Raw genomic sequence first — 72089 nt, 5'->3', positions numbered from 1 at the left:
ATGTACTGTTTCATGGTTCTGAAGATTAGAAATATGAGCTCTATTAAGAGCTCATAATAGAGCTCATGCTAATCCTTCCTGCTCCTTCCAGCTTCTTCTCCCAGGTATTTGTTGGCTTCATCCCAAGTCTTTGCCTTCGTCTGCACAGACTGTCCGCCCCCTGCATCTCTGCAGCCACATGACATTCCCTCTTCTATAAGGACACCAGTCAAATGGGATTCAGGCCCATTCCAATGACCTCAGCTTAACTTGATGATGTTTACAGTGACCCGATCTTCAAATAAGGTCCCACGTCCCAGGCTTTAGGCCTTCCATATATCTTTTTGGGGGGACACAACTCAACGGTAACCTATAATATAGTTTGCCATAATGCCCACTGTTTTCTAATAATGTCAGTAGCACAAATTACCCCATAAATATTCTAAAACCGTATCCCCTTAGACCAAGGAGTGCCCTCTGTATCACTGTATCTCACCAGCCAGCAGAAGCGTAAAAATCCTTGAAGCACTAACACATTAAAGAGAGTAGAATTTATTGTTGTTGGTTCTAAACCTCTCATTTATGTCTAGATTAGTCATCTAAACAGGGTGAGAGTCACCACTATTATAGTATTTACGGCAGATTAATACAATTAATTACTTATTCCCTCCACCTGACTCCATGCTCTATGTGTCTGGAGTAGGGAACATGCCGTGGGCCTCATAGGACCCAAACGTCCAAGGTTCATCTAATAATACAGGCTCCAGGGGCTACTCTTATCTGCACTTATTCATGTCGTGCACCTCACAAAATAGTGAGTGCCCCTTGGTTTGATATGTTTCAGCACATTATCTCTCTTTTTCTAAATAATACCTTAATGATACTTATTTTTGTTTGCTTTTTATATTTAAAGGTCTCAACACCCTCTACACATTCTCTTTTACGAGCATATGACATGACGGTACACTAAGAGAACCAAACCAAAGAAAGACCTAGGACCTACCCACAAAAGCATGAATATATAAAACACATGGTGGGTGGAAGGGAAATAACATGCTCCAAATCAGGTGCCTATTTTATTTTTATTTCAGAGTTCCTTTGAACATTAGTAATCACTGTGAAAAAATTATTCAATATTTTGCAGTTACCCTAGCAGGATAATTCTTTAGTAAAAATGTGGTGTTTTTAACCTTTTATCCAGAACTCAATTTGTGTTTGAAGTCATCGAAAATTGATTCAGGTCAGCCCCAGCATGAACAGAGTATGTAGGCACTTCCCTGCGTGAGATGATTTTTTTGTGTCCCCTAAGCATAATAGATAATTGCCTTTTCCAGGGAGAGGACCAGGGTCTTTTGTAATATGGAAAGTGCAGCATTAGCAAACTCGGGTATTCTAGAATGAGCGAGTAAAGAGGTGCTCCTCCACAGGATGATAAATGGGGCTGGAGATGCTCTGCTGACAGCATTTGGGAAGAGACAACAGGAATAAGAACTTGTAAAATCAGGAATGTGCTCCAAAGCAGAGGCACAGTATTTTCTTGTTCAAGCAACTAGGAAAAAAAGTCTTCGATGAGTAGACTCAAACAAGGGACTACAAGACCTCAACTTCTCTTTCCTTGATAAACAATTAATTGTGAAGCTAGAAAAGGCAAGGCAAGAAAGCTCCCCTCCTATTTCCAAGGGAAGAATTCAATATATTTGGTCCAATCGATGTTTGTCTTGACTTTTCAACACTGAGATCACCACAGGTCTTCGTGTCACGTAAGCCAGCCCTCCCGGAGGCTGTTCACCGGGTTGATGTCAGCAAGATAGTTGTGGACATTTATCAGTTTGTTGTTTCCTGTCCTGGTTTTATACTTGAAACAACAGTTTCCTTTTGAGAGAACAACAGAACCAAAAGACTACCTTGTTTTGAAACAGAACACTCAGAGGGGGTTAAAAAAAAAAGAGAGAAACAGAAAGGTTTCAAACATTCAGATGCCTTTGAGCATTGAATTCAAGGACGAGCATGTTATACCTTTTCAATTAGAAAGAATGTGTAAAAAAAAAGTTAAAAAAAGAAAGAATATGTAAAAATAGCAAAAAACATTAAGCAAAAAAATATAGGGATAATGAAAAATATGAATCAAGTCTCAGATGTTTGCAAAGACCACAGTTCGAGCAGAGGTAACTGCTGACATGGTTTTGTTTTCTTTTGTTTTGAAATCTGGAAATCTGCCTGCAAAGTTAAATGTGGGTTTCTAGCATAATTGTGATTCACTAATTTTGAAGTCTAAAAAAAAAAATGCAGGCAAAAAAAATGGAATGTTATCACTTTGGATGCCACATTCATCTCCTCTTTTATATTTCTCTCAATTTATTCAATTTAAGATTGTTTCAGGGCACAGATTAGAACTTGCTAAAACTGTATCTTCTCATATCAGCAGCCATAAGCCTTTGTGAGATTTCCAGCTTAGCTTTCCTCTTTTATGTTAAAAGCCAATGGTGGCCTTGCATTTCTTCACGGTCTCAGAGAATGTGGCTGTCACACTAGAGAGTTCAAATAAAGCAGACGCTGAAAGAAACCTAGAACAGAACAACCAGACAGAGGGGAAACAAGATGACAGGATATCCCACATCATATGCAGGTACATTTTGCTTCTTTTGAAGAGTATAAAGAGACAGAACCTTTGGAATTAGAGAGGAATAGAACAAAAATCAAATAAGATGCTATTTGTTTCTTCAACACCGGGTGGGGAAGACATACACTGGATTTAATGAAAAAGAAAAAATAGTGCGATTTGCTTTTGTGAGAGCAATATCCCTTTACTTTAGAAGCTAATAATGTAAATAAATCATCAGTGACTATGAAAACTAGAAGAAAGGTTCCACTTTCAATTCATAGGCTGAACACAATTATAAAAGAGACATACCATTTTCGAGTATTAAACACCAGGACAGAAGTCACATGCTTAACTTGGGCAGATTAGGGACACAGGTGTCTTCTAGAATAAACGATTGTCAAAGGAACCGAATCATGAGACAAAGTGAATTTCCTGGGGTATTATTTTTTTCTGTACTATTTTTTACGATTTATTTATTTATTTATTTATTTATTTATTTATTTATTTATTTTACTATTTCTTGGTTAGAGAGAGGGGAACTCACATAGGCAGGCACTTAGCTATCAAACAATAAGACTATTTTAATACCAAGAAGATAGAAACACGCGTGTCCTTTAGCCAAGCTGCAATGGATTATTATGATAACAGAGAGTGTCAGCCAGGGCCTCAGAATTGTTTATTGCTCCTAAATTGTAAAAGTAGAAGTTGGCTGTTTTTGATCATTTCATTGCTCCTTAAGTGAGCATAAAATCCAGCATCCCTCATTCTAATTAAACAGAAAATGGTTTAAGGATAGATGTTGTTTCCAGCCGCCGAATGCCATTTTCTTACCCACTTATCAGATTTACAGCAGTCCTCTGCTCTCATAGGCACAGCTACCCACCAAGACACACAGTCCTAGGCGGAAAGGCCACCAACAAGCCATAGAATCTTTTATTCCAGTCTCCACTTTTGAGAGCCTTCTCTCTGATAAAAAATAGCCTAAGGTTTTTGGGAGATTTCAATTTATTTCATTGGCTGGTAGACAACGAGGCTTATGCATTTGGAGGAAAGCAACTGAGATTTTTATAACACGTGGCAGTGTAAATATTTAGTCCAGTCAACAACGTGTGAGCCAACTGTTTATGGCGATACAGATGGTAAACAAAATGGACTAGCATATGGAATATTAAAAGAACACCTGAATCTGGAGGCGCCTACGTCGAATTGTGACTGCTGTTGTTAATATTTAGGAGTTCGTTGGGCTGCTGCCCAAAATGTATTTTCTTATTATCATTAATTTGTCAAACACGCAGAGTAAGCATCAGGGAATACTTTCAAATGAGTTGTTCAATTATCTGATGATATTCCATTCCTTTTTTGACAATGCCATTGGTCATCTGAATGACTTGAGGCAAACAATATCACTAAGCCTCTGGTTAATCATCTGTATAATGGGGGTGAGGCATTGCTGAACTTCCAGGATTACCTGGGTACTATAGGAAATATTAAAGAGGGGGCATGGAAACTGTCAACAGTTTTTAACGAATAAAATCGAGGTGCGCTACATAAAGGAAAGTGTATCAAATGGAAAAGTGCATTCACATCTAAACACTCCGTGATGCAAATGAATTCACAGCCCTCTGAATTTTTGGTTGCCCTTCTCCTTCACAACTTCAAGTGGGCTATTTCTACATAATGTGCTAAGCAGACATAAGGATGCTCTACCTCTCAGGCCGAACAGAACCAAATCCACCCTGGTGAATATCTGCTATGGGGTCAAGGGAGGCAATTCCACAACCAGCCAAGAAAACCAATATGGGAGTTGTTTTGCCTCTTGCCACAAACTTCTCCTGTAACGAGAGTCTGTCTTTCTTAATGTCTTTCTAGGTATAACTGGGGCCCTCATTTATTTTAATTTTCCTGATTATTGAAGGCATTTTATTATAAAATACTGTAACTGCCTAATAGAGGTATGACCTTATCTGGCAGCTGTCAAATCTAGGCTGCATCCTTCCTCACTAATGACTGCTGCTTCCTACTTAAGGATTGCCAAGCATGCTCATATATTGATTGCCTTTGATCCTAACAACCACTGATCTAGGCAGACAGGTATTATAATTACTCTCTCCACAGCAGAGATGAGAAAACTGGAACTCGGAGACATTAAGTTATTTGCCCAAAGTCAGCCAGGTAGTTCATGGAATGATGTACTCCTAAAATGTTAGCCTGATTATCTGGCCGTTGGGTAGCAAAATTAAATGTGTGCAAAGGACAAACTCGTAACACAAATGCATGTATCCAGCCTGTGTGAGACCTCAGAAGGGAAGGTGTTGGTGGTGTAACCCGTCTAGTTGCACTGCCTCTTGGAAACACTGTGGGGCAATTCAAAATTGTTGAACAAACAAAAACCTCTCAGGGTTAAATGCTAATGAAGGGTCTTGAATTTTGATCTCTGATTTCTCAGCATCTGGGTAATCTTTAGACCATGGAGGGGGGATAATCATCAAACTGGCCCCGGCTACCCCAAGGCTATTCTGAAGATGAGGCCTTCCTACAGCACAGCCAGGAACCCAAATCAAACCTTCTGTCTGCAGAATGAGCTTCTTGCCAGTGCGCCACACACAGCTCAAGGTGGGGGCACTTGGCCAGTTTCAAGACACTGTTCAGTACCACACTTTAGGCATTTTTGAACAAAAATCTGTGTTCTTCCCATTTGGTATTATCCCAGTGTTATGAGTAAGTGAACAGTGGAGAGAATACGCTCATGACCTATTTGCAACTATTCTGCCTCTTTCCAGCTGGCATGACTCAGTCAGCACCACCCAAGTCCCAGCACTGTGATGAAGACACTATTAGGAGCAGTCTAACATTTTCTGAACACTTGGATCAAGTCTTGGAGCCAACACTGGGGAGAAGGGGATGAACATGGCACAGCTCTGCACGCCAAGAACTCAAAGGCTGGCTAAAGAAGTGACTCACGTGTTTCTCTACTAAGTCCTTTAGATAGGCAATTAGTTCATCTTCATTAGGCAAAAATATTGAAAGATAAAAGGATCTATATTATGAGTTGGTTTAGTCTTGTCCTAAATAACAATTGCTATTAGCCTGGAAAAACTATGCTACTGATTCATCAAAAGCAAGATGTCTCTGCTCATCAGTTTGCTTACAGTGATTTCCACCCCCCCACACACACCCCCATCCCTGGTGGCAAACAGAAAGGGACCCAGTACATGGTTTATGGGGAGTTGCTTGCTGTTGAAACTAAATAAATCAAAATTGGAGCCACTAAAATGTGAGAGATTCAGTTAGATTAGCCCCTGAAAAGATGGGTGAGTTAGTAGACAAAAAAATTGCAGATAACAGATGAAGTATGAAGCGACAGCCCTCTCTTACATGGATTTGTGAAAGACCTAGGGACTTGCACTATTTCACAGTGCCCACAACTCTACAGAGTTTTAGACTATACAGAACTTGCACTTAATTTATCTCATTTCCTTTTCATGGTTACCATTGTGGCAGGTAGGAGAGCATTATTACTTCCTATTTTACAGATTAAAAAACTGACAAGCAAAGAGATCGAGTGGCTGTCCTCTGAGAGCACACATAACGAGGCTAACATCTAGAGTCCAGAACTTCTGGAAAATATGGAATATTTTGAAAATATACTTGAAAAGACCATCCACCACAGTCATTCTCTCTATGGCATGTACTTTGAAGGAATAACGTTGAAAACTCAATAACGTGACATGAGGCATCTGTCTGAGCATGCCTTTGTTTTTTTTTTTTTTCTTATCTCTATAGTTACAAATACCTATAGAGATAAGAGTTTTCTATTTAATTTCCATGTCTATCTAATTATCAAATGGTCACTGTAACATAACTTTACAACTTTGTCTGATTCTGGGTTTCTGTGGTCATGGCTATTTCTACTCCCTATAAGTACATCCTTCAAGAAAAGTAATAAGTAATGGAATATTTACAGATAGGTCTATTAAACTTATTAGTATAGTTAATGAAGTATTTACAAATAGGTCCGTGAACTCTATATTTAACAAACAGACCTCATCTGAGATACACGTATGAAACAATTTTAGTGTCCACCTCAAAAAAATTTCAAGTATGAAATGGTTACACCATAGCGTCTTAATTCTACTGTTAGAAACTAGTTATTTTGGAAACTATATGGCATTAGAAGAGTCCACCTACTGAAAAGCAAATATGTTCCAGGCACATGATAGCATTGGGAACCTAAAGAATGAACATACATGCTAGCCATATTGATTCTCACAGTCTACTAGGCAATCAGATGTGCATTGGAGTTAAATGTGGTGTAATGACTGATATAATGAGGTGTGCACAAGGCGCTGGGATAGAATAGAGGAGGCGTGAATCAAGGAAGGCTATATGTGGATTGTATATGAGGTAGATCTTAAAGGAGGAGTCCAGTGGAGAAGTGCTATATAGAATGGAGGAACCATAATCATAGAAGAGAATAATAATAGTAATAATAAGAGTCAAATATGTTCATTCTTTTTTCCATACCAGTCATTCAACAAATATTATTGGAGTCTCTTCCAACCCCCAGGTAGCACGCTAACTCTTTATACACATACAGTACTTTATTTTACTCTTACAATAACCCTTGGAGCTAGGTATTAGCTCTATGGATAGGAGGCAGAAATCTCAAGAAGTCATCTCTCCAATGTCATACACCAGGTGATTGACAGAGCCAAGATTCAGCCCCAATCTACTGGCTCAAGAGTAGGAGGCTGACATGCAGGATGACTAGGAATGGGGAAAGAGGGAAGATGAGTTTGAAAATATGCCCAGAACAACATTGGAAAGGAATGTGCCATACTTCAAAAAACAACACAAAATTAGCTGTTTGAGCATTGTATAGGCAGAAAGAATCAAAGTGGACACAGTATGACAAAAGATTGCAGGTGAGGTGGTAAAAAGGTAAGGGAGAACTGAAATCAGGGAGTAAAATTCTCAACATTATATAGAGCCAGCCTAGTTTATGGACTCTCTGCCAGGCTAGTCGTTATGGGCAGAATGACAAACAGGATAAGCTGAATCATTTCCCATTAAGAGGCAAACTACAAAGCAAATGGCCTGCCATAGAAGCAGAAGTATTGATTGAGCATTTAGTGCAAATGATGGACCACTAATTAATAAGTGCAGCTGTCAGGAAGCAGTGACTGGTTTCCATATAGATTCCCACCCTTCACTTTCATTTGCTTTAATGTTCAAAGCTTTGTTTGATGTGAATTTAATGTTTCCTTTTCTCACTCTGTAAATTCTTTCAGTATTTTGTACTGTATCCTTTTGTGTATGTCTGCCTTTATGGTTTTTTCCACCCGTCTTGCATACTTATATTTATAGTCCTGGAAGTCTGAGATTTCTTACAACTTGTAGTTTTGAAAATCAAATGAAGTATTTCAGAGAGGCGAATGGATCTCAAGGTGAAGGCCACCCAGGGCATTTCAGCTCTGGCAAAAACTTGAAGGACACAGGTCAGCTCGAAGAAATCAATGTCAAGGGAACGTGTATATATTAAAAGAAAAGGAACTGAGCCAGCAGAAAAAAGTAAAGGCAGAAGAAAATATCCCAATAAGATCCCTAAAACATGATTATAATGCTATGGTGAAGACTTTTAAAATTAAGTGACAGAAATGAGTAAAAAAATGAAAGTCATTTTCTAAAACATGAAAATGTCATAACAAAGAGGGGAAAATAAACATAGTCATAATCAAATTCAACCAAAATGTGTTGTGAATGTTAGATTCCTTATTTCATTTTTGATCGAGAAAGTAAAAAAAATAATAAAAAAAGTGATCAGAATTCTACTGGGGAGGGGTTGTTAAAAGATTAAAAAAAACCCGGCATATAGGTTGGTAGATTATCAAGTATTAATATTATATTAAGGATAAACTTGATATAAATCAGGCTGCCTCTCCACCCATTTTTACAAATTTAGGGTAAAAAAATGTTAATATTTTTCAAAGCCCAATTCAACTCTTAGCAAATTATTATCCTCTTCCTCTCTTATTTGGCATCATTCATTGTTATGCTTTCCGCTTTGTGCATATAATATATGTATATAGAGAGATAGATACATACATATAATGTTTTTTATTAAAGATTTTTATTTATTTATTCATTTGAGAGAGAGAGAACCTAAGTGGGGGGAAGCAGCAGAAGGGGAGAAAGAGGGACAAGGAGATTCTGTGCTGAATGCAGAGCTTGATGGAGTGGAGAAGAGCTCAATCCCAGGACCCAAGCCAAAACCACGAGTTGGAAGCTTAACCGACTGAGCCACCCTGATGCTTCTACAAATAATATTTTTTAAATTTGTATAGGTAGAGAATACACACACACACACACACACACACACACAGAAATCTCCCTTACCTTACAATGTGGTGATGTCCACAAGAACCCACCATAAATTGAAAATACCCTAAATTGAGGTATTGAAAATACCCTGAGGTGCATTTAATACACCTACCCTAATGGATGCCTTAGCTTAGCCCAGCCTACCTTGTATGTGCTCAGAACACTCACATTAGCCTACAGCTGGGCAAAATCACCAAACACAAAGCCTATTTTGTAATGAAGTGTTGAGTATTTCACATAATTGAATGCTGTACTGAAAGTGACCATCAGAATGGTTGTAAGCTTAGGGGTGGCTGACTCTCATGATCATAGGGCTGACTGTGAGCTACACTGCTACATCACAAGAGGGGATCATCCTGCATGTTAGCCCAGGAAAAGACCCAAATTCCCATTTGGAAGAATGCTTTCAACTGAACATGTATTGTTTGACACCATTGTCACGTTGGCAATGATGTAGAGTGGTTTGACAGGATTTTTAGACTATCACGTTCCTTTTTGTCTCCTAGAATTGACTGGTGGTTGTTAGTTTCTGTGTTTATCTTCTGATCCCATATCTGTTAGCTCCCAATCTTGATGCAAATCCTCAATTTCTCCCTCCCCTCCTTGCTAACATGCATCTCCTACTCCTCCAAGTCTGCTTTCCAGTGTGAATCAGGCCTTCTGCCTTTATGGATGGCCCCTGGACACACTACCCCTTTCAGGCTCTTGTGGCTTACCTCTTAGTCTTGTCAAGCTAATTCCTCTAAGCTTCCAATTAATTGTGGAAACATGGTATCTCTGCTATAAAACATTGACCTTTTCTATTGCTCTAAAGCTTTGTACTCACAGCCAGCCTGTATTTTCCCAAACTGCCAGATGTAAGCTCCTGGACCCTAAACAGAGCTTGAGAATTCAAAACCTGCTTTTCCATCTGGCTTCCTTCATGTCCTGAGCTCCTCTTAATATATATCACACACCCTTGGTTCTTCATTCTGGCTCTCCTTAGCCTGCCTTATTCTACCCCCATTTAATTTCTCTTAATCAGTATACTGGGACCCAGGGTGAAATAGAGCATTATCATGAATCAGACTTATATTTATGCTGTGCTTCCGAATTATCCTTTCTGTGTGTGTCTCTGTGCTATTGAGCTAAGTGGTTCTCTGGACCATTCTTTCCCACTGAGCAACAGGCTTGTTATGTCCTGGCATGACTGAGAGCCTTCAATGTTCCATTTTCATGATAAGGGTCCTCTAGGCCTTCTGGCCTGTACATTGAAATCTAGATACAGACTTTAATCATCTTTGTCATTGATCATTGATCTCCTCTCCATTTTGGGTTTCTCACTTATTAACACTAGCAGTTGGGCATGGAGCTATAGATCTATATTGGTTGCCATGATTAGGAACCATGGTAGTGTACTCACTCATGGTGGTGAGTACATAGAAATGAGAGTTTATAAACACATCCTGGTTCTGCCACTTGCTAGTTTAGAAGTTTTAGAAAGTCCTCATGAACTCTGAATCATAGTTTCCTTGTCTTTTATGGAAAACGGAATTGCAGTAGTTTCCTCTCAAACACTCTGATTCTATAATATGAAAAAGAAGTATTTGATCCACATAACACAACCTTATATTTGTCTTTACGGATCAAATCACAATTTTGTTACTTACATAAATGATATTTATAGTTGTGATTTACTTGATCTGTTCATACATAGAAAATAATCCCCTCCAAATCTCTTAAAAGATCATGTTCAATTCCCACAGTGATTTGGAACCTTCATACTTCTGAAATTTAATTTATATTTCAAACATTCATGAATCAACCAAGGCATCTGAATTTAAGAATCCTTTTTTCCCCTTAAACAGAGACTATAGAGCACACAACAGCCATTACAATGTACAGTAATATAATTTCTAGAAATAGTGCTCTAATGTCTCAGGCTAAAGAGCTCATTTATATGTACTAATTAGTGTAATTATTTTAAAGTATTTAACCTTCAGCAAAAGAGTTTACCAAAAGGGAACAAAAAAAATGACACCAAAAAATTGCTAAGCAGTGCTATCTTCTTAATTCTGTTGACATGTCTATCTACCAAATAATTTGTTCAATGTGTAATCATTGAAGACCTACTCCAGGTGAGGCAGTTGTTACACTGAAGATAGCCACAGCAAGCAGCAAGAAGAGCCTAATGCTTCAGAGCTTTGTGTGGGGGAAGTACAGGTGTCAAAAATATATAAGGTAGAGTAATATATTCTTAAATAAGAAGACAGGCTATAAATGTTCTTTGTGTTTATTTCTTTGGTATTTTTATAGGATTTTGTTTTTCCCACTTCTTTTACTGAACTGCCAATTCTCCGGTCTCAGGTGTGAACACAGTAGCTTTATTTTTGGCTTATAAGCCCATCACTCATGGAACAGATACAAACAGGTGCCATAAATCATAGTTGCTGATGCGTACATAATCAAAAATGTCGCTTTGTGTTACCTGTTCCATGTATGAAACGGCAAGAAAAGTGCCATGCTTACCCTTCCTACCTCTTCACCAGTTACCAAGAATCAAGTAAGTTGTACTTCATGGATGAACCCAAAGTATAAAACTTTGAAAGATTAAGAGTCCACATTCTTATTTTGATTATGAAATAAATGTATACATATAACATTTTCTTTAGGAAGAATTTCCATTCGTTGAACACAGAACTGACAACAGACTTAAGAAATAAGAAATAGGAATGGGATAAAGTAAAACCTGACCATTTCAAAGCTTATTTTGAACTAAAAGTTCAAGGAGCAGAGGCTTTCCTGACATGGAGATGACATCAGGGAGTTGCAATGGCTAACCAGGATATTGCAAATAAGAACAGCTCCCCTTTTGGAGAATCAGGAATGAGGAGCCGAGGCAGGTATGTGAGGTGGCCATAAATAGAAGTGGAAGTTTGTATTGATATTCTGGGAATTTATAAACCTGCCCCTAAAGAATCCAAGTACACCCAGTGGATCCTGGTCTTGGACTCTAGAAATAAGTCCTTGTGATAGGGGAAATATTAATGGTCATCATGAAATATGTCACTTCTGCCCAAACTGATTGTACAAAACAATTACTGAATTTTCAAATAGAGTAAAAATTGCTGATTTCACAAGTTTGGCTTTTACTTCAAGGATACATTTTGCTAGGTTACCCTAAATTTCCATCATTGAATTTTGCAGTCTCTATTTCAGGACAACCGGATGCAATTCATTTTAATCTCAAACATCTGGAATTTGGACATTTAATGGCCTCTTGATTTATTCAGAATAAATTTTTCATTTATTGGTCTGAAAATGAAGAGTCTAAAAGATGATGATCCAATCTCAGTTTGCATCACTATTCCCCTTACCTATTCTGCTTCAGCCATCTGAACTTTTATGATTCCTTTACTGCAACAAGCTCTTTCCAGGCTCCAGGACCTCCTTCCTTTTGGAATTGATTTTCCATAACACTTCATCTAGATAAATCTCGCTATTTCTTCAGATTTCAAAACTTTCACAGATAGCCCTTTCCTGGCCATCCAGGCTGAAAAAATCCTCCATGGACCCAGTTCTTTCCTTCTTAGCACTTACTTATCACAATGAGTAATTTATGTTTATTTACTTGCATAACACTCTCCCTTTTTTCTAGGCTGGAAACTTGATGGGGTAGGAACTTGTTCTGTTCATTTCTGCAATGTCGCACCGGCATCCCAATTGAAGTACAATGCAAATGTTACTTCATCTCCATCCCCTACCACAGTGGTTCTCAGCCTGGATGATTCTGTTCCTCCTGAACCTTTGGAAATGTCTGGAGATGTTTTTGGTTGGCCCATCTGGTAGGGATATTACTGGGATCCAGAAGCTAGGGATGTTGATTATCATTCTACAATGCACAAGACAGACACCATGAAATGAATTATCCGGTCCCAAAGGTCAAAGGTGTTTCTCTGTCCAACTCAAATTAATATACTGGGACAGAGGTCAACATCTCCCCTCCATGCATTTTAGACAAAAGCTGTTACTGAGGCATTATCAAAAGGGAAATGTTTGAGCATCTTAAAATTATGAAATAATCCAGGGGATAAGGGTCTTTCCCAAATAAATAATGCAGCAGAAAGGTCCATTTTCTCAGTTGTGAGAACTACATCTGATCCTTCTATGGAAAATTTCAGTATTTTATAACCCAGAAGTTTTATGGATCTGACCACCTATGTACAAAGATATACCCTTTAAGGAGAAGTAGCCAGGAAAGAAGCTTTTGTCATTTCTCTTCTCTAAGAGTTCATAAATATGCTTGAGTTTTGCTCTCCTTTTAGGTATATAATCAACAGAAGCTACTGAACTGGTGTTCAAGGGTGTTTCTATCCTAATACCCAAATGTTGAACCAGCCTAAGTTGTCACATTGTCAGTTACTAAAAGTTCACTGACTGCCCTTGATTGTTTTTAAGCCAACATGACATACATAGAACATGGGGAATATTTGATACCAATTAATATTACATTTGTTTAGTGTCCTCTTACTTATTTGGCAGATGTGGGATCCAGATCATGGTTAAGTATATACTATTTGTAAGATTCTGATAGCACCATGGGCTTAGGATCTTACTATTAACTGTATTCTAAGCTTGAACAAGTCACTTGGTTTATCTCTATATCAGCTTTTTCATCTGTCAAATGATATTTTCTAAGATCCCCTTTATCTTCACAATCTTATATAATAAATGACTAAATGCACTTACCAGATTTTGGTTCCAGATTATTTTGCCTAAAACTTACTTTTATTCCTCTATCCCATATATCATTTCTATAATATAACTTTTGGGGTTGGGCAGTGAGGCTAAGCTTTTAATGCATGTGGCACACACTGGAGATTGGTGGCTTAATTAAGCAATTTTTACAGTGAGTAGAAATGACATACTTTAAAACTGACCATGTGTGTCAATGCAAAAATATTCTTTCTCCATGCCTGGAGTGCAAAAAATGTATTTACTACTTGACATTATGTTTTCTTCTCTTTAAAGCTCAACTTTTTGTGTAATTAATTTATTGAAGGCAATTTGGAAATATGATTAACAATCAAAATCAAATGGAATATGGCCTACAGAAGTCTCTCACTTAAAATATTTGAGAATGAAAGGACAAAAAGTACTGATAGAGTTTATCAGAGAAGAAAATAAAAATAAAGAGAGACTTGGAGCAAGGGAGGGAGAGACTGAGACACAAAAGAAATTCAGAAATAAAATAAATCTAAGAAAAAACTTATAAAGACAAATTTGGAACCTAAATAAGATCACAAATATGTGTTTTGTTGGAACTTTGGGATTATAGTTATTATTTCTGAAAATATTACACAGTTTGATTTCTGCCTTCTTTATAGACATAACCAAATAAGGCAGTCATGCCATGAGGCTATTATGCTTGGCCAGCCCTCCTGGAGAAATTTCCCTTTCAGAGAAATGGCTGTTCCCTGTTCCTTCTATTTCACTGTGTTGACATTGCATGGCTTATTTCAGGATATTGATTTGTCTGTAGACTTGAAAATAAGACTGTTATTGAAGCTCTTATTAATTGACTAAATGTTAGTGCATAATAGGTCCAAAATATCTTACAAGCATAGATCTATTAACTTTGCTTCCTTCCCTATAACTATAATGAGTTCAGAATTTATTGGAAGGATAACTTGCTTTGGGAGGAAACAAACACCTTTGTTTGTAAAGATCCCTTGAAGATTTGTTTCACAAAACAGATACTACCCATATATGCATGTAAGATCAATGACAGAGCTTTCCTGAGATATGCTAGCAATGTTGTCAGTACATGTATTATTTGGATGGAAATAAATAAACTCATCCTAATTTTGCAGTTTTCACTATTGTACAAATTTGATGCTTAGCAGATTAAAGGTTGTTAAAAAAACAAATGCCTGAAACTTGAAAAGGAAGCCACACAAAATTAATTTTTTGTAAAACTGTACAAATGTACCAATTCTACCACTATTAATGATAAGAAATGGGAGATTCTGGGTAAACAGGTTTCCAGATAACTAAGGTTTAAAAACTGTATGGTTGTATCATCCAAAAACGTATCTCAGGCACACCTGATAATTTTCACCTAAATTTAAGAAAATTAAAAATTAAATTAAATTTTAAAATCTGGCCTTCAGTCACACTAGCCATATTTCTAGCCCAATAGCCACATGTGGGCCAGGGGCAACTGTTTTTAGACAGGGCAGACACAGAAAACATTCACCATCACAGTAGCTCTATCAGACAGCTTTGATTTAGAGTACATAAAAATATTTCTCAATAGAACTCTTTCTAAACAATTTTCCAATTCCTTGCCCTTTTAATAGAATAAGAATAATTGACTTACTCCGATTTAGGTTTATCTAGTTTTATACAGTGCTTCAGAGGTAGTTAAGTACATAGATGTAGGATTAAGTGTGTTCCAGGTGTAACAGTTTCTCTAAGACTTGCTCTAACGAAAAATTATACAGTGTAATTAGAAGCTTTTGTTATTTATTTCACAATAAAGAAGAAAAATGTTGCCTTTATGTGCTTTCAAAGAAAGTACAACACAGCTACATGCCTTCAGAATTAAATATATAATGAAAAGCAAATCTTCTTCAAAAACGATTATTCCATTCTCTGGCAAAATTCATCCCCCTCCCTCCTCCTGTTATAACTGCCTTTTGTTCTGACAAGCAATTCAACTCAAATTTTGCTTCTTTTCATCAGTTTCCAGGTGGATCATAAACATATTTTGTATTTTGTCCACTCTGGTTCTTTGCATTGCCTACTACTGAATATGAAAGACTGTCTCTATCATGTTTGCAAGACTTCACAGAAAGAATATCGTGAGGATGGCTTACTCCAAAATTTATAAATCAGACAAGTCAGAATAATTGGCAGGTATGGTACTAGAGTATATAATGTTCCATTAATTGTACTTCAGAAGCAATTCTCTATATATGCAATATTTTCAAAGTCAATTTAATGATATAATTTGTATCCAAGTGATTACACAATTAAATTCTTTATGATACCTCCTCTGTAAAAGACTAAACTTTAAATAACACCCCTACCTATAGGCTGAATTCTTAAAAAGTTTTTGAAAGAAGAAAGTTTCTTAAAGTGACACCTAGACATCAGAGCTTACTTCACAGGCTCACAATTTGAGGGGTGATGATCCCAGTACTTGCCACCTGTACAGCACAGGCAGGGGCCCAGGATGACAAAGAGGGAGGGATGTGCTGAACCTCCGCTGCTGCATTGCTAGTCATTGCTTCTAAACCTCCAGGGGCTGTGAGGAGACCCCTCACGTGGAGTGGCAAGGGGCATCTGGAGGACTAGGGGCAGTGACTTTCACCAAAATGGAGAAAAAAAAAATTAATGGGTAGAGCTTCACTGAAGCACACAAGTGATTATCAGCCCTGTATACCTGTCTAGCTAAAGAATAACTTTACTGCCATCAGATAAGCTCTGCTCTTATTTATTTTTTTCCACTAAAGAATCAAGTGGTGATGAAATCACTTAGAAAAAAAATTTCTTTGTTTGACCTATTTTTTTTCTCTCTTTTCTAGAGCCTTGACTCCATATTATCCAGGTAAATAACATTGAGTAGAACATCAACATTTCCGTCTGCTCATCTTTTTCAGGTTTTATACTGCCCTCCGATTTCTTCTATAAGGCCTGTATAATTTTACATATGCTTTTAACTTTTCCTTGCAAGATCTTGGGATCCTTCATTTTGGTTGGCTCTAAGCATATATTCAGCCTGCAGAGTTTGATAAACTTTATCTTAGTTTTGCATTGTGCTGCAGGAAACTCTCCCTGGACTGCAGACTTAGATTTGTTGGTATGCATTTATGGTGGTCTGCCTTCATGCAGGGCAAACTAAAGAGATTTCAAAATAAACAAGGACTGATATTTTACAGTTCTTACCTTATACAGACACAAATAGATATTGCTATCAAAGATGTATTAAAGGGCTACAAAGATATCTCTTTGTAAATATCTCTTTGATCTCTTATCCTTCAAAACCTTCCTTTGAATACCCTGCACAATGTATTTTCACTGTCTAGAGGCTGTTTCTTTATTGGCAGAAGTAATTTTTATAAACATGTAGGTACTATGACTTCAAGTAAAATTGAGATTTCTGAAAGCCAAACAACCAGGCAAGTAAAGTGCTATCTAGTCTTGGCCAATTTACTTTTTTTATTTTAGAAAAAGAAAATTAGTTTGATCTGACATGTAAAAAGCTTGGAAGTCATTTCTCCAGTTATCATAATAAAAAAAAGTTGAATAAACTGAAAATCAGTACTCCTTAGCTTAATCAGAGAACTGAGGTCAGAGGGCCAACAAGAGTGACAGGCAAATACAGGGAATTCAGCATACCAGGAGCAGAAATCACTGCTGGAGCCAGCTACTGGTAGGAAAACAAGAATAATTGACTCATCACTGAGTGTGGACTAGCTTGAGAGATTAAAAATCCCCAGGGGTCCAGCCTTGGGAGGATCTCCCTCTACAAAGCCCACCTGGTTCTCAGAGTAAAGATGGGAGAGAAATCCATGTGCTTTCAGCAGGGGGAAAGAAAATAATACGCATTTTGAAATATAACCAGAATACTCTGTTCTTAAATAAGGCATAGCCTACACTTTTTAATTAGTGTTCAACAGACTGGGGTTTTACCAGAGACTCAACCTTGGGGAAGAGAAATAGCCAACGTCGGTCACCTCTACTGTTCCAGTATCACAGAGTGGGAAAATACACTCATAAGGGTCACAGCCCAGAACCCCACACTCACTAGACTGAGACCTCATCACAGAACCACAGAATGCTAACCTCTACTCACACCAATAAGACTTCTTTATAACAATGTGAATTCAGTGGAAAGAACTACACATCTCGGATTAAACAACATCTTACTGAACAACCAATGGGTTAAAAAGCAGAGATCACAAGAGAAATTAAAAAGAAAAAGAAATCCTGATGTAAATGAAAATGGAAGCACAGTATAGCAGCATTTATGAATTACAGCAAAAGCAGTTCTAAGAGGGAAGTTCATAGCAATAAATGTCTATATTAAGAAAAAAGAAAGAGTTCAAAATGAACAACCTTACTTTATACCCCCAAGGAACTAGAAAAAGAACAGTATAAGCTCAAAGTTAGCAGAAGAATGGAAATGACAGAAACCACAGTGGAAATAAATAAAATGGAGGTAAAAGAGATAGTAAGAAAGATCAGTGATATTAAAAGCTACTTTTTTTTCCTAAAGAGAAAAATAGATAAATCTTTAGTTATACTTACCAAGAATAAAAAGCAAATAAGTAAAACTGTAAACAAAAGAAGGGACATTACAACTGATACCAAACAAATAGAAAGGAAAATTAGAGGCTACTATGTACAAGTATATGCCTACAAATTGGACAGCCTACAAGAAATGGAGAAATTCCTAGAAATATAAAACATGCCAAGACTGAATTGTGAAGAAGAATATCTGAACAGACCAATTACTAATAAGGAAATTAGATTAGTAATTAAAAACCTCACAACAAATAAAAGATCCAGGGCCACTTTGTTTCACTGGTGAATTCTACTGAACATTTAATGAAGAATTAATATCAATCCTTCTGAAAATCTTCCAAAAACCTAAAGAAGAGAAAAACACTACAAACTTCTTTAGTGAGCCCAGTATTACCCTAATGTAAAAATCAGACAAGGACACTACAAGGAAAGAAAATTATAGGCCAGTATTCCTTATGAACATAGATGAAAAAATCCTTAACAAGATGTTAGCTAACTGGGTTCAACAGCATAATGAAAGGATCATATAGCATGGTCAAGCAGGATTTATCTCAGGGATGCAAGGATGCTTAAAAATCTGCAAATCAGCCAATGTGAAATACCATATTAACAAAATGAAGATAAGAATTAAGCCCTACAATGAGCTTAATAGATAAAGCATTGAAAAAATTCAACATATTTTTATTTAAAAAAAAACTCTCAACAAACTAGATACAGAGGGAATGTGGGTCAACATAATAAAGGCCATAGATGACAACCCAGAGCTAACATCATACTCAACAGTGAAAAGCTGAAAGCTTTCCCTCTAAGATCAGAAACAAGACAAGGATGTCCACTCTCATGACTTTAATCCAACATAGTAACAGAAGTCCTCCCAGAAATGAGGAAATAAAAAGAAATAAAAGGTATCCAAATCAGAAAAGAAGAAGTAAAACTGCCTCAGTTTGCAGATGGAATGATACTACATATAAAAAACTTAAAGACTCCACCAACACACTGTTAGAACTAGTAAACGAATTGAGTAAAATTGCAGGACACAAAGTTAATAGATAGTACACTAACAATGAATTATCATAAAGAAAAAAATAAAACAATTCTATTTACATTGCATCAGAAATAATAAAATACTGAGGAATAAATTTAACCAAGGAGGTGAAAGATCTATATACTGAAAACTATACAATATTGATAAAATAAGTAGAAAAAACCTACAAATAAATGGAAAGATATTCCATGCTCATGGGTTACAAGGATTGGTTGAGTTAATCTACACATTCAATGGAATCTCGATCAAAATTCCAATAGCATTTTTCACAGGAAAAAAAAAAATCACAAAATTGGTATGAAGTCACAAACCCCAAATGGCCAAAGCAATCCTGAGAAAGAACAAAGCTGAAGGCATCACACAGTAGATTTCAAACTGTACTGCAAAGCTATAGTAATCACAACAGTATGACACTGGAATAAAAGTAGACACACATACCAATGAAATAGAGTAGACAGCCCAGAAACAAACCCATGCAGCCACTATGGAAAACATGGAGGTTTCTCAATAGGTTAACAATAGAACTACCATATGATCTAGCAATCCCACTTCTGGTTATATATTTAAAGGAAATAAAAACAGGATCTCAAAGAGATACCTGCACTTCTATGTTTATTACAGCATTATTCACAATAGCCCAAATATGGAAACAATCCAGATGCCCATCAATGGATGAATGGATAAAGAAAATATGGTATATACATGCAATGCAATTCTATCCAGCCATGAGAGAGAAAGAGATCTTGTTTTTTGTGACAACATGGATGGATGCTATGGACATTATGCCAAGTGAAATTTGCCAGAAAAAGAAAGAGAAATACTGCACGGTATCACCTATATGTGGAACCTAAAAATAAGTCAAGCATATAAAAACAGAGAGAAGTAATGTGGTTGTCAGTGTCTGGAGTTGGCGGAAATAGTTGAGATTGGTAAAAGGGCATACATTTTCAGCTATAAAATGAGTACAGCATAAGGGTCTAATGTATAACATGAAGACAACAGTTGATAACATTGTATTGTGTAATCGAAATTTGCTAAGTGAGAACTAAAATGTCTCCGTAAATTAAAAAAAAAAAATGTGTAAAAAAATAAGTCATGTGATGGATGTGTTAATTAACGAGTTGAGAAAAATCCTTTCATAATGCATCTGTATACTGAATCATCATAATGAACACTTTAAATCTCTTACAATTTTATTTGTTGATTATACTTCAATAAAGCTGGGGGAAAAAAATCCAGGATACTAGAACAAATTCTAGTCTCTGACACATATAGCTACAGTCGTATACCAAATAGTAAACATCGACTAACTCCTAGCCAGATGAACCTAAAAACGCATGCTAAAGTATTACATATCTCAGTTCCTTTCACCTCATGCACCATATCTAGTTTTCAACCAAAAAATACAAAAATAAAACATTTGCTAAAAGGCAAAAAAGTAGTCTAAGCAGACAGATCAAATAGCAGAACCAGACTCAAATATGACAGAGATTTTGGAATTATCAGACTGGCAACTTAAAATAATCCTGATAATTCTATCATATGTTAAAGGATGTAATGGTAAAAGTGGAGAACATGCAAGAATGGATAGATAATGCAGACAGTGAGATGGGAACTCTAAGAAAGAATCAAAAGCTAGCAATATAAAAAAGTAACAGAAATAAAGACTGCCTTTGATCAACCCATTAGTTGGCAGGACAGAGTTAAAGAAATCACAAGTGAACTTGAAGATATGTTAATACAAACTTCCCAAACTGAAGTGCAAGGTGAAAAATTAATGAAAAATACGTAACAGGAATATCCTAGATCTATGAGACAACTGCAAAAGGAGTAACATGTACATAAATAATGGAAATACCGGAAGGAAAAGGAACAGAAGAGATAGTTGAGGTAATAATGGCTGATAATTTTCTAAAATTAATGGCAGACACCAAAGTGCAGATCCAGTAAACTCAGAGAAACAAGGAATATAAACATAAATATCTCAAAATCTATACCTAGGTATATCATATTCAGATTACAGAAAATCAAAGACAAAATCTTGAAAAAAGCCAAAGGGGGGCATGGTGGCAAACACCCTCCTACAGAGGACCAGAACAAGGATTATGTTAGACTTCTCTTCAGAAACGACATGAGCAAGAAGTGAGTGGAATGAAATATTCTAAGTGCTTAAGGGAAAAAAATGGAAATCTAGAATTCTGTACAAAGTAAAAATATCCTTTAAAAATGCAAGATAAATACATTATCAGTAAGACAAAAATTGAAGGGATCTGTTGTCAGTAAGCCTTCCTTGTAAGAAATGTTAAAATAACTTCTTCCGAGAGAAGATGACACAGCTCAGAAACTTGGATCTCCATGAAGAAAGGAAGAGTGTTTTGAAGATGAATGAATGAAGGTAAAATAAATCTCTTATTTTTTCTCATTCTTTTTTTTGAAAGTTTTATCCTTTCTTTTCCATTTTTTTAAAGATTTTTAATTTATTTATTCATGAGAGACACAGAGAGAGAGAGAAAGAGAGAGAGAGAGAGAGAGAGAGAGAGAGAGAGGCAGGCAGAGACACGGGCAGAGGGAGAAGCAGGCTCCATGCTGGAACCCTGATGTGAGACTCATCCCGGGTCTCCAGGATCACGCCTGGGGCTGAAGGCAGATGCTAAACTGCTGAGCCACCCAGGAATCCCCCTATTTTTTTCATATTCTTAAACAAGCTAATATAAGAGTTTGTTCAAGTTAATCATAGCAACAACATATTGGATAATATACTGAATTATTCTAGCTTCTGGAAAAGTGAAACGAATAACAGTTGTATGAGTGGAGAGAGAAATTGGGAAGCCTCTGTTATAAGGAAACTGTACTATCTGTGAAGCTGTATAATATTATGTGAAAGTGGATTCTGATTAGCTGTAAATGTATATTACAGACTCTAATGTAATCACTGAAAGAAGTGAAAAAAAAAAGAAGTATGGCTGATTTGTTAAGAGAGAAGAGAAAATAGAACCATATAAAATGTTCGATTACAACCAGAGAAGGCAATAAGAAGTGTAAGACAAAAAAAAGAGAAACCAAAAATAATGGAAGCAAATAGACAACAGATACAAATATGGTAGATATAATCCAAACACATCACTAATCACATTAAGTGGAAAAGGTTCAAATACACCAATTAAAAGACAAAGACTACCATGGCAGATCACTAACTATTTGTTGTCTATAAGTAACCCACTTTAAATGTAATGACACAGACAGGTTAAAGATAAATAAAAACATACAGAAATATACCATATTAGGACTAACCCCCCGCCCCCCCAAAAAAAGCTGAAGTAGATGTAGCCATATTAAGTTCAGAGAGAGCTGGGGATCCCTGGGTGGCTCAGAGGTTTAGCGCCTGCCTTTGGCCCAGGGCGTGGTCCTGGAGTCCTGGTATCAAGTCCTGCATCAGGCTCCCTGCATGGAGTCTGCTTCTCCCTCTACCTTGTCTCTGCCTCTCTCTCTCTCTCTCTCTCTCTCTCTCTCTCTCTCTCGTGTGTGTGTGTGTGTCTCAAGAATAAATAAATAAAATCTTAAAAAAAGAAAATTAAAAAAAAAGTTCAGAGAGAGGAATCTTCAGGTCAAGGAAATTTATGAGGGTTAAAAGGGGCATTTACATTGTGATAAAGGAGTCGATTCTCTAAGAAGAACTAGCAATCCTTATAATACATACACATAACAAGGAACCTCAAAAACATTGAGGCAAAAACTTGTTAAACTGCAGTGAGAAATAGACAAATCCACCATTATAGCTAGAGATGTTTACACCCTCCTATCAGAAATCGAACCAGCAGGCAGAAAATCAGTAAGGGTAGAGTTGAACTGAAAAGCACCACCAATCACCTGGTTCTAGTTACTTCATCCAACAACAGCAGGATATACATTCTTCTCAAGCTTACATCAAACATTCACCAAAATAGATCAAATTCAGGACCATAATACACAACTTAACAGATTTGAAATAAAATGATAGAAATCATGCAAAGCATGGTTTCAATCCATAATGGATTTATTTTTTTCCACCTGTTCTGTCTTTTATTTTTTAATAATAAATTTATTTTTTATTGGTGTTCAATTTGCCAACATACAGAATAACACCCAGTGCTCATCCCATCAAGTGTCCCCCTCAGTGCCCGTCACTCAGCACCCCCACCCCCGCCCTCCTCCCCTTTCACCACCCCTAGTTCGTTTCCCAGAGTTAGGAGTCTTCCATGTTCTGTCTCCCTTTCTGATATTTCCCATAATGGATTTAAACTGGAAGTCAGGAAAAGAGAGGTGGCTGGGAAATCCCAAAATATTTGAAGATAAAACATTCTGAATAATACAGAGGTCAAAGAAGTAGACTTAAGAGAGTAAAAATATTCTGTAAGTAAGTGAAAATTAAAATACAACTTAAAATTTAGGAGATAAAACAAAACCAGTGTTTAGAGGGAAATTTATGACATTGAATGCATATATCAGGAAAGAGGAAAGATCTAAAATAATAAACTTCCATCTTAGGAAACTAGAAAAAGAAAAGCAAAAACAAAACAAAACAAAACAAAAACAAAAAACAAAACAAAGCAACCAGAAGAAAATAATTGATAAAAACCAGGGCAGAAAGTAATGAAAGTGTAAACAAGAAATTGATAGAGAAAATCAACAAAACTAAAAGCTGATTCTCTGAAAATATCAATAAAATTGATCAACCTCTAGCCAGGCTAACCCAGGAAAGAAGAGAAACAATACAATGATATTATAAATGAACGAGAACAATTACTACAGATTTCATGGACATTAGAATAATGATACAAGGATATTTTAAGCAACTTTGTGATCACCAATTTAATAACTTACATGAAGTAGATCGATTCCTTGAAAGACATAATCTAACAAAACTCTCAAAAGGATAAATAAATCATCTGAATTGGTCTATATTCATTAAAGAAATTGAATCAACAATTACCTTTCAAAAGATAAAATACCAGTGCCACATGGTTTTCACTGATTAATTCTGCCAAACATTTAAGGATGAAATCATACTGATTCTCTATAATCTCTTCCAGAAAAGAGAAGCAGAGGGAACACTTCCTAATTTATTCTATGAGGCCAGCATTACCACAATGCCAAAACTAGACAAAGACATCTCATGACTAATGTTTTACTAGATAATAGTAAATAATCTTATCTTAAGAGTATTTAGCCCCTCAAAGTCCTGGAAGATGGAGAAAAAAACCAAAGCTCAAAAGTCAGAGGGGACTTGTCACAGGTCAATATGGTAGAATGGGAACTAAGTCTATTATTTCCCACACCTTGTCTTGTTCCAAGGATGCTAGAGCCTAGGTTACCTTAGTAATTTAGACATCAACTATTTCTAATTAAACGAACTTGTATGCAATGAGAAAATTAAAAGAGAAAAACTCAAAAACACATGGAAAATAAGAGAAAACAAAGCTAATGGAGTTGTAGATATTTGATTCAATAAATTATTTAACTCTCCTGGTAGGTGTTTTTTTTTATTGTTGTTGTTTGTTTGTTTTGTTTTGTTGCAAACAATGTCAAAAAAAACACCAACTAACTCAAAGCATTGGTATAAGAAAGTATATCAGATGGCAAGAGGAAACAAATTCCAAGTTTCTAAGGTATTTATTGGGTTCAGAACTAATTTTTTTAAAAGGCTTATCCATTTATTCACGAGAGACCAGAGAGAATGAGAGAGGCAGAGATATAGGTGGAGGGAAAAGCAGGCTCTTCGCAGGAGCCCAATGCGGGACTCGATCCTGAATCCCGGGGTCACAACCTGATCCAAAGGCAGCCACCCAACTGCTGAGCCACCCAGGCATCCCCAGAACTAATTTCTTAACATTAACTAAACATTAAGTGCCAAATATGCCAAGTGCAATGTTACCTTCTTTCATATTATCTATTTCTCTTGATAATCTCACAAAGCAGATACTGTCTCTATTTCATAGATAAAAACACTGAGTTTGAGATATTAAATGATTTTCTCAAGATCACACAAGTAAACAGCATGACCAGAATTAAAGCTCACCTTCCTGATTTCAATCCAGAGCTCAGTGTAAGGAATATTGATGAGCATAATGGGCGGTGTGTTGAGTGGCGGTTTTACAAAATGGTGACCAGTGAACTGGAGGGTAAAGAAAGGATTATGTTATGGTTGGTTCTATGATAAAGTGGACTTTAAGATTATTTTTCTTTGGACTTTAAGATTATTAATAGTCAGAATACCTATCGTTTCTGAGTGGCTGTCACATGACTGCCATGCATGAGGTGCTTTAGAGCTTCTAACTCAGTTGTCCACAGCAACTTTGTGAGGAAAGCATCATGATCCTCATTTTGCAAATAAGGAGACTTAGAGTCACTAGGTGACTGATCCAAGGTCACACAAGTCAATGCTCAAATTGAGGTTTGCCCCTCAATGTTCCACACTCTTCCTGATGCATTTTAATTCTTTCTTGACCACATCCAAAATGGTCCTCTTCACCCTTTTTATTTTCCTTCTTGACAACAGGTCAAAATTGCACACCCAACGAAACATATCTGTAGCTTCTTTTTTTTTTTTTTCATATCTGTAGCTTCTTAATTGGGTGCCCAATTACACGCTCTCGCCAAAGTCACCTTCCATTAGCGAGTGCTGAGTAGATGCTTACACAGTCTCCAAAGTACGCACTAAGAAAGGCCAACATTTAAGAAGTTGGCCTTTATTGGCAGAAGTTGTGAAGGTTTTTATGTAGGGAAAAATGTCAATTGAAATACAACACAAAGCTGCATTTTCCAAATGCATTTTAAATGCTTGTGACGGTGACAGGCCTCTATGTAAATGTTTATCATATGAAAGCCTAAACTCTGACAGAGAAGCATTCCTACAAGACACCAGTGAGTGTAGAAGACTAGATGAGAGTAAGGCAATGACAGTAGCTAGAGATGAAAAACATAAATGTGCCCATTATTTCCAAGAACCTGAAAACGGCATTCCTTATTTTCTGGTTACATTGACATCTCTGGCTGGTTTTCAGCATGTTAAAGTCAGCAATCCTACAAGCACTCCTGTGCATCATTAGATGTCTCAGCAGATTAGTAATGGGCATTAGGACTTCAGACTTCAGGGTCACTGGTTTGAATCCAACCCAAGTCATTACCATTTAAAGGCCATTCCATTGTTCAGCGGAGTCACTGAAAACTAATTTGCCCATTTCATACATCTCTGAATGCTGTTGATTTTGCACATTAGACTCTTTCATTCACACCAACATGATCATTGCAGGGTACAGTTTGGGATGGCTGTGAGTGAGAAATATGGGAGCGGAATCTGAGGGAATAAATAGTACAGGTAGGCATCGTTCAGCTAACATTCTAACATTCAGGTAAAAGGTACTAGATAATGTTCAAAGCACCCTTTTCTCCCTTCTGATTGAAAACTACATGTTTTCCTCAGGGAACGAATATTGAGAGAAAAGTAACTCGTTACCACATTTATATTTATCATTATTTATCAGTATGTCCTTCTTTTTTTAAGATTTGAGAGAGACAGAGAGAGATTGAACATGAGCAGGTGGTGGTGCAGAGAGAGAGAGAGAGAATCCCAAGCCGACTCCATGAGGAGCAGAGTGGGGAGCTCAACATGAGGCTTAATTGCAGGACCCTGAGATCATGACCTGAGCCAAAATCAAGAGTTGCCTGCTTAACCTATTGAGCCTCCCAGGCACCCCTCTCAGTACTTTCTTAAAGAAGCTGATTATCCAATGAAAATATTAGGTTAAGAAACTTGCTTAAAATGGTTATCATTTGCATGCAATTAAAAAGCTATGTGAGTACACAGGGATATACAACACGAATCATGTAGGTACAAATCTGGAGTAAAGTTCTAACACATATTAAAATGAGGAATGAATGTACTATGTGTTTTCCAAAATCATATCATCATCACAGGATGGTGGGTTTGGGAGTAATCATTCACTCAGGACAGTTTCCATGCAACAGTTTCTTAAAAAAAAAATTCTATAAGTTTTTGGGTTTCTGTTTTTAATCAGGAGGATTAATGGAATGAACTATTTGCTCCACAAGCTAAATTTCATTTTATCCTTTACACCCAAAATAAACCATCTCAGAGATTAGAGAAAAAAAGGAAAGTCTTTTGAAGGATCATGTCAGGACATATTTCCCCTTTCTTGAAAATTATTCAGAAGAACAGAGGAAAACATTAACTTGTTTCCATATAAAAATAAAAAAATAGATAAAAATAACTTGTTTCCATAAAATTGTATGCTAAGATTACACAACTTTTGGCAAATGCTACAATCACCTCCTCCTGGGTAAGAACAGATTCAGCTCTTAAGAGCTCTCAGGAACCTGGTAAATGAAGGCATTAAATAGTCTGGAAGTTTTCACTAACATGGAATATTTCTTTCAATCTGCTGTATTTTTAACTTCAATATTCTAGAGCAACCATAACTTTATTTTATTTTTTTGCAACCACAACTTTTAATAATCACATGCTGAAATTTGTTTACATGTGTAAACAGACCAAATTTAGCCAGAAGGCATCTTGTGAACTCCAACTACCCAAAATAAAGCAGCACCAAGACCCTGACCCCTGTGAACCTAGTAGCACAGGCACAGCGACAAATCTCAGGTTGGCTTTGAAAGAAGTGATGCGATTGGTTACTGATCATGATGAGCATGAGTTCTCTTTCATCGATCTGAGGACTGAAGAACTAGAAGTAACATTTGTAATTTATGCAACTGCAATTCAAGTGTCATGGACTGAAATGTGACCTGAGTTGTCGGGAGGTTGGTATTATGTCAATAGATCATGGGAAATGTCATTTCCCCCCAGATGGGAATCCAATAAAGAGAAAGAAGACTGCCTGTCATTAGGTGAAATGGAACCCTCTCCAAACTAAGCAAGATTTTGTATGTAGTTATTGGCAAAAAATAAAAAATAAAAAATAATAAAAAAATAAAAATAAATCTCTTTAGAGATTATTAAAAATATACATCCCAATCAAAAATGTTCTAAGATTTATTTTATTTATTGGGGGGGTGGGTGGTGGATGAAGGAGAGTCCCAGGCAGACTCTCACTGAGCATGGAGCCCCACCAGAGCCTCCCTACCAGGACCCCGAGATCAAGACCCGAGCCAAAACCAAGAGTCCCTAACTGACTTTGCCACCCAGGCACCTCTCGGCCAAATATTGATTAAAACAACACTCCTCTTTCTAGAGAGTTCCTGTCATAATGTGAAAACCTGATACTTTAATAAGAACTTATTTAGATATCCTGCTCACTCTCTTATACAAGAAAGAAAGAAAAAAAAAAAGACAGCATATCTGCATGATAAACTGCAGTATATTCACATAAAAGACTTCAGAAAATAATTCAAAATGTGAAATGCTTTCGATTCCCCGAAGAAACCAAATATATTCAGTGTGCCTCATAACTGCAGCTTTTTATCAGATTGTTTTAATAATGGCACTACTGTTCAATTTGTTATATTTCATCAGACATGCATGGCAGTCGGTACAAAGGACAAGTTAGACTTTAAAATGAACTGTTCAAATGTTCTGATAATAAAAGGAGAGTGACAGATATAATTATAAGGCAGCAACAGATAAATGAAAGATTCTCAAGGACGTTGGTGGCCTACTGCTTAGAGCATAAGGAACAAACGCCCCTGAGAAAATTTCTTTGTAATTTCCCTCTCTCCCTCTTCTTCTTTTTTCATTTTCTTTTCTTTCTTTTGTCTTCTCTTCCTCCCTCCCTCCGTCCTTCCTTCCTTTCTTTCTTCCTTCTTTTATTTAAATTTGCATAGGATTCCCACCCTTGATGATCTCATGGTCAGCAAGTAAGGCATACATATAAATGCATGCTTAGAACACAATAATCATGTGACAATAAACACATAAGGAATTTCATGGCAATGTGCTGTTTTATAACTCGTATATCTCATTTGGCTTTCACAAGACAGGTTGGGGATTTGGATGACCCTTCATAGATGTGGAAACTAAGAATCTACAAATGGTGTGAGTTGCTCAAGGTCACCTGCTCATCAGAGGCCAAGTCCAACAGTAAATACTAATCTTGTGACTGAAAGTGTATTTCCAATATACAACCATTCCTCTTAAATTCTGAATAAAATGGGATTTTTAAGTATTGTTTTAGGAAAAAAAAATGTTTTCGAAAATCTCAACATTTACAATTGTTTTGATTTTGTTTAGTGTTATGAAAACTATATATCAAAGATACAGAAAGTTTTAATAGCTAAATATCTTAGTTGTATAAATACAATTTGCCTACCAATTTTACACGTGTGCTCTAATCAGTTAATAAGAGACAGAGTTAACTGATGAGGAGTTTTTATTTCCTTCCTAGGATAATTAGGGTAATCATTAATAGTCTCTTCCCTCCTCATTTTTATGTCATCTCAGGGCTGTATTTTCCAATTGGTTTGCAATAACATGATGACACAATAACTGCCATAGAATTCAAAGTAGAGCTTGTAGAAGAACAATTCTTATGACTATTGCTGTATCGTTCAGTAAATCTGGTCTGATTCATATCATTAAATAGCACAGAAATTAACGATGATTGCAGTAATAGTTTAAATTAGTGCCTTAGTTATAAATGAATCACTTCATTTCAGAGCTCGGGTAGAGCAAAGTCTTGTTTCACACCATGGGATTTCATCTCCACTTGAGGTCCATAAGACCTCAGGGAATCAACTATGTCTGTTTGATGAACTTCTCACCTTCAGCCATTTTTAGACGCAGATATTGTCTCTATCTACACTATCTCCATCATGAAATAAAATACTTAATTATCATAGGCAAAGTTGGTATTCAGATAAGTATAGCATACAAAACTTGACCACATATACCCATGTAGGCGCACATACATATGCACACAATTGTCCAACCACTCTTCCTGGGGAAGGCATCATTTCTTGATTGGGACACAATTAAATGGACTGACTAACTCTATAAACAATTAAGTGTTGTACTTTTGCAACTTTTGCAACCAAGGAGTTTTTTGCTTATTATCCCCTATTGTGAAACACATTTTCTAAAAGTTCAAATTTTCAATATAAATTTTCATTTTCATTATTTTTAAATACCTAAGAAAGGAATCATCTGGTACCCTGATTCTGAAAAAAAAAATCATAATTATCTGTGCTAAGACAAAATGCCCATTTATATCCACATAATTTAAATTCATACACTTGCATCATATATATGAATACCACCAAATGACTTTTGAGTCTCATTGATTCCCTTGTCGCTATGATGACACATGAAACAGGAACAAAGCCTATCACAAAGACACTGACGGTAACTATAGCTAATGCTTGTTATGTGCTTCCCATGGCAAGATATCATGTATGAATTATCTCATTAAACCTCACGATGGCCCTAGAAAGTTGGTATTATTTTTGTTCTGTTTTTGTAAAATAGGAAATTAAGTCACAGAGAAATGATCATCTTGTTCAAGGTCACATATGCAGTAAGTGTCTGAGCTACCATTTCATTCCAGTAAGTTTATAGAACTTGGGCTTTTAACACCAATCAATACTTACAGATCTCAAGGACTGTGTTTTAGGAGACTGTGGCCTTGGACTTAGACACTGGAACTCTAGAGATATTCCACTGCTGATAAATGAGAATTTTCCCAGTAAAATAATAAAACTACAATTTAATGACACAATTATTAATAGTGATCTCACAGGCAATTCCTGCACTTCTTCAGAAGAGAATGTTAGACTTGCAATTAACATGCTTAATTGGCAGAATGGTTGCAACCACATGGGCAGCAAAGACCACTGGCCCTTTCTCTCCTGATATTATGATAAACATTTGCTGAATCTACTCCAAAACCATAGTATAAAATACACTGATGACATCCTAAGGTGGTATCTAGACATTCTATGTTACATCATAAAACTTATTTCTAATTATTACATAATACTTTTAAGCATCAGTGTGAGAAATCAGTGCTTTGTTCTGATATGCCATCTAAGAGGTAATCTCATGGACAGTCAACAAGAATGAGGGGAAATGAGAATCCTTTGAAACTTATCTTTTCTGCTGTCAGTGAACAGAAAAAGGTGGGCAGTCTGACAAAAATGAATAGAAAGAGGCTTCCAAATTAATTGAGAATAATTTAAAATATTTTTTTAAATATATGGTTAGTTTTCATCCTATGTGAAGATGATAAGCACTGTCCCCTTGTATAAAAACTGTTTCTGGGGATCCCTGGGTGGCGCAGCGGTTTGGCGCCTGCCTTTGGCCCAGGGCGCGATCCTGGAGACCCGGGATCGAATCCCACATTGGGCTCCCGGTGCATGGAGCCTGCTTCTCCCTCTGCCTGTGTCTCTGCCTCTCTCTCTCTCTCTCTCTCTCTCTCTCTGTGACTATCATAAATAAATAAAAAATAAAAAAAAATAATTTAAAAAAAAACTGTTTCTGGCACATTACCACCACATTTATCTGGCATTTCAGAGATGGGAATTGTTTTCAAATGATGAAATTTTCATAACAACCCAGTCTTGTGAGACTGGTATCACTATTTTGTTTCATTGGTAATCGTTAGAAACCACTGATAAGAAATATTAAAATACATCTGGACATGGGGGGGATATATTGAATTAAATGACACAACCATAGCAATGATTCAGTTTGAACCCCTGGACTTGAGAAGGAAATATGCCTTCTGTCTTGCAGAAGATATAGCCCTCCAAGAGAATGCAGGTTCTATGAGAGCAGGAGATTAGCCCATATTTATCCCAAAGCCTAGCACATATTCACTACCCATTAAATATTCACTGACAACAAAGGAACACAGGGAAATCTGATTGAAACTTCAGAAGTACTCATGGAAGCATGATGCACTCTCCACTTGTAACACATACAGGCTAAATAGAACTTCTATTATTGCTTCTATATTCAAAGGTGGATTGGGAATATTTGTTGATTAAAATTGCAAGGTCAGTATTACCAACTGTTATTGAATATAATATATTAGTTACACTGAGTAAAATAAAGATGCATTTTCTAGTACCCATTACTACCATTGAGTATATGCTTTTAGAGATTTAGACTGAATGTTTTCCACTTTAAGTTCATTTTCACATGCATGAATTATGAACAATTCTTTTCATCTGACAGATATTTATTCTAAGTTTAATAGAAAATATACTAGTTAGTGAAATGGATATACACATCTCCTAGATGTCAAAAACATTTTTTCTAATACACCCAGAAGTCTTTCTTAAATAGTGTCTTTTACTTCATGACAGAATAATTATTCCCTCCCACATTGCTATTACCACCTAGATATTTTGTTCATTCAAGTGATCTTTATCCAGCGCCTATTATGTGCACAACACTGCTCTGTGTAATAGTAGAAATGCAGAGATAAATCTGGCACAGATGAACATGAGTTATACCCAAGAAAGACAGTATATTTCAGTTTCTCTACCCTAACACCACACATGTCAATGAGTCTGTACCAGCTTGACTTAAAATCAACCAAGCCCTTGGTAATGCATTATATTCATATATGTTCATGTGATACTATATTCTATTTATAATCTGAGATGCATCTTATTAGTTGTGGCATCTCACATATCCTGGCAATCATAAAATCATCTTTATACAGGCATGTTCCAGGTTGTAGATATCCTTTGTTCTTTTACAAGAAAGAGGGTGGCATGATGCCATGCTATCATTGAAATAGATTAAGATAGGCATAACTTAGTGGTTAAGAATATTGTCATTTTTATATGTCAATTTGTTTGCGTTTGAGACCTTGCTCCTCCACCTGTTTAGCTGTGTGGTTCCTATACCTTTTTTCATCTTCAGAACATTGAGAATGATGCACCTTTATTTTTATTGCAGTTGTATGAGGATTTAAAGTGCTCAATATTAACTATTATTTGGTGTTGCTTTGAGGATCATTATTTTTAGTAACTTCACCATTATCATTTATGCAACAATTAAAAATTTACAAAACTCTTTACTCTGTCCAAAAAGCCAAATCCCTTGCCTACAGCTATAGGGTCATGCATTAGCCAATGCCATGGAGTGGCAGTCACTACATGACAATATGAATAGTTCTTCCCACAGTTGAGTAGCCTGATTCTCTAAAACATGACCCTCCGGGGTCATTGGTATCCTTATTCGTGAAAGGAGGTTATATGATTTGCAAAGATAGAGGCGAAAGGATTTTTACATTGGTCACATAGGCAATAACTTGTAGATATGGGCAATCCTGTTGCCCCTTGTTTTGTGCTGCATTTCTTACTCAAATCTGTTTGAGGAGCATCCCATTGCCATGAATGGTGGCCTCGTCACCATATAAATGTTAAAAATCATCATTTTCTAGGTCACTCGGCCCACATAAGTTACATTTCACTAGTCGCATAGGACACACTCAGCAGTACAAGGGTTTGCAGTGATTTAAAATACTTGAATAAGTTTTAGAATGGAAAGGTACCTAGTTTTGACACATAGTTTGATTTTGACCTCTGTTCTATAAATGGAAATGGTCTATTTCATAGATCTCCTTCTATAAAATGCCATTGTAAAAGCATTCACTACATGCTGCTGAGTAAACAGGAATCACAGCTCAATGAAATTCTGTTTTTGTTACTGTTTTGTTCTTCTTTAGCTCATTGACAGCAGTTGTTCTAAGGGTTATCCTTGCTCTTAGATGGTTCCATGTAAGTTCTTCAATTGACTTGTGAACTGGTCTTATGTTTTGGCGTATAGTATGGCATTCTACGATCCCTGGGAAGAACAGCACAGGGGAACAAGTCCAGTGTAAGGTTTTGCATCACTGAAGTTGGACCAGCTCAGAAGTGATGGATCAAAGGAGATTGCTCAGGGAGGGTGGGGAAGAGAGAACCGAGAGAGACAGGCTTGCCCAAGGAGAGCAAGATGTTTTCAACTGGAAGGTGGAAGAAAGAGGTTAGGGAAACCTCCTGGGTCAAATGCACAGGGTGGCTGCTGCAACTGTTTATGGGATGCAGGGGTCTCAAGAGCAAGGAAGGTGTTCTATAGGAGCAGCAATCCTACAAAGCTACAGGGCCGTGTTCCTATATCTATCATTTGCACAGTGTTGTCTTAGAAACATGCATTTTATATGAATTGTACCATATGACACACATTATGCATTCCAATGTCTTATCAATAGTAGAATCCTTCCACCAGTTTTCCTCAGACTTTTTTAAAGTCTAAGCTACACTTCTGAAATAGGATGATAGGTGGTCCATGCCTCTTTTAACACACATAAAAATTCCCAGCACAGAACTGTTGCAGCCACTCTGGAAAACTGTGTGGAGGTTTCTCAAAGAGTTGAAAATAGACCTGCCCTATGATCCAGCAATTGCACTGTTGGGGATTTACCCCAAAGATTCAGATGCAATGAAACGCCGGGACACCTGCACCCCGATGTTTCTAGCAGCAATGTCCACAATAGCCACACTGTGGAAGGAACCTCGGTGTCCATCGAAAGATGAATGGATAAAGAAGATGTGGTCTCTGTATACAATGGAATATTCCTCAGCCATTAGAAACGACAAGTACCCACCATTTGCTTCGACGTGCATGGAACTGGAGGGTATGATGCTGAGTGAGTAAGTCAATTGGAGAAGGACAAACATTATATGGTCTCACTCATTTGGGGAATATAAAAAAAAGTGAAAGGGAATAAAGAGGAAAGGAGAAAAAATGAGTGGGAAATATCAGAGAGGGAGACAGAACATGAGAGACTCCTCACTCTGGGAAACGAACAAGGGGTGGTGGAAGGGGAGGAGGGCGGGGGGTGGGGGTGACTGGGTGACGGGCACTGAGTGGAGCACTTGGCAGGATAAGCACTGGGTTGTTATGCTATATGTTGGCAAATTGAACTCCAATAAAAAATAATAAATTTATCCTAAAAAAAATTCCCAGCACACAGGAAAAATGAAGTACACTATTTTCATGCTTCTTTCTGTGGCCTGTCTAAAGTAATTCGAGTGATCTGAAAAGCAATTAATGTCATGTGCAGTAGGACATTTGGCACAATTTCTAAATGCGTGTTTTGTTGAACTTCAGTTTGAGTGTCACTTATTTGCAGGGCTCGAGAGCTTCATTCAAGTAGAGTGATGACCACCGTAAATACTAACAGGAGATAATCTACAGAGGATTCTGAAATTATCGGATCATCTGACAGTTTTATTGGGAAGCATTTTAAGGAACAAATATTCCCCTAAAATATTTTTGGTGAAGAAAAAAAGTTATATATTTATTATAACAAATATTCTGTATATTAATCTATACACACACAGTAGAGGGATTAACGTGAGAGTAAATAGCATAGTAGCTCTGCCATTTTAGCAAACTAATCTCACCGTGAGAGAACGTTTTTATAATAATTGGGATAATAATGTCTACCTATAAATTATCATCAGGGTTAGATAATCTAGTAGGTGGAACACATCTAGCCCAAAGGATGTAGCACATCTGGCACAAAGGAGGGTCTTAAAATGTTGATATTTTTTTCCCTCTTATGATCTGCTCATTATACATGCATGATGTGTGTCTACCTGGCAATGCAAACATCTTTGCCCTGCAATGCCTGTTGACCAAAGAAAATCTTTTCCCCACCACAACTATATGTTGGTCATCACTGTAACTTTTAGAGGCCTGTTACACAAGAGAGTTACAGGGAAGAGTTCTTGCCTTTTAGATCAGCACACTCACATATACATACATATGTACATATACTATTTTTCTATAGCGAGGAAACTAGGTCATGACTCTAATTGAAAATTGAGTTTGGAGAATTTGTAAGATTAATGATATATGTGAATTCACTTTCTCATTCTGGAAAGCATCATTTTTTTTTGTCTTGTTCTATAGTGAGTAATGGTTCTGTGACTTAAAACATCAAAGTCATGTCATCATATCTGCCTATGTAGCTTATACCTGCATTTCTGCACTTTCCACCTGAGAGCACTTTTATCGGGAAGTATGGAATATACAAATATTCAGTATTCTAAGACACTCTGCAGAATATCTGGATACAGATGATGAACTAGAAAACTAGATTTTACAGAGGGAGAGGGGAGGTAACAGCCCCAGTTTCTAGATAGAACACATCAGCAAACACCTTTGTAAATTTTAGTGAGGCATTTGAATTTTCTTAGCCTCCATATTCTCACCTATCAGGTAGAAATAAAATTTTCTTGTCAACCTAAGATCTGAGCAGAGGGTCAGGTGAACAATAGATACAAAATCACCTTGTAAATCATAATGCATTATACTCAAATACTGATTATGTGGCTCATATGTGCTAGGTCTCAAGCAGTTAGGAAAATGTCTAAGATGTTATCAGAGGGACTAGTGTACACCCAGCCAAGCTTGTGACAAAATATCATGGACCCAAAAGAAGATCTTGGGTGAGAGCAGGGCAATGAGAGATAATCAAGATGATGGGGATGCTAACAAGGGAGGACATGCCTTAACGCAGATGTAGAGAAAGCCTCCCAAAGAAAACCAAACGCACTGAAATCTGACAATCAACCCATGGTTATAAAATGTCACCTGGGTGACACTCCATGTGAAACTTCCTAATGGAAATTTTAAAAATTAACTTGTCTTGTTACTCTGAGTATGTTTCCAAAAGAAGCAAGAGAATATGTAAAGAACACAGTTGTAAAATGTAGTGAAATTGTGCATGAAAGTTGTTTAATTCTCAATACTGTCTGGGGGCAGGGGAGAACAAATGTGAATATGGGGAGGTTTTACCAATTTATATGATTTTCTGCCTCAACAGACACTGAAGGATTTTATAAATTCATTTAACATAAACTTTATGTGGATATTTAATTTAATGCATTTTTACAAATGTCATTTCACATATCAATACTATGACCAGTGACCTTGAGAAATAAATGAAGTGAAATTTTTCCTTGGGTTTCAAAGAAATCTCAGCAGTTCAAATTATTTACGCAAATTAAAGGTCTTCGTGCAAAATAAAAAGTGTCAATTTGCACACAGGACACTTGTTTCTTTGGTCCTTACTTTGTACCTAAGATCTAATGACCAGTAAGAACATACTGGAGTTTGCTAATCTGAATAAGCTGATCATTACATGTAAGATAATTTTAGATTAAAAAATAAAAATTTCTGGTAAATTCTAGGTGTACAGTGTATGTCATAAATGAACTTCAGAAATTAGCTGTTTGTACTTGTAGGTAGTATTGTGTTTATACAAAGTTTGGATATAGGGTAAAGGTATTGCTTCTTAAAAGGTGATTGAAACATGAGATCATGGGTGGTACTGTTTCCCTATAATTCTAATAAATTTATTTCTAATTGATGTCTTTTGTCTGAGTATGCACCGAGGTGGGGAAAAAGGTCAATGATTAAACTACAATCCTTATGAGGTGCAGAGGAATGACGATAACCATTGATTGTCTTCAACTCATGGCAAATTCATGACATTTTGCAATCAAGATCGGTCAACTGGCAACCCAAAGCATTTGATTTACACGTTCTACAGATGAAGGAAATATAAATAATGTGTCGTTTGAAACAGGTCAGGTTGGCTAGCTGATTGCAAGTACTGACACCCTCAGTCTCACACACACACACACACACACACACACACAAGCTTGCACATGCACACACACAGATTTTGCTTAATAATGTGGCAAGAGATTGGTGGATTTTTTTTTATTATTATTAAGCACTGAAAAGGAAACTACACTGAAAAAGAAAACAGGGGGAATTAACACGTATATAAGTCTTAGAATTTTCCAGAACATGGTAGGCTTTTAGATTTACAAACTCATAGTAAAAAACAACAAACAAACAACAACAAGCCCAAAGTATAGATTCTTGAAGAGATGTTTTCAGCATTTATAAAAAGAACTGTAGGGAGAATTAAAAAAAACAGCTTGCATTCATTTCTCCTCTATAAAGCCATATATTCTTTTTCTAAAGAAACATATATTCTGCAAAGTCACAAAAAATATATAGCTTTTAGGGCATAATAGACCATTTAGCTGTGTATAAAGGTAACCATGGAATTAGTGACTATTATACTATTTTTAATGATGCTCAATGTAGAAAATGTAAGTGTGAAACAATACAAGGTTTAGGCTTGAGCATGATGGGGGCATGAGAACATTTTCTCAAAAGCCATGAATAAATTTTTGAGAAGAAACAGCTTTAATAGGAAAGATCACAGTGTTCTTCAGGATTCCCAGGAATAAAACTAAACATTTATCCCAATTCATTTTTAGTCTGTTTACATATAGAAAAAATACTTTATATATGTTTATTATACTTATGGCATATTCATACATAAGCTTAATAAAGCAACAGCCACACTTCTAAACCTTAAAAAAAAAAAAACTCCTGCAATTTGTGAACTTAAAACAACTATTACAGAGGACATCATCTCTTTTCTCTCCTTTTTTAATTGGAGTTCAATTTGCCAACATATAGCATAATATCCAGTGCTCATCCCGCCAAGTGCCAAGTGCCCCCCTCAGTACCTATCACCCAGTCACCCCAACCTCCCCACCCTCCTCCCCTTCCACCACCCCTAGTTCATTTCCCAGAGTTAGGAGTCTTTATGTTCTGTCTCCCTTTCTGATATTTCCCACACATTTCTTCTCCCTTCCTTTATATTCCCCTTCACTATTATTCATATTCCCCAGATGAATGAGAACATACACTGTTTGTCCTTCTCCAGTTGACTTACTTCACTCAGCATAATACCCTCCAGTTCCATCCACGTTGAAGCAAATGGTGGGTATTTGTCGTTTCTAACGGCTGAGTAATATTCCATTGTATACATAAACCGCATCTTCTTTATCCATTCATCTGTCGATGGACACTGAGGCTCCTTCCACAGTTTGGCTATTGTGGACATGGCTGCTAGAAACATCGGGGTGCAGGTGTCCCGGCGTTTCATTGCATCTGTATCTTTGGGGTAAATCCCCAACAGTGCAATTGCTGGGTCGTAGGGCAGGTCTATTTTTAACTCTTTGAGGAACCTCCACACAGTTTTCCAGAGTGGCTGCACCAGTTCACATTCCCACCAACAGTGCAGGAGGGTTCCCCTTTCTCCACATCCTCTCCAACATTTGTTTTTTCCTGCCTTGTTAATTTTCCCCATTCTCACTGGTGTGAGGTGGGATCTCATTGTGGCTTTGACCTGTATTTCCCTGATGGCAAGTGATGCAGAGCATGTTTTCATGTGGTTGTTGGCCAGGTCTGTGTCTTCCTCTGTGAGATTTCTGTTCATGTCTTTTGTCCATTTCATGATTGGATTGTTTGTTTCTTTGCTGTTGAGTTTAAGAAGTTCTTTATAGATCTTGGATACTAGCCCTTTATCTGATAGGTCATTTGCAAATATCTTCTCTCATTCTGTAGGTTGTCTTCTAGTCTTGTTGACTGTTTCTTTTGCTGTGCGGAAGCTTTTATGCCAGCCTCCTTAACCTCCCTTACCCCAGAATGGCATGCATTAACCACATAGAAAGTTCAAAGTCCTCCGAACAAGCCCTCACCCTTCTTTGTTTCTCTCCCTTCTCTCTGACATTAAGCACCCTTCCTAGAAGGCTTTCTGTGGTCTCCAAGTCATCATAGATTACCTCTGCTCTCTGACCCCATAGCACTATGTTGACAAGGCCACTGGGATTACTTAAGGATATTCAAAGTTTGCAACATCTGGACATTAGCCCATTTAGCTTCTTCAAGGGCCAGTGTCAAACACTGATGCCCTGGTCTTCATCTCCATCTCATTAGCTTTCCTGTGAGATCCCACAAACAATCCATATCAATTCCACCTGCCTTATAACACCTTCATCCACTTTCAGCAAGAAATGTAGTAAACACAGTGAACCTCTGTGAGAGTACCTTTGTTTGCATCATGAATATAGTCTTTTAGCATGTCCCTGACAAATATTATAGTCATTTGTGACTTTGTTACATGTTGCATCATGGCTATTTGTGTACTACATAAGAGAAAATAAATGGTTTCAATAAATTTAATCCTGAGAATACAGAAAACCTTACTTCATAAAGTCAATACATGTGAACTCTATGACATGATGGTAGGCTTAAATATTTTGTATTGTCTCATAAAATGGACTAGGAATATTTTAAGTGAAAGATTAAAATGGCTTCTGAGTATACAGAAAAAGAGGAAGATTAAGAGAATCATATCTTCCTCTTATTCTCTCAGAGGGTCTCCAGTGGCTGTGATCAATTATTATAAAGGCTTTCCTGTTTGCTGCTACTACACTTCCCTCCACTCAGCTGTTAAGAAAAAATAAGTTATAGAAGTTGATAGCGGACATATTGACATGGTCTAGAAAATAGAATTTAGCACTCAGTTTTTGTGTTAGGGTATTATGTAATTTTTGTTGCTTGGCAATTTTTGATTCATTTTTATTTTCTTCTGCATACATAATATATAGACAGCCTAGGCTTCCATCTTAATTCACAAAACTGGCCATCCATGGAAAAAAACCACTTGATCTCTTTGTACCTCAGTTTCTCATCCATAAAATAGTAATTATAACAGTATTTACCTCAAAGAAATGAGGTACATATTTTTGATAATTTAATTATGACAAATCTGTTAATATTGGGAAATGCTTCTTAGAATGGTGTCTGACACACAATAGGTACTACATGAGCTTTTAAAATAAAGATATAGATGTAGCATTATATATTTATTCTGTATAACTGAAAAAAGAGACCCATTTCTTAGATAGTATTACTTGTTTGCATTTCAAGGCAGAAAAAAAAATCCTTAAAAATATCTTAGAATTCATTAGTAATATAAATACATATGAATATTTAAACTGAAAAATCCCATGAAATTATATAGATTAAAGTTACTGCTTTATTTGGGAACATAAGTAAAAGAGAAATGGAAGAGGAAATAGGAAAAGATAAACTGACCAAGAGAACAAAAGAGAGAAAGAGAAAGGAAAAATGACAGAGGAAGGGAAGAAGTTGGAAAGAAGAAGGGAAGGATAATCCTGATAAGTTGATATAATAATCAAAATACTAGAGTTGACATCACTTTCTTAAGTATTAGAAAAGGTTCATAACAAACAAATTTACAACCTGAAGACAAATTAGTTACTATGAGTATTAAGATGCAACTTCAAATTATCTTACCTACTTTACCTACCCATTAAAATTTCAAAACTTAGTCTATATTGTAAAACATTTCATATTAATTGTCCATAGTGAAAGGAGGAAAGGAAATGAGAGTGTGCTAATATTTTTTATAATGGCTGAATTACATCAGATATTTTTACAAACACCTATGTAAAGTTTGCTTTCTTTGGAAATATATATACTTAAAAAACACAAAAGCAATAATTTGTAACTTTCTAATATACATTTTCCTAATTGAACCTAATACATCCTATTGAGTATTGTGGAATTATCCCTTACTAAATTGTACGTGCAGATTTTCAACAGTATAATTTAGCTATTTCTAAGCTGCATTAAAAATAAAAGTAATTATTTTGCATTTGTTTTCTTTTTTAATATTTGAATCCTCATTGGTTTTGCTTTAAAACTCTATATTTGAAAATGATGAACAATTAAGATAAAAATATGGCATTTATTTATATGTACATAAAATTACATTTACAAGTATCTCTCTAGTCAAATATCTAAATGTCCAACCACAGAAATTCTAGGGGCAATTTATTATATTTTCTACCACATTTGTCAATAGACATTAAGTTTGACAACTGGATGTAAGTTACTAAATTATGTGGGAAACATAACATGGTTATATACAAACTGCTTTATGATACACATTTTATATTTAAGAATAAAGATTTTCCTAAAAATATTATAGAAAAATATTACAGAATACTTTAGACCACAGTATTACAAAAAATATAAAACATCAGGACCAAATTTATATCCAAAAAATCATCCACAGAAGATAGAGTTTTACAAATATAACACGGCTGAAGTAGTTTAAGCATTAAACTTCACTGTGAGCTTCCTGGTGTCCAAGAGAAACAGAAAAGAGGGGGCATTATGTACTTTCCTTTATATGAGGAAGCATAAGTGTTGATATGGAAGACAATTGTTTTATGTCACTAAATTCTTAACAGTGAATAGCATTCGGGACATGATCTTCAACAACACTCTTATGGCTCATTACATAAGAACTTTTTAAAAAGCCAAAGGCATAATAAATTGTAACTAGTAAAAGTGTGTGTATGAAGAGTTTTACTCACATAATAATCATGGCCAATGTTTATTGACCTCTTACTACCTGGACACTTGAAGCCTGTTTAAAGCCCACAGCAACCAAGAAAATAGATACTGCACGACATGTATTTGTATTCAACCAGAGGCATTGAGAATCTCTAGTTCTAGGCACTTAGGATTTCAAGTAAATAAAACAGCAAAAAAAGCCTTGCCCATGCCTTTGGATAAAGAAACTGAGACTTACAAGGTTATGAAATGTTATGGTAACGGAGCAAGTCACCTGGGGGAGTCATTGTGTGCACCCAGGCAGCCAGAGCTGGTACAAATTCAGCCAGATGAGTTTCAGATATGTAAATACGTATTAATATTGTATATCAATCCACTTCAAGTGTCCAAGCACTTTAGTTCTCTCTGGCCAAATGGGAGGATAATTTGCCAGTAAGAGAAAAAAAGGGAAAGTGGGCATAGGACCAATTTGGGGTGAAAACAACCAACTGCCCCAAAGCCAAAAACATCAATTAATTAATTATTCCCTTAATTTACTTGTTTTTCTCAAACTTTTACTGAGTACCTACTCTATGCTATGCACTCTAATAGGCCTCAGAGATATGTAGGTGAGTAAGATGGATGTTTGACTTTCCAGACTCAATCTTGCTGGCTGTGGGGTTGGTGTGAAAAGTCAAACAGATGATGTCGATTCAACAAAGAAAGTACAAGGATGTTCATGTGCTCTGGAGTCAGAAGCATGGAAAGGAAGGATCTCTCCAGCCTGTGGGCACAGGACAAGGGGACAGTCCTGAACATTTAAGAAGGAGTCAACAATCAAAACATCAAATATTGAAAAAATAGGATGAATACAGATTAAGGGGGAATTACTTTTAGAAATTGAAGGAGAAAAGGATGCAAATCAATCTTATTAGATAAGCACAGAAAATATCCAAAGGGATATGCAGACAGACAAAACTGAATTGAAAGCAAAAAATGAAGAATTTAACAAATGTTTGTTAAAAAAAAAAAAAAAAGGAAAAGAAAAGAAGATCAAGCGGATATCCTGCACTGGATCCTGGGACAGAAAGGAGGTATTAATGGAAAATTTGGTAAAATTTAAGTGAAGTCTGGGGTTTATTTAATAGTAATGTACAAATGTCAAACAGTCTCCATGGGAGAGACTTTAAGGGCATTAAGGACACATTTTAAGCAATGTCAGATACCTTTTATTATTCCTACAGTGTCTGATTTCATTGTATAACAGATACATACTACTAAGCTTTTTCTATAAAACCCTACTTTTATCTATTTAAGAAAGGAAGCAGAAAGTTTCTATTTCATTTTTGGTGTAACTGTTATATATAGAATATAAATACTTCTATTATATATTTTAAAATTACCATTCTATGTGATATATTATGATTGAACTTTAGTTAAAACTGAAATGAGCATTGTAATGAGAAAAATTTACACATAAGTGATTTTGAAAACAGAATGAATGGCTTACAAATTACTGGAAATAACACAAACCAGAAGAATTCAATGAAAGGCAGTAAAGGATTCTGAGATGAAAGTTATAAAATATCAAAACCAATGAGGGTCATTTGAATATCAAAAAGACAATGCATGAATCTATGATTCTGAACTAATGTAAGAGAGAAAAAAAACCTCTCCTAAAATTTACATCATTTAATGGAAAAAAATTAAGAAGTAAATCAACCAGGAAGAGTTTTGATAAGGAAAAAAAATAGCTGAGCAATAGGCAGTAACCAAAATCATAATGATGGTTTTAAGTGGAAAATTCCATTTATTGCTTTAATACATTCCGATTATAAAAATAACATAAAAGCCCAATAAAAAATACTGGTCCTATCAGTAGAGGAACAAGATGATACAAAAACAAATAATTCTAGCACAAATCTGAGGCTGCAATTTTACATGTTAAAATACGTGTTATGGATAGGTGGGTAATTTTTTTTTAAGTCCCCAGTATTGCAGCACACTGCATCTTCTTGAGAAGTACTAAAACCCTGCTTTTACCCTCAAGAAGCTCTTCATCTCTTTGCGTATAATAATAAGGTTGGCAATATTAGCGATGCCGGTTGTTTCCAAAGGGAAGTGTAATCATTTTCCCATCCCACATGTCCTTTGTGATAGGACTTTACCATTCTCCCCACAAAGGCAAGAGTCTCTCCACTCCCTTAATCTATGTTGGTCTTGTGATTTGCTTTGGCCAAGAAAGTGTAGCAGATGCAGATGTGGTGCTGAATGGTTTACTCACCAGAGGCTTAGCTTCCCCTCTTGGAGCTCTGGCTTTATTAATAACATGATCATCTCTCTAGAATTTTCCAAAGAATAATAATAATAATAAAAACTACTGAAAACAAAACAAAAAACTAAAATACTTCCTGGAACTAATAGATTAATTTTTGACATGTGTATAAGAATAAAAGAGAAAAGCACTGAGGGTTGTCTTAATTAAGAGGTTTGCAGAAGATTTGATGACTGAGCTTTGTTTGAGTTGATTAGGTGTAATGGAGAAGGGAGAGAGAATCTCCGAGAGTACACAATGTGGAGGGAACTTCATACAGAATTGGGAATTCCATATTTATATAAATGTAACAATATTTTGACTAAAATGGAGGGAGAAATATAGGGCTAAATTATGGCTTATATTTATTTTTACTGTGTGTCAGGCACTGTCCTCATGGTTGAATTACTTAAGGTATTCGTCACAAAGAAATTATGAGTCTGAGTTGTTAGTATCATACTTTACAGATGCAAAAATTGAAGCTAAGAAAATTAGGAGCTTAGAGATATCATGCTCTTTTATAACTAATGTCACCCCAAATTCTAACCCCAAATTATGGTTAAGACTTTACCCAAACTCTTGAGGAGACTTAATTTTTAGTTTGATTTTTAAAGTGACCTCCAACGAGTGTGGGAGACACACAGAGAGAAAGACAGAGAGACAGAGAGACAGAGAGACGGAAGTATCACAGGGAGGGATACTTAGGTTAAAGGAGAATATGAGAGAAAAGATGGAGACTAAAAGTAGCCCTCCCCTTCATTCCAGTCTTCTGTGAGTCTACGTATATGTGCCTTGACATTACTGGAGGGATCTTGGAATACCCTAATGTCATTAAGAGTTGCTTCCATTAGAAGAACAGAGAAATAACCTCATTTTCTAGAGAACGAGAAGAATACTCAGTTCATTTGGATTGTTAAGGTTTGTGAAGAAAAATGACTTTGTCCCAAAGAAGACTTCAGTGGAGGCAAGGGTTGAGAGATTTATATCTCTTAGCTAACTTATTCTGGTCAAGTATTCAAGGAGCTGGCACCCTGGAAGTTGGTTGTTTGCAAATTGAGAGAGCTGAGTGATAAGAATCACCACCATTGGAGTGCTGGGATGAAAAATATGAAATTAATTAATAATAAAGCAATACAGCTGCCTTTTCTCAAAATCCCAGACTCCGAGAGAGGCTTCATCTTAGTGACAGCCCATTAGTGTGGGCAAGCCAAGCCTTCAGTGGTTACCAGGGCAGGATGGGAACTTTAGCTATGGTATGATGGACAGCCTCCCTCTGGCTTGGGCTGGGACATACTGAGGTTCTTGCCTAATTGGGAGTGATGGGATGAAGATGGACATCTGGAACCTCCTGTTATTAAGATAAGATATGTTAGGGTATAGTCCACTAAGAGGATAAAATTGAAATAAGGTGCTTAAATTCACATCCCAAGTTTGTGGAGCAGGTTTTTATCTGTTTTATTATGAACTAAAGCTGTGGAAATATATTCCTTAATCACAATGTGTTGTTAAGCCTGCATAAGTAGGGTGGGAAATTTTAACATTTCTTTTGCCAGACTTCAACACCTAGAAGTGTGATTTTTCTTTTGTCCTTTGTGTTCCATTTTTAGGAATACCTCTGGCCTTATTTTTCGTGGATATAGGAATATGGTCCATGACATAGACTGGTATGAGTTGGTGGCAAGACAGTATATCCAGAAGTCAGCATTCAGTTTTTTCTGCAGGCTACTTTTTCCACAACTTATATTCAAAGAATGAGATTTTTCCAAGAGTTGTCTTATGGATGATTTGAAAAATGCCGAGCAAAGCAGCATGTAACTAGTTCTGTGCCCTTAACACATGTTACCTATGGACAAGTAGAAGGTCTGTAATTTCTACCCCTCAGAAGGAATGGTCTAGCAGCATCTAGTTCTTCCTAAAATGTTACATATCCTTTTTTAAAAAAGACAAAACTACATTGAACAAATGCATACACCAAAGCATAGAAAGAAAAAGTGCCTTTATAATCTCTTCTTTAACAGCACGTTTGCAGACTGAATTGCCTTTGAAGAAAACATGAATATATTGTGGCTTTGCAAAATGTTGTAATTCTGGTATTAGTGTTTAAAGGAAAAGGCTGAAATGATTTCTATTATAGGACATTGATTGTTCTTAAACTCTTTTACCTAACCATTTCTATAGTAGGAGGAGATAATTTGACCTTTATATCTACCCCCTAGTGTTTATTTACCTTACAGTATGAGCCATATAACACTCATGCTCTAGAAGGATTCTTTGGCTATATGCAGGTAAGTCCAAAACCAAAATCACCAAAAATTTGCTATGTTTTAAAGCAAATATTCCATAGAAGATGTTAAGATACCCTAAAAAGCACAAATTAAATCCCAAAGAAATACAGATTTGGTTTTGTGACTGGTTGCAAGGATTGATATTATAACTGAATTATATTGAATGAATATTCCTCTTAGGATCTCCCTTTCCTGAACATTATTTAATTTTGTAATTAAATTAATTATTGTAATTTTATTTACAGTAAGAGAGAATAAAGACTGATTGAACAAATCTGTAGTTTAACAGGTTTCTTTTTAGGTCCATGTCAAAATTACAACAAATTAGGTAGGTCAGAGTAATTGGGACATGCTAATGGAAAATGTGGGTCATCAAAGATATATGCTTACTCTGTCTTCTTCAGTATACCTTTATTTGGCTCTAATAACATAATTTTAAGATGTTGAGAACAAAGCTATCAAGGTGGTCAGGACAAGTTTTCTTGTAGCTACTAGCCTAATTTTTAAAACTGTAGGCATTATTAACCCTCATATCTAGCCTTTTCTGTATCTTTCAAAATATTCTGTCAAAAAAGAATTGTCGTATAAATTTATCTGATATTTCCAGAATACCCAGTAACAGAAAAATACTCTTTGAAGTACACATGGAACATTCATTACAATAGACCATATTCTGAATCATAAAACACATTTTAACAAATTTAAAATAATTAAATTCATACAATGTAAACTCTCCAAATATAAAAAAGTAAATCAGAAATCATTTATTAAAATATATCTGAAAAATTCTAAAAGTTTTGAAAATGGAAAAAAAAATAAAACACTGATTTCCAAATAAAACCCTAGACCAAAGAGGCTGTCATAGGGAAGTTATCAGTATAAATAAATAAATTTAAAACATTCACATACTGAGAAAATAAGTGACATCTAAAACCATCATTATTGTAAAAATGATGAACTTCTAGCCAGACAAATCAGAGGGAGAGAGGAAGAAGGGAGAAGTGAGGGAGAGAGACAGCAAATTATGCATATCAGGAATGAAAGAGGGAATATCATCAAGATCCTGTCATTAAAACGATAACAAAAGAATATTTACAAAGTTGTCATTAAACTCAATAACTTAGTTGAAACTGACACATATACAAAAACATAAATTATTAAAGTTCACTCATGAAGAAACAGATAGTCTAAAAAGTCCTATTAGTAAAGAAGCAAAATTTACAGTTAAAAATCCTTTCAAAGAAGTAAATTTTAGGCCCAAATGGCATTGCTGGTGAATACTTTGAAACACTGAAGAAAGAATTAATATAATTTCTATACAAATCTTGAAAACAGAAAAGAAGAAAACCTTTCCAATTCATTTTATAAAGCCAATACCACCTATAGTAAACTTGTCAAGAAATTATATAAAACTACACAGCAATAATCAATAATAATCTGAGAAGAAAAAACCTACAGTCATATCAATACACACAGAAAAATCACTTGGCAAAATTCAACATTCGCTCATAATAAACATTCTTAGCAGCTAGTAACAAGAAAGAACTTCCTCAATTTGATAAATATCATAAAATTTATATGAAAAGCCTACAATAAACATTATATTCAATAGACAAAGATTGAGTGCTTCCCCCAGGACTGGGAATAAGGCAGAGGTTTGCTCATACCAGGCTCACCTATAGGTCCTAACCAGCTCAAACAAAAATGAATGAATGAATGCAGATTAGAAAGGAAAAAAGTAAAACTGTCTTTATTTGCAGTAGACATAGTGACTGAAGTAGAAAATCCCAAATAATTTGCAGAAAAATTATTTAAAGTTGTAGGTGTATTTTGAAAGGTCACAGGATACAAAAATCATTATAATTCTTTACATTAAGTGAACAATTATGAACTGAATAAAAAAATCATTTAAAATAGCAACAAAAATGAGATAGGGCTAACAAAATATATGCAAAAGCCTATGCTTTAAAATACAATATTAAAGAGATAAATAGAAAGATCTAAACAAATGACACTATGCAACATATCCATGGGTTAGAAGACAATATTGTTAGAATATCAAGTCTTCTTCAAACTGATAAAGTGCATATTCGATTCAATGCAAAAATAATTCCAGCATAGACTTTTGTAGAATTTGGCAGACTGATTCTAAAATTTTTAAGGAGAAAACAAAAGATCTAGGATGGGTAGAACAACTCTGAGAAAGAGAAACAAAGGAGGGGTATTCATATTACCTGATTTCTGTACTTAATATGAAATTAAGCAATTAAGACAATGTGGCATTGCTGAAAGGCTATAAATATACATCAGTGAAATAAAAGAGAAAAACAGCCATTTATGGTCCATTTCTTTTCCACTAAAACAGCAAGAAAATTCAAAAGAGAAAAGATGATATTTTCAACAAAATATTCTTTAACAACTGGACAAAATTGTTAAGACCTTAACAAACTTGGAATATATCACACAGCTAATAAAATATAAACCTATAAGGCTTCTCAAAGGAAACACAGGAGAAAATCTTTGTGACATAGGTTTAGATAAAGATTTCTTTATATGAAACATAAAAAGCACAAACCATAAAATACTGATAAATAAAAATGAAAAATTGATGCTCTTTGAAAATATCATTAAGAAACTAAAAAAAAAAAAAAGCCTGGAAAAAATATTTGCAAAACACTACGTATGTATTATAGAAATATAAATATAAAGAATAGAAATATAAATAATCTTCACAACTTAATAAGAAAACAAGCAATCCAATTAAAAAAATTTACATAGGATTTCAACAGTCACTTGGCCAAAAAGGGATAAGGATGGAAAATAAGCACAGGAGCAAATGTTCATCATTAACCATGAGGTAATTGCAAACTCAAACCACAATGAGAAACCACTATGTACCTATTAAAATGAATATATATTCATATATACATATTATTCATTTCACCATATATATATATATATATATATAGATATAGATATAGATATAGATATATCTATATATATGGTGCTGGTGGGGATGCAAATCAATGAAAACTCTACTTTTCGGATGGAAATTCCAAATGGCAGGACCAGAGCTTGTCAGCTTACAAAGCTAACATACAAAGGAAACACACTTACTGAAAAACTCAGCAATTCTACTCCAAGGCCGTCACCCAACAGAAATGAAGATGTATATCCACACAATAATCTACACACAGAAGCTTAGAGCAGCTTTGTTCAAAATTGACAAAAGAGAAAAAACTCGAATGCCCATCACCTAATGAATGGATACACAACTCGTGGTGCAATCAAAGGAAACAAAATAGGGATGTGTACTACGCCAATGGTGAATCTCAAAAGCATTAGGCTGCATGAAAGAAGCACAAACTGAATGGTTATGAACTAACTATGTGATTAAATTTATAGGCCATTCCAGAGAAGAGCAAAAACTACAGAGACAGAAAAAAGACCAAACAAACCTCAGTGGGCTGAGGACTGGGGCTGAGGACTGGGGGAGGGGTCTTTCTGGGGTAGTGGAAGCTTACATGATGACTCATCTTTGCCAAAATTCACAGAACTGTGTATGTGAAAAGAATGAATTTTAATGCATTGAGGGATATCTTAATGAACCTGACTTCCATATCAAATATAATTAAATTATATTTAAATTAACTTAATCATGGTTTGACCTAGGGTTTTCTGTACACATCTGAGATAAAATGGTAAAGAATTAAATATATCATTTTCAGGCAGAAATCAGGGAAGGAGAATGTGTCTGGGGGAGAAACCTTTCTGGAAACCCACAACCCACTACACAGGAAACCCTTATTCAACCTGCTAGTATCCCCAGGTCAGAAGCCAAGTGTGGAGTGACAGCTCAGGGTCTCTGGAAAAATGCCAACCTCCGAACCGGGTTGAACATCAAGAAGCACATCAGAGCTGTGGAATCTTCCAGTCCAAAATCAGAACAGTACCTGTTCCAGTATGTTTTACTCTCTAGATCCCATCTTTATCTCTGTGGCTCAACCACTTAATCATAATCTGTTTACATTCCAGCCTCGCTTCATGGTCATATCACTCCTCATGAGGATTATGAGGCGACTGGTGCCATGAAACCCAAGGAAAGGATGAGGGTACTCATCCTCAAAGTTATGATTCCTATCTTCAAATATTTGAAAGCCTATCAGGAAAAGATAAAATGCCTTTATAACGTGAAGCCCCCAGCCCATAATGAGGATTCATGGGCTCAGGTTATGGGGAAGGTGAAATTAGTTTAATATAAAGAAAATGTCTCTAACCATCAGAAGGAGCCAAAGGAGAGTAGCTACCATATGTTGAGAGAGTATTATGCATATTATCTCTTTCAAATTTATAAGTCTTTGAAATAGGCTTTTATAGATAATATAAAATACTTAAGTTCATAGAGTCATGACCAGCATCGTGAAGATTTGAATCAAGGTCTTTCTTTGCTCCGTTATCAGATCTCCCAGGGCATACCAATGATCATTGACTCTACTCAAGCCTACTGGGAACCACTTGGCTGGCACCCGTTTCAGAAGAGCTTCCACAGTGTATGAGCTAGATACCATCTGCTTGTTACTTAGATATTATCGAAATCATGAATATTATGAAATTCTTTATTAGTGCATTTTCTACTCACATAAAAGAACCTCTACTGTCCTCTATACATTTTTTTCCCCATTACTTTCCAGTTTCTTTCTCCTACATATCCCTCTTCATCACCTTGCCTCACTACAGTTATGTTCAGGTGAAAGAGAAGACTTTTTAGTCAATAACAGCATAATTGCACCCCTGCCAGTGCATGGAGTTTGCCAACGGCATAATCTGCTCTCACACGCAGATGCTGCTCCTGGCCCTGACATTTGAGTCTGGCAAGTTGGCTGCCACTTTTTAGCACTGTGCCAATGTCTGCATGGAAGGAGGAACTTTTCCCAACTCAAATCTTGCACAGAACCCCAAAGGCTTATTTGGAGCATTGGTGTATATTTACAAGAAAAGTTCAGGATCCTGAAAAGGGCTGATAAGAAAGGCTCCGCGTTTGCTTCCCCGTTGTGTTCTCATTTTTTTTTTTTATTGGAACATGTTGAATATATTTGATTCCTTTGTTAAGTTACTTTTCATGTCTTGTGTACTACTTCCCCTACTTTTCATTTTTTGTTGTTTTTATAGGAGTGGTTTGGGAGTCATAATACTGTCAAATTGAAAGGAACTTTAGATGTCATGCAATTCAAATCCACCATCTACTACAGGAATCCCTTCTAGAACATCCATGGATAAAATTACCATGAAGTTTTTTCTTGAACACCTCATATAATGAAAGAGAAGATCATTCTGCCATGAATGCTAGCTGTGAAGGAATTCTTTTTCATCAATACCTATATTTTATCTCCAAGTAACTTCTGAGATTTATTGGTCTCTGGAACAACACACGATATCTTCACTCAGCCTTTCAAAGGAAAGTTTTTCAAATACTTGGAGACACACATTCTATGGCTTTCTATGAGCATTTTGGGTGGCTGTGTATGTATTTTGCCTGGGCCTCTGTTTCTACAGTAACTTTCGATCCTGTTTGGTGTAGTTTTATGTAGGTAATCAACCCCACACCTATCCTTCCATTATCTCTCTGATGTACTTTCCCTGGATCACTGAGAATCTGAAAACTAACACTTCCAAGACTCCCTTGCCAGGTGGATTTGGACAGGCTTGAAGGTAAAATTGAAGGCCAGCAAAGAACGAAGGCATTGGGGTTCTGGCAGCAGATGCCTGATGTACCAGCAGTCGTCTCTGCAGCATTAGCAACAGCACTATCTCCTGTAATTGCAGGGAGGGTGGCTCCACTCAAGGCCGCAGCAAGTGTAGGGTTCTGGGCACCAGCCCCAAAAGCTGCGGCAACTTCTTGATCTCTGAGTAATACCATCTTTCTCCTCTATCCCCATATCACATCTCTCTCTTCCCGTAGTATCTAGATGCCTTTGTATTCCTGATGGGATGCTGATTGTGAACTCTTACAACACTTACTACGTTCTGTACCATGGTACAGTTTTCCGTGTTCATGTCTTACCTCACCACCAGCTCAGTCACGACGACACCTGGCGTGTGGCTCATAGAGGTTAGCGATGCAAAATTTTTATCATTTGGAATCACGTCTCCTCTTAGATCCCTCTTCTTCAGACTACACACACCCAATTTACTCATTGCTCCTCATAAAGCATCGTTTCTAAAGTCTCATCTTCCTGATCATCCTCCTCATATCATTTGCTATTTCATTGGCTCTTAAAGTGTCACATCCAGAAGCAAACCCATTCCAGACATGGCCTCAGAATGCAACAGAATTCAAAATGAAAAGAACAAACATTTCTTTATAATCTCTACATTCTGTTCATTTATGCAAACATTTATCTTATTTGCTTTTTTACAGAAATCACATAGCACATGAAATCCATATTAAAATTCTGTTTAAAAAAATAAAGAAAATTCTGTTTAAACACCAACATCATAAATCAGCTTGGAATCTCAAACTCAAGATAATCTCAATTTCTCATTCTTTTATCTTTGCTATTTGTAAATCTAATAAGCTGCCCTTCTATGCCTTCATTCAAGATATTGCTATCATGCTGACTAGAACAATCCCATTCAGCACTAAGCAAGGTTGCTGAATCTAGCCTCAATCCTAACCATGAGTTAGATGTAGTTAGAGGCCTCTGTATTACTCTCAAATTCATTACTCCCCTATGCTAAGTGATGTTTTCAAACTCTCAGTGGTCCAAGAGTTTTGAAATTCAGTTTATTTTAAATATTATAATTTATTGTTCATCTTCATAAGTGCTTGAATTTCTACTTCATAGGCTAAAATTGTAAGAAGTCGGCACTGTTGATTTTTCAAATACTGAATCCATTTTGTCAAAAGGAAAAAAAATCATAGTTGCCACATTTTTTGTTGCTGTTTAATAAAATTCAAATTTCTAGATTTTTTGCATTCTCAAAGGATTTTTTTGGCAAATCATTACTTTCAAAGATAGAGTCTTTGATAAAAAAAATTATTGGATGGACATATGGCTCAGGGAAGTGCATGCAGGAGTCCTTGGAACAATGCACTGTGGTTTTGATTTACATTTCCCTGATGATTGGTGCGGTTGAACATTTTTATGTGCCTATTGGCCATTTGAGTGTCTTTTTAGAAAAAAAAATCTATTGAGGTCCACTGCCCACTTTTTTATTTGGATTATTTGGGTTTTTTTGCTATGGAGCTCCTTATACATTTTGAATGTTAGCTCCTTATCAGAAATGTAGTTTGCAAATATTTTCTCCCATTTTGCAATTTGCCTTTTCGTTTTGTTCATCATTTCTTTAACTGTGCAAAAGCTTTTTAATTTGCTGTAGTCCCACTTGTTTATTTTTGCTTTTGTTGGTACTGGGTATAATATCCATAAGATCTTTGCCTTATATGTGGAATCTAAAAAAAAATAATAATAATTAAAAAAAAAGCTTATCGAATGCCAGAATAGACTGGTGGTTGCCAGTGGTAGGTGGTGAGGTGAGGGGGAAATGGGTGAAAGTGGTCCAAAGGTACAAATTTCCAGATAAATAATGAGTAATTTCTGGGGATATAATGTACAGTATGATGGTTATGGTTAACAATCCTGTATTGTATACTTGAAAGTTACTAAGAGACTAGATTTTAAAAAGTTCTCACCACAGATACACACACCCACACACACACATATACACACAATGTAACTATGTGAGGTGACAGATGTGTAAACTAACCTCACTGTCATAATCATTTACATACATATAATCAGTATGTTGTACATCTTAAGCTGATGTATTATATTTCACTTACATCTCAATAACGCTAGAAAAAATCTTGCATTTACAGAGTATTATGGACTAGGTTGGAGGTTGTAAAGTAAGGCTAAGGGAATAAGCCTAAAATTCAGAAGAACTTTAAATATCGATAACATGATCTTAAAATGTATAAAGCAAGGTCCTATACACAGGATGGAATTTGAAATGAGTTATAAAGCGAACAAAAGCTCAAGGGACAAACCACTTCATAGCAGAATAGTTAAGGTAAATTCATTGTCAGAGGTCAAGCCCATTACAAGGACCAATGGGAATTAATCAAGGAGGGCTGAGGAGATAATTTTGGTTGTTGAGCAAGTTTATACGTATCCATACATCCATGCAATGAGTTTCTTGACATATCCTGGTGAGCAGCTTAATCTGTTTGCATAAATATTAGAGATTGTCTGAACCAAGGCTGTAGTAAAATTGAAACAAGATAGAGGCAAGATTGTATTGGGGCTTCAATGTCCTACAAAATGTTTAGTCTAGAAGGTATAAAAAAAATACCAAAGCATTTTGTAGAGGAGATTGACACCAAGAAACATAATATGATTATTTTCTATCTTTTTAACAGAAAGACCCTGGTCAATGATTTAGTCTCTTAGGCGATCAATCTAGTAGTAAATATTCACTTAGGTGTTTGTAACTTACTTTTTTGAAGTCAGACAGTAAAGAAGATATTCCAAGAATGTTTTGCCAAAGTTGACATGTTTTATTCATCGATTCAGAGAAGAGGTTTGATGGGTAAAGTCTTGGGAAAATCTACCAAAATTTCTTAAGAACACCTGCTTTTGTGTTTTCTTGCTCAGGCTGGCACACCTGTCAAGCCTCTGAAGCCCCTAACTGATCCAGATACCAACAAACTCATCCAGTCCGGGAAAGATGCTGTCTCTCCCAGATGCTTAAAAATGGCCATTTGGTAAAACGTGAAAGTAAATTGCTTCAGTTTTGCTTGCTGAATTTGACATGCATCAGTGACAATTTCCAATACTGAGCAGTTTCAGAGGGTCAAATGCATTGTTTTAAGTTTTTGTTTTTAATATACTTGATTGCTTTTCTTTTTTTTTAACTTCTAAATTTAATGGCTCTGTATTTGAAAGGTAAAATGAATAATAATGAAGATGAAAGGCAGCTTTACTTAGTTCCTTTGCCAGGTGAAACAGTTTGGAATGCAAAACAAGTGTTATGTGTGCAATGGTCTTAGCAGACGGAGGGAAACAGCAATGAGATGAACCTTGGTCTTCCGCCAAAAGACCATGAAGGGTGAGACATGCAGAACCAGTCAGAATGATCGAAGGTTGTTTTGGTGTTTAAAGAGGTTGCAGTTTTAGTCAGCAGTTTGTCTTTAGCACAGCATAGTAAATTACAAATTTTCTAATACTGCCTGTTTGCCATCTGTTTTTGAGAAATTATATCTGATAATAGACAATACAAAAGCATGACCTTGCTCAGCTTCAGTGGAGATCACCCAAACAAAACCACTGCGTATTTTTCCCCATTTCTAGAGAGATACTCAGAGAAGACGGGACAGGGAATCTGTCCAATTAAACCACCCTCAGATTAAACTGTATTTTATTTAATCAAGGGGAAATCACAGAATGCTGGTGTTATGAAGAGTCTTATTTTATAATTAGCCATAATTCTATAAGAGATAGTTTCCGTTAAATATCTTTTAGAGGCCTTAATAGATAAGACAGAAAAAGAACTAGCAGTGTATTTTCCAATGCCTGTTTGTCAGAAACACCTGTTGTACCACAAGAGAGTCATTATTTCTGTTAGGTTTGTTTTAAAGAAGTAAGATCCTAAAAGATCAATTATTTGCTCTATTTACAAGCTTTGATTTTAACTGGAATTTACCTGTTTCCAAAAGTTAAATACACATTGGAATATAAACAGATTTTCACTAAGAAAGATATTTGAAGGACTAGGTCTATAGACAAAGCAAAACAAGGCATGGTTTTAGGCAATGAGAATGATATTGAAATAAATATATCTTTAAAATTTGCATATTTAAAGAAAGCTACATTCATATCAGGTACTGTGGACTATGACTTGAGATGCTTGGTAAAAAACGGTCACATAAATTTATAATCATGCAATATATATGTTAATAACATGCTCTGTTGACACATATAATTATAGATTTTCTATAAATTTGTCTATTGTATAAAAGGGCATTTAGTTTTTATAAGAGATACCCACCAAATTTTCCAATTAAAATATCCATAAATGCAATTTGGATTTTTATTTAAGTTCCTAGTTGTCCTATGATCTCAGAATGAGTGCCTAAAACTCACTTTAGAAGTCCAGAAAAATGGCGTGTTATTGCACTCTTGGTATAAAAACAAGAAGACCTTCGACGAAACTGTTTCTACTGTAAGCCAAAGACCTTTCTTAAAAGATCACTCCACAAATCATTTCATTAAAAAAATGGTAATTAAAAAGTCACAAATTAAATATCAAAATATGTAACCAAACCAGCCTATGAAACTAAATTCAGTAAATGCCCCAATGACAAATTATGTCACTCTAAATCTTGGTTTTTGTCTAATTCTGTATATTCATGATATAAATAATGCTATTCTTTTTTTTAAATAATGTTATTCTTAATCCATAATCCATATAGATCATTTCATCTAGCTGCAGATTGCTATCACATGGATCAGGTCACATATTCCAGGGAAGCCAGAATATTAAGCTACTTGCCTCTCAATAAAAAAGAAAGATACTTTTTAGAGAGTTACACGTGCTACAAAAACCACACAACTCAACATAATGATGCAGACTACAGATAGCACACACATTAATCAGCGTAAACACAGGTGACCTACGCATGCCAGGCCATCTATCTGCTTCGAGCTGCCATCCTGCTGAGACTGGTCCAGCTCCCTGACGGTAAATCTTTACACCATCATTTTATCCCCTGTGCTGACAAGACATCTCTGCTGTGAGTAGCCAAATGTTTATGTGCGAGGACATCCCGTCCATTATTGTTATTAGTTCACTACCCTCATGCATGAGCAAAGAACATTAAAGGCCAAATGGGACAAAAAAAAAAAAAAAAAAGAGTTTCCTTTGGGTCTCAGCTTTCACATGGATCCTGGTTCCTAAGGAATGTGTGAAGGGCTTTGTCTTTCAAAAATATACAAGGAACTATTCTGAGACTCTGATTTCATACCAGCCAGTCTGTGGAAACAACCATTTCGTGAGTGCACTGTTGTGGAGACAGCATCAGAGAGTGGCAAGAAATGGGATTTCTGTTTCTGCCTCTACTCTGTCATGTGACCTCAGAGCCCTGGTTCTTTAATCTCTTCTATTTCTTTCTTTCTTAATGAGAAGCTTTCTTTTTAGCCAAAAGATGTTATTACAGGCTAAATGGTCAACCCATCTCGCTCCATAAATAAACGTTTCAAGATACTTTCCAGTATTTCCTAAGGTAATTTTGCCCAGTGATTTTGCTACCAAGGTACCCAAGAATACAATCCCCCTCCCTACCCTCCACCCCTGTCATTAACCATGGCATTGGCATTCAACTATTGACTATGGTCTATTTTTTTTATAGTCTATTTTTATAAATCTAATCTTTTTTTCAAAAAACACTTTGGAATTTGGTATTCTTCTCAAACAGTAGCCTGTAAGTATTGATAAGTGACAATGCAAGGGCTCCATTCTGTGAAAACGTAAAGAATTAGTCTGTACTCAATATATACACAAAAACCTGTGTGGGAAGCTCTAGGAAGGCAGTGACCATGTGTGTCTCAATCCCTTATGGAAAGTGAGGTTAAGCCATCATGATTGAAAGTTAAGGTAAAAAACTAAGAACCAAGGAGACAGCTCTGTGGAATTGCTAGCAGGGTCTACTAACCAAGGAGAAGGACTGCTTTCCCAGGGACGTGGGAAGTGGAGGATAGTCTCGCAAGGATCAAAAATAGAAAGATACGCCTCAGTGAGAAGAAAAAGAGCATAAGCTGGCAAGCCTCCCAATCTTCTTTTTATTTGCAAACAGTCTTTGCTACATTCAAACACTGTTCTGGGAACGTGGACATCCTGCCAACTAAAGGGGAAGGGCTCTTCTGCCATATTGCTTCCAGAAAGAAGTCCTCGTTCTCCGGATGCTGGCAAGAAAGGAACAGCACAGGCACACTTTCCACCTTTTTTCATCAGTTAAGTGATGAGCTGCTTCTATATAATTGCTTTTTTTTCTCCTTTCCGTCTACAAAACGGCAACATCCAACAGAAACAGATTAAAATAACACAGTTTGATCATTTCATGGTAAATCCACGCTTTGACTCACGTCATGATCTATTTGGTCTAAGTTCAAGTACTCTTTTCTCTTACTTTAAGTTCAAAGTTATTTTAAATATCTCGACTTAATATGAAAGAAGTCTGTAATATCCTCCTATCTCTTTTTCCTTAAGAATGAGTCAGTCATTAGCAATTACTCCAACTGGAAACACAACTTCAGAAGAGTTTTAAAGGGGCATGGCAATGTAACTTTTCAGGGGAGTCCAATGTCTTGAAATCTCATTTGCCAATAATTCTTGTCAAGAATCTTTTTTTTTCAAAAATCTCAGAGGAATTCACACATTAATTAATTCTGACAGCAGCCTGGTAATGTGCCCACATCACAAATAACTAGAGAAGGAGGTGGCCCACAGTGAGATAACCAGAGAACCAATAATCTTAAACCGGTTTCCCCAAAGCCCCCATCTCCTTGCTCATTCTGTTCTCTCCATCCTTCAGAAAATGTTCCTATTTAGAGTTGTTGCCACTTTGTGCCATGGACATCACAGAATGAGATGAGAGAGCTTGGAGGTTTTGTTTTGTTTCTGAATTCCTGTGATCTCAGCAATATGTTATCTAAAAAAAATATATGATAATCTATTTTATAGAGGCTCTGGTTGTTTTCTAATATGAGGAACCTTTTGAGTAAGTAATATGCCATACTGTCCAAAGCTATGACTATACATTTGTGTTTATTATCACTGTTGTTTCATCTTCTCTTCGACTGAAATGTAGGCATGACCACATACGCCAACACATTGTTGGATGGGAAGTGATTGGTCTTACACATTTAAGATCTCCCAGATAGCAGTTTGAGGAATAAGCAAGAAGACAATAGGAAGAGGAGAAAAACCTGCTTGAAGTTACTTTAATAGTCCAAAGGAAAGATCATGGAAGCTTAGACTAGAACGACGCCACTTAAAAGATGGAGAGAGATGAGCGGAATTCAACAAGGAACACTTTTCCCATTGAAAAACATAAATTTTTGAATAAGTTTTATATGAATCTAGTCAGAATGGCTATTCATACTAAAAAATACACGATATTCAGAATAACTCCCACTTTTTTCCAGGCTGATTCTAGCAAATTTTGAAAGCAGCAATGGAGAGCTCTTGCATTCACATCACTAAAGTTTGAAACTACAGCAATATGTAGTTATACAAAATTAATCCTCCAGCGGAGGTCACATGAGTAGTCAGATTATTGTTAAGTTCTCTTACATTACACATTCATCACACTCAGGATAAGAAAATACATCACGGTTTACTGTACAGGTTGTTCATTACCATTTTAATGGGGATTGCCTTTGATCAATACAACTTGGCTTTGCCATAGCTCTAGGTATTCAGCGAAACTCATCAGCTAGAAGACAGATGAGGAGCACAATGCCTTGAAAATAGCAGTCACTCAATATATATTTATCGACTTGAATATGGATGCTTTTCAAACTACAATTAGTTTTCTAAAACCATAAAATATTGATCTAACAAGTTTTCATCTGAGAATGCAAAGGGGCAGCATCTCCTTAAGAAGTCCATTTTAGATTATTTCCATTATCAGTTCATTCTTTGATTTCTCCTACTGACAGTCTAGCTTTTTGTGTTTTCGGTTTTGTTTGCGTTTTTATTTTTTTTGCCTTTCTCTGTCTCTCTGTTACAAAGCAAAGCTAGATTTCCCATCATCTGTCTGCTAACAATTAGATTTAATGTGATTAAATTGGGAATTATCCTGTGAACTATAGTAATCAGCCACTTTCCCTCCTCTGTTGATTTGATTCATTCCTTCCCTCTATTTCCATTTTAATAATTATTTTATCATTTCACTTTAATTTGCTTCCAATAAATTAAATTAAATGCATCAAAGGCCCTCAAAACAAATTAGCTTTTTGCGAAGTCAGGTCTTAAAGATCCAAAATATGATTTTGTTTGTTACTCTGTAGATTATAAATATGCATTACACACTGGGAAAGAGCATTTTCAAATTAATTTTCCATTGCTTCTAAAATATCTGAGAATTCCTTCTAGGCCAAAAGAAGTTTCCTCATAAATCTTATTATATCTTTTAGTTCAAAAATCTTCATAAATTTATTTTAGAAAATATAAGTCTTTTAAAAATTCAAAGAAGCATTGGATGATAAAAATTTCACTCAGATTAAAAATTTGTTTATTTTTTTTACCTTTTCTCTTTCTAGAAAAATAATTTCCTAATTTAAAAAAATCTCCCTGTTATTTTCATGATTTTATCATGATTTTAGCTATATGGAGAAAAGTCATTGCCTTATGCACTTTTAAAGAAGTTCAGTTCTTTCTTATGGGGAAAATACTTCCATCCCCTTATATTCTTGGGACACAGCAAGGTACAGACACCAAATTTATTCCAACAGATTATTTGAAAAATAACTTATCTATAACAGAAAAATCTTTCTTTTAGAAGATATTAAACACTGTATTTAAGCGCCTACACCGGAGTGCTAGATACTCCTGAAGTGGAGAAATAAAAAACAAAATATTTTATGAGAAAGATGTATCCAACCTGTGAGATCAAGGACATATTTCCCTGTAAGATGCCAGAGTTCCCAACTCCAGATGATCTGTGGAGGCATCTCTGGCCAAGATCCAGCTTTGATAGAGTAAGGACTGTGGTGGGTGGAAGTACTGAGGTGGAAGTGTTGGCAGCGGAGTATGAGGGCCGAGCCCCGACTTTTGTGCTTATGACTTTATTCAGCATTTACCGAATGCCTCTCAGGCCATGCTGCCATCTATCTCTGACAGCTATATGTACATAGAAGACTTTTTTTTTTTTTTCTTACATGAGGACCTCTTTCAGGATGAATATAGGTTAGTAGAGTAAAACATTCACAGAAGCAAGAGTAAAAAGAATTGGCAAAGAAAGAAAAGTACAAAGGAGAAAGTGATTCTTTCTACCTGTTGGGATCAAGGAAGGCAACCAAAATCCAAGCCATGCATGGAGTCCAAATCAGCCCTTTCCTACTCTTTGAGGCCACCGTGGGGAATAATTTTCCCATTGCTTGTTGCTTCTCTCTCACATTGCTCATCAGGAAAGAAGGTGGAACTTTACATCTTTCTATCTACGTTTTGTCCCAAGATCAAGAATTTTGTTTTGTTTTTAATGGTAGAATAATGGAGAAAGAGACAAGAGAAAAATGTTTCCATGCTATGTATTGTTTTCGATTATTTATCTTTTTAAATGGTAATTCCTCTGATAAGATTCTCATCAAAATACTCATTTTTTTCCCCTTTTAACGTACACAGAGAACCAAAGTAAGATTCCCTTCCTTCTTTTTTTAAACAGAAAAACACCACGTGCAGGTTTTCTGGCATTTCTCTGCAGCAGCTGGAGTAAGGATAAGAACCCAGGATAAAATCCAGAATAAGGTCCTTCAGGGGAGGAAACAGATTTGAGGCCGGGACATCACAGTAACTGAAGATTCGGCCTGGCCTGGTGCTAGCAACAGCTGGTGGGATTTACCTGCCTCTTGTAATCCCTTCTGTCGTTGACACTGCAGACTCTGCCCTCGGCCAGGCCTCTGATAAGACATGGACATATGTCACGGCGTCCCCGTGCTCCTGCAGCTGCTGAACTGGTACCCTGCCTCAGAGCCTCCTTGGCCGAAGAATAATTGCACCTCCTTTCTCTCCAGCATGAGCTAGGATTTGCTTTCGGATTTGCCCTGCAGCAAACTGGCATGGGTTCTGACTATTTTGTTCTTGTACTTCTTCCCTGGGTACCCGCACTGTGCCACCAGCAGACCCGTGTCTTGACCCTTTCTTTCTGGCTACTGGCTCCAGTTCACAGAAACCAGTGGCTGTTGCTCATGACTCCCATGGTGGGACTGCGTATCTTTGTGTAATTGGTGGATCAAGATTCCACCATTAAATTAGACACCGGTAAGACACAAGTCTACTCAGTGTGGATAAGAGAAAATTCCAAAAAAAAAAAAAAATCCATGATATTACTTATGCCAGAAAATTTGAAGACTATGTCTACAAATAGAACACTTAGAAAAATATTTAGGAATGAATAAGTGCCTTCAATTGTAATTTTTTAAAAGTATATCGCTATGTAGATCTATGTTACTATTATGCATAATTTTATATGATATATAAAATATGTATTTATATGATTTTTTTGAGATGGAACTTTTTTTAAAGATTTTATTTATTTATTCATGAGAGACACAGAGAGAGAGAGAGGCAGAGACACAGGCAGAGGGAGAAGCAGGCTCCACACAGGGAACCAGATTTGGGACTTGATCCCAGGACCCCAGGATCACACCCTAAGCCAAAGGCAGACGCTCAACTGCTGAGCCACCCAGGTACCCCAATATGATTTCTATATATTTGCATCATATTCTTCATATAATATAAATAATATATACTATATGAAATATATTTATATTACATAAATGTGTTATATAAATTATAAATTTAAATTATTTAATATAAATGTATTTATATTATAAAATATTTATATATTATCTATTACTATGTAATACATAGTAATGTATTACTATGTAATGTATATTATGTAATACATACATAATATGTGTAATATATATATATATTACACTGGTTATATGTTATTTATTTCTGAACCTTGTGAATAATTGGGTGTAGATAATTAAATTGAATAATTTATTCTAATGTAAATACATAGAGATAAATATATATGTATAAGCGCAGACATGCGCACACACACACATCCGCTGCATATTTCTATGGTGTGTGAACACCAAAACAATGAAAATCTTTGAGCTCCCTTCTGGTATGTGTAAGTGAACTACATTTTATTATTTACTAAGATGGAGTACGCTGTATTACTTTCTGAAATGGAGATTTCTCTAGGCCTTATTTTGCCAGACTTTGGAACAGTTATGTTTTCACTTTTTTTAACAATGACTGAGGTTTAGCTAACCTTGGTAAGGCATTTATTTGTAAGTTGTGAATAGAAGGCCTTAAATCATTAATGTGAATTTAATGTTGGTTACCTTTTCCCTGAAAGTTTTCACATTGTAATTCATTTGTCACCTGAAACAGTGACACATGTGACTTTTCCCCATAGCTTATTATGAAATTCCAGGCAGTATCTTCAGATAAAATATAGTTCAGAGAATTCACAGGAAACATTTGCTAATTTTATAAGGATCTTACCAACACTACTGTAAAGAGACAGATCTGGATGGCCCGGTGGTTCATTGTCCCTCCCCTCTATCATGTACACACATGTGTGGGCACACAAACTCACTTGTACACACACATGCACACACACACAGACCAGCTGAGAGTTAACTGGATCCACAGGTTCAACTTAGCTCAGTGACGCACAAGTGGGTCAGCTGTGTAGTACATGTGAATAAATATATTTCAACCAACCTGTTAAAAAAAAAAATCACAAAAGCTAATGGAATTACTGTGTTCCTGAATACTCTCCCCACCTATCATCATTAAGGCTCCCTCCTTCAAGAAACTTTGTTTCATGCTCTCATACTGCCAGCACTCATTCCCTACAGGGATGTCGAGCATTATGGGACTGGAGATCGTTTCCCACTGGAACTCTGGCCATGGGTGTTCAGACTTTCTAAACCTGACATCTGAGTGATGATGGCCTAGGACACAGTGTGTCCTCTCCTACTTTTTTGATTTTAAACCCCCTTCCCCCACCCCCTACCTCAATGATCCTATGATATAACCAACCTACTTACCACTAGTGGTAAATTTCTGTGACACTGATGAATGACAACCATAGTCATCATTTCGCCCCATGACACACATATTCATGTATCTGTAATTCAAAACACTGTGCATCAGAGTACACGTGGAGGTGGACCAGTGCAGAGGATAGGCAGCATTTCTGCTCTTGGAGCTCGCATGATAGAATACTCGAACACTGGTTACTTTATGTGCTGCTTTCACAAGTACTTGCCCACGTTACTAATTGAATTTTTTATTTCTACTTCTTAAATAAGTCATGATTTGCTTTTCCTTTTTCTTTGAAAAAAAAAAGTATACTTGTACCAATCTAAAAGTTCTCTTCAATCATACATATTTCATATCCATCATCATTCATATTTTGTTTCATGATCTCTTTTCTTGAATGTTCTTATTTACAAACTAGGGATGATTTTCAAAATTTCACAACTCTCAGAGAGCTTTAGGAATAATTTTGTCTTCATAACTGCTGTGTCAGGTTTACAAAAATAAAAATAAAAACACACAAAAAATAGTTTTTAGTATGCTCATTCTCTGTGAGGTGTATATTTATCTACCCTGAATCTGTAGTGTCCTTGTGAAACTGCATTTCTCTTCGTTATGCCAAAATTCTTAGGAAAAACATTGTTTTTTGCTCTCTCCTCCCAAACACCTGCACAAAACTCTTGAGCAGAGATCAAAGGAATACAATCTACTAGAGTGTGATCAGCGATGGGCTAGTCACACCAGCACCTGCTTTTCATTACCCCCAAAGAACCACAAATTGAAGGGCAAAAAGAGCTATAGACTGAGACTGAGAGAAGTGTACAAGTGGAAAAATAAATGAGAAACAAGGAAATCCAAGAGGAGAGAGAATGGAAACAAAACTGTCTTCCCACTACTCATGGAATGCAACTTACATAATGATTAAAATAAATATGTTCACTTATAAATGAATATTAAGAAACTGCCCAGACCTTTGATGGAGGAGCTTTTTTTTTTTTTTTTTTTCCTTTCCTCTCAAATGCCAAACCTTTGGAGAGCTGGCTCCATTTTATTCCTACTTAGGATTATACTTGTCACATTTTAGGCATTTTTCCCTCTAACCCAAGCATTAATAGACAGGCCCTATTACACCAGATGTTGTCTTCCTTATGCTTGCTTATCATTCTTTGCACATCACCTCTAACAGTGAGATTTATTTCCCTTTTTCTTCCTCTAAGCCTATCTATTATTTTCCTTTGCACAAAATCAACATCACTTTATCCTTCAAACACTGGAGTTTACAATTCTCCCAGTTAAAATGCTTTATATTTAAAAAAAAAAAAAAGGAAAATCCACCAAAGAAGAGCAGATCAGTGGCACTGTAGGAGTATTGGCTTCTTTACAGGAAGAGATTATAGTAGATGCTGTGGATACCCTACATCGAAAAAGAAGCTATATGGTAAAATCATCTTTTAATCAAATAGAACTCCTCGAGTAAATACTGGAGTCCTCATTAGACTAATTTGCTAAGTTTTTCCCCTCATGCACACTCTGTCACTTCATATAGAGAATGTACTCAATGCAATACAAAATAATAAAGACGGAGAAGAAGAAAGGAAAGAGGAGGACTGGCACAGCTTCAATAAAGTATCAGACTAATTCACCAAAGATGGCCTTCTGGCCCTGAGACAATTGATCTACAACGCAGACATTATTCAACAACAATGCAAATTATAATCAGCCACCAAAGGCACTCACTCTCTCAATGATTTCCTGACATTTCAGAACATTAGGGGAGAAGTATATCTTTCCTTTGGGATTCGCATCGGTGTTCGGTATAATTTCCCTGTAAACTCCAGATAGAAATATTCCAGAGAAGGAAATAACAAAACAAAGCCATAAATATACCAAGTTGTTTATGTTTTTGGAATTAAAATGTTTTGCAAAGGTATTTCATAAGAAGCAGAGACTTTTATAGTTTTCTGCTTTTCTCTTGTGACATCCTCCAGAAACAGACAAGATAGGCGGGCACCCTGACACGAAACTTACGGAGTCCTAGACTTTCTTATAGTCTGACCTCACCTTTAAAAAATATCATCTATTCAATAGCAACGCTCCCTAAGCTCCTAGGACTAGGGTGGTTCTGGCTATCTCAAAGTACTTACTAGAACAAACTCTGGAGTCAGATTCCCTTTCTCCCTCTCCTGACTCTGTCACTTCTTAGCTATGGTGTTGTCACGGGCAGAGACCTAAACCTCATAAGGTTCAGTTTCTTGTTGTCCAAAAACTTTTATATTATCCACATCTTTGGTATGTTCTGAGTATTACATGAGATAATGCCTGTAGGTATTGATCATAATGCCCGGCACATAAAAAGTGCTCAGCAATCACTAACTACTGTTGTTATTGCTAGTGACTACTCAGATCAGCTCTACTCCACTGAGGAGAAACTGGAAAATGTGAACTCACAAGGCTCATGTGGAGATGATTATATTGATAAAATCCTAGTAAATGCATCATAATAAATGGTAGTGAGGGGTTACAAAAAGCCATGCTATTCTCAAGGCAATTTTATTTTACCTTCTCAGGGTCAGTTTCCTCTCCTATAAAATGGGGATAATAACAGAATCTATCTTAGATTATTCTTGTGGGGTTTACAAGAGGTGAGATAATACCTAGAGAGCTGTTAAAATGCACAGGATGTAGTATATAGTAAGTGCTCATTGAGTCGCGGTTGCCAACTGTTCCCTTTATTATAGACAATGATGTCATTCTCTGCCTTTTCCAATAATGTATTTTGTCCTTTTTAAGTAGTGGACATGAGAACGGATCCTTTTACTTGTTTCTTTTGGAGAAAACCATGCTTACTTTCTATCACTAACCCAGAATTATCTTGGAAGGTAAATGACGTCATACTACTAAGCTCCTGGATGGGTATGTAGCTGTCGGTTGGAGACAAACACAGAGGGGAAGCTCCATGCAATGAAGGAGGTGTAACGTGAAGTCTGGAAACAATCAAGGAAGGGAGCAAGGGGCTTCCCAGGTAGGAGAGAGAACCAGGGTTCACAATTGAGTCACCAGTGCAAAGCACGGACAACAGAAGAGGAGCCAAGAGCAGACAAGCAACAATCAGGAGAAAGTGAAGTCCTGGGGCAAAGGAAGAGAATTTGGGGAGGGTTAAGGCTTCCCAGGGTATAGATTAGGGGTCTCAGACAACCCTAGATCTGAAGGGTTGAGGGGTTCCTGCTAACATAGAGGCCACATAAATTTTTATGTCCTAATAGTTCGACAAACCTTATTCAATTTGCTGTTTGAGCACAGAGTTTTTTGTAAGCTGGGGATATTTCCACCCTCTCTGTAATCAAACCTAGATTATGTTCAAAACTTAAATAGTAGTCCAGGGGACAATGAATTTAAAGAGACCTTGGCTACAACATTCATTCTGCCACTAATCAGATAGAGGACACCATCAATTGCTGCACATCCTTGGACCTCAAGCTTATCATTGGTAAAATATATCAGACTAAATGATTAATACATTTCTATTAATAATTTATCTCTGCTCTTAATTTTCTTCCCTGGAAAAGGTTGCATGGTAAAGTGAGAAGGAATATAATTTGAGAAGTAAAGTGATACGATTTTAAAAAAATAAAATACACATACAAAGTAAAACAATGGGGAACTGGCTTTTTAGCCTCAAACATATAATGTTCAAAGATATGTCTCTCCCAGATGGAATCAGATAATTTAAACCTGAAATATAGCACTTTAAAAAAATATATAATTGTCAGATCCATGAAGATATGTACACTTCTTAGATGGACAGCCAAGTGAGATTTCACATGATAATTGCCACAGCCAACATAGAATATATACCTCAGGGCTACTTTCACATCCCAACCCACTTTGTCCAACAAGTTGGAGGTCATTTGTCAGAGCCTCAAGGAACTTAGTACTGGAGGAAGACAGGGATTTCTTTTAAGGCTTAATAAGTTAAGACCCTGTCAGTTCATCTTTTTGGATATGATATCATTTGGGGATAGTAATAAACTCCCGTTTAAGCTCAGTTTCTTTTAACCTTGACATGAGCTCACAGACAGGAATACAAGCATGTTCGATGCAAGGAACAAACAGGCTGAGTTTACAACTAGAACGGTTTTGGATTGTCGTGCAGCCCGCCTGCAGAGTACGAGTTAGTACAATCGTCGTGCCTTTGACTAAGGTCATATATGATCACATGGGTTCTGAACAATAATCATGGGCAGCAGGTATGGATGATTCTATAGAAGAATACAAATTTCTACAACTCAAAGAATTTAAACATTAACATTGGCTTTTGCTCTTTTATAAAATCAGGAATGGGACAAACAGGGCTAATCTTGACTTGAAAAATTAAACTGCTATGTTACTATTTCCTGATAGCTTAGTATTTTGCAATTCTTTCTCTGTATGGGTCAGAGGCGCTCTGCACATGGTCATTACATATCAGTGTCTGGGTCAGAGGCGATCTGCACATGGTCATTACATATCAGTGTCTGTTCAACTTGAAAAAAAAAATAATCCTGGCCTTGCAAACAGATTAGGAAGGATCAGGTCAAAGAGCGCTTTCTAATAATAATTATATAATTCAAACAATATTGAGCAAAAGTCATAAATACACCTGAAAGAATAGTGGTGAGGTATAATAGAGCCCTTAGCTGTTGGAGCACACTAGGCAGTAGCCACGGAATTCCCTATTGCAAAAGAGAAGAAATAAAATACTAGTGAAAATACAAAAAAGAATGAAAATCAAAGCGTGTGACTCGATGAAGTATTAACCATGGCTACAAAGAATATTTTAGAAGATATTATTTAATACACACAGTACAGACCCAAACCCCCTTCAATAGGACTTCAAGTCGTTTTTCATGCGTACTATCCATTAAAAAAATGGAAGATGTTTTATATTTCTGCCATTCCACTATTTTACAAGGTGCCCGATTAATGTATCAGGGAATCTGTTGGTCATATGACTTATAATGCTGCTCTAGAGTTTATGAAGCATTCTTTTGCTCATTTAGAGGGAGCCACTCAGCAGAATATCACTATTTGATTTTCAAAAATAAAACACAATTCCTCCTTTGGTTTTTATTTAATTAAATTGGTTGCTGACATTATTGCCCAAATTATGAACACCATACGATATTTTTAAAGTTCAGAGATGTGCAATTTAGATGGCTGTGTCCTCTAACACTATGATAGTGTACTTTTCTCTATGTATGCCTCTGGCATTGTCTGAAGGGTCAATTTCAGTTTTAAGTTTGGAATGGAGTGGAGAAGCAAGGTTATGAGAGGATTTTGAAATCAGAGCTTATACTTGGCAAAAGGAGCCCTAACATTTTCTATACAAACAAATGAAATGCCAGAGCAGACTCTCAATGTCAGAGCTTTTGAAGGAAATTTGGTTTGGCTCAACAAGAGTTAGCTGTGTATGCTGAAAAAAAAAAAAATTTTGACCTAGAAACAAAATGGTCTCTACAAATAATCAGTGAAGCTGAATGGAAATTAAAATGATTTTTAGTGGTTGACCTTAGTTGCACACTAGACAATTATGAGAAGGTAATAATTATCATCTGAGCATAGATGGTGGAATAATGACCATTGCTAATACAAAGTTGCCAAGTAATTTCAGATTTACTTAGTTATTTAAACATAGAATCATAAGAGGCAAAAACTGGAAAAGATACTGGAAATCACAGTCCATCACAGTAATATTTTAAATGAGGAGAAACTCAGGTCTGTTTCCAGTAACACCCTTGAAATTACATACATTTGAATATTTAGAATCGCAATATAAAAATGTTTAAAAAAAAACACTCTTAAAACTAAGGTATAATTTGCATTCAATGAAACTCACCCCTCTTTAGTATACAGTTCTGCAAGTTTTGGCAAATGAAGAAGTTGGGTAATCAAAAGCATATTCAAAATATAGAACAATATCAACATTCCCAAAAATTCCTCTGGGCATTTTTATAGTCAACCCCTAAGTACTGAAAACCACTGATATGTTTTCTATCTCTATATAGCTCTTCCATAGAACCTACATTTTAAGAGCAAGAAAAATACACCTGTTTTTGAAGATGTTTGAAGGAAACAGAACTATAAAATACTATAAAATGTATAATGTTTATACATTATAAGGCTGTTTCCTAAATGTAAACACACAACACTTAAGATGGCTACAGTTATTTGCTATTAGAACAGGGGCAGCCTTCCCCTCCCATACCTCCAGACCCAGGACTGGCAAAGAACACTTGAGTGCTCTTGACAAAGTAATCAGATACCCCTTCAAGCTGGAACTAAATGTTTGCTCAACATTTTTATTTTTTTTATTTTTTTATTATTATTATTATTTTTTTTTTTTTGCTCAACATTTTTAGAGACGAGGCCTAGCACCTGCTTGAAGGCAAAGGCAGAGAACGAGGATCCCAGAAGGCAACACCCTTGCATCTTGCATAATCCACCTACCCAAACACACAATTAACCAACAATCTTTGGAGCACACAAGCTCTGCTGTGAGTGAAATGAACAGTCTGCCCCAAGTTGCTTAATCAAGAATTCCTCTTAATACATCCAGTACTCTTTTGAAGAGGAATTCTGAATAAAAACAATATTCTTCTCTGCTTTACACTTACAGGGAGTTTTACAGCCTAGTATCCCAAGCAATTGCCAATCTGACCTTCTGTCCTTTCTCTACCATGTGTCATCTCTACACTTCACTTAAGGAGTTCAACAAGCTACTATGCTTCTCCTGACACTTTAGGAGTCTCATTCTCTCCCCTAACCCCAACAGCACCTCGGAAGGTTGACCAGTTGTGTGGGAGAAAGAGCCCCCTACTGCTGGTTACAAAGGAGCAGGAAGGTGGGAAGAAGGATGTTGTGTTTCCTATACCAGCACTGACTCTTGATTAAGCTTTCCTATTGAAACAGAATTTAAATCATGGTTAGATTTTTATACTCTAATGGTAAACCACATTCAGGTACTTTTGTTTCTTCCTTCTTTCATTCATCTACATTTATTGAGTGCCTGCTGTGTTTGAGACATTGTGCTCATCACTAGATACATTCCT

Source organism: Nyctereutes procyonoides, unplaced genomic scaffold, assembly GCF_905146905.1.
Source record: "Nyctereutes procyonoides isolate TBG_1078 unplaced genomic scaffold, NYPRO_anot_genome, whole genome shotgun sequence".
Classification (NCBI taxonomy): Eukaryota; Metazoa; Chordata; class Mammalia; order Carnivora; family Canidae; genus Nyctereutes; species Nyctereutes procyonoides.
Note: the sequence above shows the minus strand (reverse complement) of the source record.